This window comes from Pteronotus mesoamericanus, unplaced genomic scaffold, assembly GCF_021234165.1.
Source record: "Pteronotus mesoamericanus isolate MK-2021 breed Mesoamerican mustached bat unplaced genomic scaffold, CSHL_Meso_final scaffold_533, whole genome shotgun sequence".
Taxonomy (NCBI): domain Eukaryota; kingdom Metazoa; phylum Chordata; class Mammalia; order Chiroptera; family Mormoopidae; genus Pteronotus; species Pteronotus mesoamericanus.
In genome coordinates this window covers 4851606-4913717 of record NW_026555320.1, presented here as the reverse complement: position 1 = coordinate 4913717, position 62112 = coordinate 4851606, and the positions used below count along the sequence as shown (strand labels likewise).

At 63.1% G+C, this 62112-nt stretch overlaps 3 protein-coding genes across 4 annotated transcripts; all 3 read right to left on the bottom strand.

Annotated features, from left to right (window-relative positions):
• Nucleotides 1-7065: 7065 nt before the first annotated feature.
• Nucleotides 7066-20402, bottom strand: SLC38A3 (solute carrier family 38 member 3). The gene is made up of 16 exons (XM_054594842.1): nt 20332-20402; nt 13075-13225; nt 12898-12979; nt 12625-12740; nt 12022-12095; nt 11850-11942; nt 11663-11744; nt 10552-10634; nt 10399-10457; nt 10088-10252; nt 9930-10009; nt 9565-9665; nt 9298-9422; nt 9061-9205; nt 8084-8187; nt 7066-7996 (listed from the first exon to the last, which is right to left on the bottom strand). Exons 2-16 carry the CDS (start codon nt 13173-13175, stop codon nt 7892-7894), a joined length of 1515 nt encoding a protein of 504 aa, XP_054450817.1. The 5' UTR covers nt 13176-13225; nt 20332-20402; the 3' UTR covers nt 7066-7891.
• A 7045-nt stretch (nt 20403-27447) lies between these two features.
• GNAT1 (G protein subunit alpha transducin 1) lies at nt 27448-30642 on the bottom strand. The gene is made up of 8 exons (XM_054594694.1): nt 30537-30642; nt 29293-29335; nt 29038-29179; nt 28781-28938; nt 28567-28695; nt 28223-28352; nt 27843-27996; nt 27448-27727 (listed from the first exon to the last, which is right to left on the bottom strand). The coding sequence occupies exons 1-8, from the start codon at nt 30640-30642 to the stop codon at nt 27537-27539; spliced, it is 1053 nt and encodes a 350-aa protein (XP_054450669.1). The 3' UTR covers nt 27448-27536.
• Nucleotides 30643-34129: 3487 nt separating this feature from the next.
• Nucleotides 34130-61764, bottom strand: SEMA3F (semaphorin 3F). Of its 2 annotated transcripts, XM_054594692.1 has the most exons (19): nt 61460-61764; nt 57326-57485; nt 43700-43860; nt 43536-43598; nt 43322-43441; nt 42526-42618; nt 40891-40984; nt 39548-39667; nt 39184-39323; nt 38962-39076; nt 38735-38804; nt 38427-38571; nt 37443-37665; nt 36731-36819; nt 36561-36602; nt 36221-36378; nt 35978-36045; nt 35563-35696; nt 34130-34968 (listed from the first exon to the last, which is right to left on the bottom strand). In XM_054594692.1, exons 2-19 carry the CDS (start codon nt 57435-57437, stop codon nt 34558-34560), a joined length of 2358 nt encoding a protein of 785 aa, XP_054450667.1. In that variant the 5' UTR covers nt 57438-57485; nt 61460-61764; the 3' UTR covers nt 34130-34557. The 2 variants fall into 2 exon arrangements, with proteins under 2 accessions (XP_054450667.1, XP_054450668.1); XM_054594693.1 differs by lacking the exon at nt 42526-42618.
• Between the last annotated feature and the right edge of the window lie 348 nt (nt 61765-62112).

The following is a 62112-nucleotide window of genomic DNA, read 5'->3' as shown; positions in this document are numbered from 1 at the left end:
GGGCACCCTGGGGGCTTTGGGGCCAAGGTCTAAGCTGAGCCCCCCTCCTTGTCCTTGAAGAGTTCATGGCTCAATTTGCCCCTGTGCCTGCTGCATACATAGTCTCTAAAGGCCACCTCCCCTGGGAAACACAGGGTCCCTAGAAGGCCTGGGAAACAATAATCGTCCCTGTCCCAGGAGCCACTCCTCTGCTCACCTTGTTGCATAGCCCCTCCCTGTCATGCTGTCCAAAGGCCAAGGCTGGTAGCCTCTCCTGTGACTCGTTAGGGCCTTCATTAGCACTGCTTCCTGGAATTTAATTTAATGAAGGAGCAAAAAGAACCCTAATGAAGGTGATCCAATAGCAAGCAACCCAAGACGTGCCTCCAAGGCTCAGCTACCTAGGCTCTGGGGCTTCCTGTAGATAGGGACTGGGAGAAGGGGGGCCTGTCCTGAGAGGGATGGTCACTGAGCCCTGGGACCACGGGACTTTGCTCTGCTCTACTACAAGGAGCCAATGATGCGACCGAGCCAGCTAGACAGAGTCAGAGAAATGAGTCTGGCTGGGGAGCTTCTGAGATGCTATCAGCCAGTGAGAAGGCCCTGAGGTGAGGACCGGCACGGTAAGTTACAACACAGGCCAGGTTGTGGCCTAAGGCCAGGGGGTAGTCCGCCGAGGCCACATCCTCAGGGCCACGGGGCAGGGAAAAGTTTGAACTTTGTTCCTAGTGTGATGGAAACTGTCGGAGGGTGTGAAGGCAGAGTGACATGATCTACTATTTTAAAGTTCCCTCTGGCTCTATCAAGTGTCTCCTGTGGGCAAGAGACAAGTCAGGAAGGGAGGCAGGGGGTACGACCACGCAGTGCGGGTGGTGAGAGTAATGGAGTGAAGCCTTCGGGAGCTGGCTGCTCACGTTCCCTAGGTGAGAAGGGAGCTCTGGGGCAAGGGCGGGAGCCACCTACAACTGCCCTGAGCTTGTTTCCTCCAGCACCTTTGGGCTGGCCGGGCCCCTTTCAGTCTAACCCACAGGCTTGGCCTCTCCTCCATATGGACGTGGCTCAAGCACTTAAAGAAAACCAGTCTGAGGGGTTCCCTTGGCCCCCACGCCTTCTTCCCCACCCTTGTGGACCTCTCCACCTCCTCTGCTGGAGTTCCCTCCCCATTTCTCCATCGCCGGGATGCCTTCCTATGCCTGTTCCCACGTCTTGGCCGGCGTCGGGCTCCCCAGGACCCCCGGAGCTGCGTTTCACAAGGTAACAGGCCAAGAGGCACGGGCGGGGAGCAGAGCTGCTGAGGGTGCAGCCTCCCAGAGGTCAGTCCCCTTCTCGGTCGGGATCCCGCCCCGGCCCCAGCCCTAGTCCACCGCAGACCCCTCGCACCTCCGCCTCCCCAAGTTCTAACACCCAAGGCCCGCCTCCCCCCACCCCCCCCATCTTGGGCTGAAGCCGGAAGCGACCTCTGCGCGCGCTGCCCCGCCTCTTCCGGGGCCTCTCTAGGCCGGAGAGCAGGATTTCGGTGGCCACCAGCGACCCGGAGCGGCTTCGCGGGGCAACAGCGCCTCCTGGTGGGCCTGCGGCGCAGCGCGGGGGCAGAGGCCTGCCCAGCCTCTCACCTTACCGTCCGCTCCCGCGGCCACCTCTTCCCTCGCGGTCACCCCCACCTGGCCTGGCCTCCCGCCTAGTTCGCCTGCCTCCGCCGATCTGCCTCTGGGAGGCTAGAGAGGCCGTCCCTGCACAGGGCAGCAGCCTTTCGGCGTCCTCTTGCTCGGAGCTCCCCGGGACGCCCCACCTCCCCCTCGCTGCTCCTACCCTAGGCTTCCAGGCCCTCCTCCAGCCTATCCCCCCTCGGCCCATCCTCAGACCGTCCCATGACACCTGCCTTTTTGCTTCTTCTGGTCCTAGCATCTTCGCACCCTCTGTTCCAGGACGCTCTCTCCCCTCCATCTCCTAAAATTCACAGCATTGATTAGACGCTGATTTGGGTGATTATTCCTGGTGGGCACTTCCACTGCTTCCTGAAGGTCAGGTGGCTCCGTGCCCATCGCCTGCGCCCAGCCCAGGGCCGGGTGCGCCGTGGGGGCTCTGGGTACCTGGCTGAGTTTGACTCCAAAGGCGTGGGCAGGATAAGAAGAGGAGCTGGTAATACTCGGAAAGGCGCTGAGAACGCTTGGTCAAGGTTGGGTCTGGCAGTCCGGCCCTTTTCTCCGTTCTGGGATCCCCTCCAAGGTCAGGGAGCCCGCAGAGGGCCCGAGTTTGGCTCTATGAGGACCCCTCCAAGTGTGGGGCTGGCAGCTCCTCACTCGCCTGCCCAGGATACCGGGTGCGGGGGCCCCATCCTCCCTGCGACCTCTCTTCTTCAATCCCGCCCCGAGCTTTCCTGCCTTCCTTCGTCCCCTGCGCCAGCCAGGAAGCCTCCCTGGACTGCCTTGGATCCTCAGGACCAGGCTGCACAGCCCAGAGCTGACCAGCCTAGCTAGCGAGCAGCCACGCCCGACCTGTCGGATGGGTCCTGACGAGCCGAGACTTTGGCCGCTGGCCGCCAGGGGGCGGCACAGGCAGCCTTCTAAAGTCTGTCTCATTCTGTCCAAGTCCCACTGTGACTCGCAGGGCAGGTTAGCAGCCTTGTGTGGTTTCGAAAGCAGTTTTCTTCTTTCAGATTTCCCCCCAGGGATACTCTTTTTTTATTTTTAAAAAAGGTTTTTGAATTTATTTTTATTTTCAGAGAGAGGGGGAGGAAGGGAGGAAGAGATGGAGAGAAATAGCAATGTGTGGTTGCCTCTTGCTCACCTCCCACCTGGACCTGCCTGCAACCCAGGCATGTGCCCTGAGTGGGAATGGAACCAGCCACCCTTTGGTTCGCAGACTGGTGTGCAATCCACTGAGCCACACCAGCCAGGATGGGATACTCTTTTTTTTAAGTAATTGAATTGATTGATTTTTTAAAAAAGATTTTATTTATTTATTCATTTATTTATTTATAGAGAGAGGGGAAGGGAGAGAGAATGAGGGAAAGAAACCTCAGTCGCCTGCCTCTTGCAAGGCCCCTACCAGGGACCTGGCCCCCAACCCAGGCATGTGTCCTGATGGGGAATGGAATCCAACCCCCTGAGCCACACCCGTCAGGGGTGAATTGATTTTTCGGAAAGAGAGAGGAAGAGAGAAAGACAGAGGGGAACATCAATTTATTGTTCCTTGTATTTATGTATTTATTGATTGATTCTTGTGTGTGTCAGGACGGGGGATCAAACCTGCAACCTTGGCATATGGGACACACTCTCACCAACCGAGCTACCCGGCCAGGGCTCCCAGAGCTACTCTTTATTTCTAAATAACTTCCAGTCAATTATTACTGTTCTAAGTTGTTTGAAAGTTAGTTGCTGGGTGACTTTAAATTGAGGTCAAGGCAGACACCTGAGGATTCCTCTGGGTCCCTCTACATGCTCCTTGATGTCACTGGCTGCGTCTTGGACCCGGATGTCCCTAGCTACCAGCACTTGGCCAGCCTGCGTACTCCCTGATGCCAGCTGTCCAATCACCATCTACTGCCTCCCAGCTCAGTTCCTACACGGCCCTGGCCCAGAAGTCCGTTACCTGCCTCCAACCCACCATCCTACAAGCTTCTTCCAGCCTCTTACCCTCCATAGCTGCTTCTTCCCCGTCTTCTCCAAGGCCTCTGTGGGCCTCGCTCCTCTCACGTCACACACGTTTTCTCCACGTGGCCTTTCCAGCCCCTGCCTCCCTCTCCTCAACCTCTGCAGCTGGGCTTGCCCTCCCTGGTCAAGGTCCTCAGCAGCCCACATGCTGGTCTGTCCTCCGCCCTCACTGCCTGGAGCACCTGACGCTGGCCTGGCTCCCGGTGCCCTCGTTCTCCCGGGTTTCCTCCCATCTCCTGGCTGCTCCTGCTCAGCTCCCTGCTGGTTCCGCCTCATCTCTCCCACCATCTAACAGGAATGTTCCAGGGCTCAGTCCTGACTGCTGCCCTCCTCTGTGTAAACTCACCTCCCCCACCTCATCCAGGCCCTTGGCTTTAAGCACCACCCACCCCCTCTGCCTCCTGAATACGAAACTCCAGCGCTGGCTACTCTACTGAACTCGGGTCACACACGCAGCGGTCAACTCAGCATCTCTGCTTTGATGTCCAGTCAGTGTCTTAGATGTTTCATTGGCAAAACTGACCTCCCTTCCAAGCCTGCTCCTCGCCCTGCCTCCCTCAGGGGATGCAGTGGCAGCTCAGTCCCTAGATGGCCTAGGAGTCACCCTTGATTTGTCTCCGTCCTCCACCTCTTACCCAAGCCATCAGGGAGCCGGGCCGCCTCTACCTGCAGGCCAGCCCCGTGTCCCCTGGACCGCGCCGCCACCCGGGCTGAGCCGCTCGGCGTGTCTGTCTGAACGGCTGCGGCAGCCCCGTGTCAGGCTCACCCTCTGCTCCCCAGCCCCCACCCCGGGTCTGGTCTCAGTGCAGCAGCCAAAAGAATCCATTTGACAGTGAGTCAGTTCCTGCCCCTCCTGTGTTCAGGGCCCTGCAGGGGCTCTTATCTTCCCCAGAGAAAAATCCAAAGTCCTTACCGTTGCTGACAAGGCCCCACAACACCTGCCCCTCTATTGGCCCTCACTTGCCCCTCCTGTCCTCTCCCGCCTCTCCTACCCTCGGCTACAATGACTTCCTGCTGCTGCTCTCTCTGGTCAGGCACATTCTGCCTCAGGGCTTTGCATTGGCTGATGCCGCTGGTTGGGGTGGTTCCCTGCAGGCATCCACACGGCTTCCTCCCTCCGCCAATGTCTGATGCCAATGTCTGATCACAAGTCCCTTTCTCCGGGAGGCCCATCCCAGCTCACCTGCAGGCCCCTGTTCTCCATTGCCCTCCGCGTGTCGTTTTTACTCCCCATGGCAATTACTAAGCATCTTCCAACAACTGATATACCTTACTCATTCTGTTTCACATTTCTGGCCTGAATCCAATCCCCCACCAAGAATGTAAGTTCAAGGAAGGCAGGGTCTTTGCCTTGCGCGTTACTGTGTGCACAGGCGCCAGAGGAGTACCTGGCGTGGAGGGAATCTCACTGCCCATTGCTGGGTGAATGAGTAGCCCCCCTTCAGTTGGTAGGTGAGGTGTCCCTGTGCACACAGGTGAGTGGGGAGTGGGCCGAGAGACCAGGGCCCGGGCCTTCCTGGTCTACATTCACTTACTTTTCTGTTTCAAGCAGTCATAAGAAAAACCGTAAAAAGAAATACAGAAGGCCTTTATGCTGAACTTTCTGGCTGTTCTATCTTGTCAATATTTCAACCAGAGCAAGTGTGTGTTTGTTTTTCTCAGAGAAATTGTTTTATAATTTTTAGATTTTATTTATTTATTTTAGAGAGGGGGGAAGGAGGGAGAAAGGGAGAGAGAGAAACATTGATCGGTTGCCTCTCGTGCGCCCCCAACCAGGAACTTGGCCCACAACCCAGGTATGTGCCCTGACTGGGAATCAGACTGACTTTGACCTTTGGCTTTGCAGGACAGCACTCAACCCACTGAGCCACAGCGGCCAAGGCAGACAACTTTTTTTAATGCAAAAAAGAAGAAAATATGCTTGGGAAATTCTTCAAAACATACAAAAATGCTTACAAAAAAGCTTAACGATGACCAATGGCCCGCAGGCCCATCCTCACGGAGTCCCAGTGTCTGGGACTTCACAGGTAGGAATGAAGGTTACTCATGTTCAAACAGTCATCTGGACACTTGGTTTTTGGATCTAGTGCAGTGGCCACGTCACGCGGCGCCTGCTGCCCGCCGCTCAGGCCGGCAAAGACCTTGCTGGGCAAGCAGACGCGGCCGGCCTCCCGGGTCCAGGGTCCTGCCTCCACCTTGGCTGTGTGTGGCGGACAGGGCAGCTAGTGCCAGCCCGCCGCCCTGCTCTTAGAGGCCCGCTGCCTGCCACTCTGACCTGCAGCCTTCTTTGGGTGGAGGGAGTGTGAGAAAAGGCTCCAGGGTCTGTCTGCTGGAGAGACCCTGCCCTGTGTCGTGCCCACACCCCAGGAGCCCAGAGGCTGGGGAGGAGCTACAGCCTCCTCTTGCAGGGAAGGAACCAGGAGCCCCCGAGGGCAACCCCGCGCACCAGGGCACTCTGGGCTGCCGCCACCTCCAGGCCAGTGTCCAGCTCTTCTCCGGGGTCACGGGGCTCCTGGGTGAGTCCCCAGGCTGGAGTCAGGCGACTGGGACTGATGGGAATCAGACTCAGGAAGCCTCCCTGTGATGGGCTGGCACTGCTGTGGGCCCAGCAGCCACCAGCTTGAGGAAGTTCTTTCTTCAGGGGTTTCCCATGCTGGCAGCCACCTTGCCAGTTCAAACTGGATTTTTCCTGCTGCCCTTTCCTCGGCGGCCCAGCCGGGCACAGGGTCTCTCCTAATGAGGATTTGGTGCCAAGACCTGGGCAGCTCCATCCCGCTGGGTCTCAGCTGGTTCAGGTCTGCCCCAGGCAATGGGCAACTTCCCAGCCTCCCCGGGGGCCAGGGCACTGGGCCTGCCCTGCGTCCTTGCAGCCCTGCCCCGCCCTGGCCTCCCCCGCTCAAAACTCAGGCCCCACATACAGGGACGCACTAACTCACCTTTAGTCACAGCGGGTTTCTCTGTGGCTAAAAAGATCAGCCTGACACAGGGCACAGGGTCCCTGGACTTTTGTTTGCAGACTCAAGGCACTGACAGAGGGTTGACATGGCAGCCGGGGGCGGGGGGCAGGGGCCCTGCTGCGGGCTTCCCAGCCGCCCCCTGCTCAGACCCTCTCTGAAGCTGCTGGGGATGCACCTCACGTCCCTCCTTCCGGAGGCCTCTCTCTGTCCCATTTCCTGGGGCCTCATTAATTCCTCCCCACCTCACCCCGTGAGAAAGCAGGTCTGTGCTGAGCCTGGCCCAGGCCCAGAGCAGGGTCTGAGCACGCCCCTGGCTGGTTTGGGAGGCAAGGGGCGAGTGGGGTAGGGGACTCGCCCTGTCCTCACCCTCATCCCAGGGAAAGAGGCAGGAGAGGCCTCGATCACCGTCCACGTCCCGGCTCTCACCCGCTCTCCCAGAACCCCGGGACCATGGAGATCAAGAATATAAAACACAGTCAGTCTAAAGTATATTTATAAAAGGGGGCTGTCGGCTAGCCTCTTCGCCCTGTCCCAGGCTGGCCCCTGGGCCCCCGGCTGCCAGGGGCAGAGATGCTCTGGGCCCGGGCCTCTGTCTTCTCCTGGCAGGGGACTGTGAGCCAGGGTCCAGGTTTGGGGCACGGGGAGTCCCAGCCTCCCCGGGACTGGTGAAGGGATGTGGCAGGGGCCCCCTTGAGGGTACCCCACCAGCTTCACCCTCAAAAGAACTTGCTAGCTCCAGGCGGAGGGATAGGGGGTCTTCTCCCAGTGGTGGGGATGGGAGAACCGGGAAACAGCATCCAAGCACCTGAGCCCACGGGCCTGCAAGGGGCCTAGGGAACAGCAGGAGGGAAGGTGAGGGGGTCGAGGGGGGCGGGACCTCAGGGCCCACCGTGGCCCAACAGCGGGGTGGAGGGTGGCTGCCAGCCTGGGGTTCCAGCTCTACATGTCCCCCGCCGCGGGGAGAGCTCAGTGTATGCCTCTGTGTGAGGAGGGAAAGGGGCTTGGGTGAGATCTGAGGCAACGGTGCGGGGGGTGCGCCCCACCCTGCTCCCAGCTCAGGAAGGCCCTGCAGACCAGGGGCCCAGCAGGGAAGTGGCCCAAGGGCCTTGGTCCTGGCTCTGTTAAAAAACAAAACAAAACAAAAGAACAAAAAACCTTCCACAGAGAGGCCCTGGGGCAGGGCCACATGCCCTAGTGTTAGCCATGTCTCTCTCCTCCCCTGACCGGCCGCTGGGTGCCACCCAGGGCTGAAGAGTCTGGGCAGGGGCGCCAGGATGAGTGGACAGAACAGGACGGGCTGTCCTAGTGGTTTCCTCCGTGCCGCTTGGTCCCCGAGACCCAGTCAATGATGATGAAGCTCAAGCTCATGGTCATCATCAAGAAGCCAAGTGCAGCGAAGCAAAGGGCCTGTGGGGGCAGAAGTCATGGTCAGGACTGAGGCTGGGGCAGCTCCCACGCTTCGCACCGGCCCGCCGACCTCCAGGCCCCTCGCACCAGGATTTTGGGTGTGGATCTTGCAGGCTCCTTCTCGGTGGGCATGATGCGGAAGTAGAAGATGGCAGGGAAGATGAAGATGAGGCATGGGGCGGATGTGGCGCCTGTGGGGAAAACAGGGCGTGGCCACCAAGGGCTCATGGGCACCTATTAGCTAAGGGTTGGGGGGGACCCAACAAGATCAGACAGTCGTTGGGCGGGGAGAGTCTCCTCTTGAGACTTCACTCGAAAGCTCGTTCTCTGCCCACCGGCGTGAGAGGCGAGGGTGGTTGCTGTCAGAAAAACCTGTCAGCGAACGAAGTTCGCAAAGAGGAAAGGCGAGGTGGAGATAGAGATGGAGACTTGAGGCTATTGGGCTCCAGGATATAGCTATTCCTGAAGGCTTTTCTATTGCTTGAGCCAATACATTCCTTTCTGCCTGATGCATTTTGAGCTGGCTTATGGACATATGCAACCAAGAGTCCTGGCTATGGTTTTCATGATACTTAGCCCAAGTCTCTGTGTCGGTCCCTGCAGAGTTGGGCGAGGGAGTCAGTCTCCCGAGTCGGGTGACCCCAAAGGTGTCTGAGACAATGGACAGAGCTGGTTTGGGACAATGGACAGAGCAGCTCTCCCATAGTCCCGTGATCCTGGGGCTGAATCAAGGCTCCCCGCTCACCATCTGTGAGGTGCTGCTACCCCCCTTAATCGCTCTGAACTTCAGTTTTCTCACATGCAAAATGGACACAAGACCCTCCTTTGTGGAGGCCCTTGCCGCCCCGGCTCCACCCCGTGTCCCAGCGGGGGGACCTGACACACTGGTTCTGAGCCCGCGAAGGTGATTAGAAGAGCCTTCAGGACAAAATCTCAGGTGGGAGGCCATGCTGTGCCGCACGAGGTCAGAGGCCAACTCTTAAACGTAGGGCATGAGCTCAGGAATCTGCTAGGATTTGCAGATGAGTTCTCTGGGGAGATACCCAGCAGGGCCAGATTCTCACCGATGACCCCGAAGATGCCCAGGATGTTGGGGGCAAAGATGACCAGCAGGTTGATACAGGAGAGCAGGCCAGTGGCAATGAGCGTGTGCCGCAGCCAGCTGAACTCCCGGTTTGGAAACAACATCTGCTGGATGGCGCGCCGCACCTGGGGGGCAGGGAGTCATCAGCCGGTCACGCCACCCCCATCGGTCCCACCTGTATTGGTCCAGCCACCTCGCTGCCTTCCCGTGGGCTCACCGGAAACAGAACGATGGGCACCGTGAGCGTGACCGCCATCAGCACGGCCACGCGCACACACAGGATCAGCACGTCAAACGAGTCCACCTTGCTGTAGGTGTGCAGCAGCTCCGACTCCACGCCATCTGTGGCGAGCAGGGAGGCGGTCAGCAGGCGGCCCAGGGGGGGGTTTGGGCCCGGGGCCCTGGTCCACCCTGACACTGCGGGGAGTGGCGAGCGCCGTGCCCCCCAGCCTGGCTCCTGCCTCCGCCCCGGGGGCAGCCGTACCGTAGAAGGTGAGGTAGCCGAAGAGGGCGGCCAGGAAGTACATGATGTACATGACGGCGATGGACAGGTTGGAGATGTGTTGCATCTTCCTCTTGGAGGGACTATGGGGGGCAGGGGAGGGGCTTGGTGCCGAGCTGGGCTGCACTGGGAGACCCCCATGGGTCCTGGAGTCTGTCTGGCGTCACACCCTCACCATGTGACAGCAAGGAAGCCTCCTCCTTGCCACCAGTCGCCACCCAGAGCAGCCAAAGGGATCTTGGATAAGATGACTTGGCCCCTGTCACTCCCCGCTTGCAGGGCCATGTCCACCCACCCCTCCCCCATGACCTCAGGCAGCACCGCCCCTCTCCCTGCTGGGAACCTACTCCTTGAGCTCTGTGTAGATGGGCAGCACCTCGGGGTGGCAGACGAAGGCGAAGGCCATGATGGGGATGGTGTACGCCGTCTGGGGGGACACGGGGACTGTGTCAGGGCAGTCCCCACACTGTCCCTGGGCCCTGCCCCAACCCTGGGCCTGTCAGACCTGTATGTTGAGAGTGAAGTAGCTCGGGGTGCACACGGCTGGGGTGCCGGTCTTCCCCAGGAGCGCCGTCTCCTCCCTGCTGAACTGCATGAGGCTGGAGTTGCTTGTGATGTTGGCAAAGTGGGAGGGGAGTGGGCAGGGCACCTGGAACTTTTTGTAGATGACCTGGTGGGGGGTGGGCATGAGAGTGTCAGGGCAAGGCTGCGGGGAAGTCACTCTGAAGCCACCTGGAGATCAGGGCTGGAAGAGCTGCCTTCCAACAGAGGAGCCCCGCCCCGTCCCTTGCTGGACCAGCACCAGGGATGACTCACCGCGATCAGGAAGAACACCATGCAGCTGAGAGAGAAGCCGCTGGAGTAGCCCAGGTAGCCTGCACAGTCGGGGGAGGGGCGGCGGTGAGGCGGGTCCCCTCGGATACGTCCTTCCAACACGCCCTTCCCAGGCCCTGGCGCTGCCACACTCACCGAGCTGCCGCATCAGCGCCAGGGGAAGAATGACAGTGACAGTGACCAGGATCACAAGGTAGTTCCCGTTCACGTACCAGTCCCTGCCGGGCGGGAGCGGGGAGCCAAGGTCAGAGCCCACGCTGCCCCGGGTCGGGCCACAGGCCCCCATCCCCCGTCAGGGTCACCGGTGATGCCACCGGGTGGCCTCCAGGGAACACCGGTCCGCAGCTCAGAGTCTCCGTGCCCATCTGCAAAGTGGGCAGGCTCTCGGCGCCCTCCCGGGTGAGGCCCGGGCTTGGTGGCCCTCTGACTGGAGCCTCTGCTGTGTTTTTCTCGGGGCGCACAGGTCCAGCCTCCTCAGGGAGGGACCCCAAGGGGCCAGGCAGGTGGGTGGGATGAAAGGGCCTGGCCCTGGGGGTGGGGCACTTTCCATGGGGGGCTCAGGGACTTGCCAAGGACCTGTGCCCCTGCGGTCCCTCCTGGCGTCTGCATCTTGCATCTCCCGCTGCTCCACCCTCCAGAGGACAGGGGTTGCAGGGAACGAGGAAAGGAGTAAAGGAACCAGCTACCCTTCAGGGCAGGCCCGAAGGCCAGCTCCTTGGGAAAGACCCTGAGGGAGGCGGTTCCTGGCTGTTTCTCCCCTCCCAGCCGGCTCTCAGCCTCCAGCCCCTCTGCTTGCCTGGGCTGTGTTGCCAAGGGTGGGGCCCGTCTCCTCTGTCCCCACTCACAAACGTGGCCGGTGCCATCAGCACTGCCTAAACTAATGATGGGCAACTGGGACACCATGGGCTTAATTTCTTGGTGGAGGGGAGGGGCTGATGCCCAGGCCACAGTCAGGACTAGCAGGCGCTCAGACCTAAGCCCCTGGCAGGCGCTCAGGCCCTCCCTGCTCACAGGCCAGGCGGGGCTGCCCCTCACCCCGGCCCACGTGGCCCTCCTGGGGGTGCTCCATAAATGGGGGCGGACTGGAGGTTGGTCCCACTGGCAGCTCTCTGCCCCTCTAGTAGCCACTTGTAGGGCCTGCCTCATCTCTCCCACCAGCCCCACCGGGCTCCCAGGGCCAGGGGTGGACGTGGAGGGTGGACGGGGGCTCCTACCCTCACCCGGCCCCGCCCCACCCCAGGCTCACGAAGTTTGCTCCTCCAGGTTCAGGAAGGTCTGTATGACAAGGGGCAGCTCAGACTTGATGATGTACAGGTAGCTGGACATGGCTGGAGGGAGAGAGAGGCGGTGGGCGCCGGGGTCAGTGGAACCAGCGGCTGTCCCTCAGACGGCACCCCTCACCCCCGTCTGCCTGCGTGGGCCACCAGCCGCACCTCCGATGTTCTGCAAGGTGATGGCCAGGGCGGCCGCCAGCTTTCCCGGAGTCCCAAAGGCACGGTAGCCCAGCTGCTCGTAGGCACGGATTCCTGCGGGCACAGGGCGTCAGGACGGCCGGGGGGGCCTCCCAGCCTGCCCCTCCCTTGCCGCCGGCCGTCCGAGGCTCACCCACGATCCCGGAGGACTTGAGCAGCAGATGGATGGAGTAGCTGGAGAGCAAGGCTACGGCTGTCAACAGGAACCTGGGGAAGACGGACAAGGGAAGGCTGCTGGGCTCCCCCGTCGGGCTGGCAGGAGGTGATGAGCTCGGGGAGGCCCGGGGGCGCGGGGTGGGTAGCCAGGTGTCTGGCAGGTGTGGGTATGCGCTTGGCAGGCCCAGGGCTGGTGCACGCCAGCCAGTTTGACCCGGAAGAGGCCCTGCAAGCCCATTTCTCCTTGAGTTCTTGGAATAAACATGTTTTCCACTTGGCTGTGAGGCAGAGCTCCCAGGTGAGGACACGTTGCCCATACAGGCCTGGCCACGGGGCTGCATCCATCACGTGTACACATAAAAGGACAGGCGGGTCTGTTAGCCTGGCCCCGTGCTGCCACCTCAGTGGCTTACTGGGAAGTGAGGTATATTTGTATTGCTGTGGCTGGTTTGTTCAGCCGTGGGTTGGGCTGAGTGAAGGTGCCTACCCACTGCCACCAAGGCCTTAGGACAGGAAGCTGGTGGGTCTTGGGAGGTCATGGGCAGTGGCTGTCTGTAGATGGGGTGCAGGTGGCACTCACAGGAAAAGGATGATGCCGGTGTTGGCCATGGCGTAGGCCAGCCCCAGGATGCCGCTGCCCATGATGGCGTTGCTGAGGTTGAACACCGACATCCCGAAAGACGTCTTCCCCTCGAACTGCAGGCGCCAGGTGGATAGGGGGGCAGTCAGCAGGCAGGGCGGTCATCTCCGCCTTCCCTCCCCATCCCCCAGCCTCCCAGTGCTGCCCGAGAACGCCTCATTCCTTCGTCCCTGCCCCCAGCGGCACCCGAGCCCCCTCCGCTGCCCCGCTCACGTCGGTGAAGTGTGGTTCCTTGCTGGGGCTTTTCTGTAGGAAGCCCTCGCCCTCCGCACAGCTCCGTCGGGGGCCCTCGACCCTGCAGGCACAGGCCAGGGCAGGCAGCTCAGCTCTGGCCCCTTGCCCTGCGCCCTGCCCTGCCCTGCGCCCTGGCTGGGCCCCCGCCCTGCTCACCTCTCATCTCCTGCTGTGGGGGTGCTGACCGGGCGTAGTCCTTCTGAGTGTTTGCCATTGGGCACCAGATCCACCAACTCCGTCTGCAGAGGCGTCTCCATGCTCAGGGGACACCACGGGAGCCTGGCTCTCACCCGACACGCTCAGGAGTCTGCGGAGCAGGCGGCCCGTCAGGTCATCCCTGCTCCTTGCACCCGGGCCCAGCCTCCCTAAGGCCGTCTCGGCCGCAGGCACGTTGTGCAGAGGGTCACTCAGGACACACGTGCACAGGCCGCTGTGCCTGGGCCTCCCTGGGACGCCCTGAGGGGCACCTCCGCCAGCAGGTAGTGCTCCCCCCACACACACCCCGACACACACGCACCAGCCCAGGCAAGGCCTCCAGGCCTCAGTTTCCCCATCTGCGCAGCAAGGGTCAGCTGTGTGACCTCAGTTCAGAGCCCAGCGGCCGCAGGACCCTGGGATGCTGAGTCCCAGGCCCGTAGACCCCACCCTCGGGCGAGCCCTGGACTGACTCCCCCTCCCTGGGGCTAATGCTAGGGGATGGTTTCCTGTGCTGGCCCCACGTGCCAGGGGCCTCCTAGCCAACCTAGAATGGCACGGCCCGACGGCGGGAGGCCTCGGGAGCGGGTGAGCGCTGCGGGCCCTGTTCCCAGCTGCCCGGCGGGCACTGCTGGCAGTCAGAACAAAGGGCCCTCTGTGGGCTGAGGGCTGGCGCCGGGGACGGCAGGCGCAGAGGCTGCCCCCCCACCCCCGGAGCCAGGAGGCCTGAGGCAGTGCTGGGTGGCTGGACACCTGGGCCCTGCCCGCCTGGCTGCAAAGGGCCCTCAGGGGGCCTTCCAGGAAATGGGTGCCCCGCGGCCCAGTTCTCTGGGCCACACAGGCCTCGCCCTCCACGAAGCCCTGGCCCGACGGCCATGTTTTCCTTCAAGCCTCTCCTTCTCTGCTAGGGGACCTGCCACCCTTAGGCACCCATCCCCCAGCAGCCTTGGAGCAGACTCTCCACTTCCCGGAGCCGCAGGCCAGGAGCTCAGCACCTTGGCCAGCTGTGGAGGGGCCTGGACCATGAGGTCACTCCCCCTTTCCTGCTCTCCGGGCGTGGCTCTGCTGGGTCCCTCAGGAGCCGGCTCCTTGGCTCTCCACCCCCCAACCCTGTCACCGCCCAGGCGACTTGCTGGCCTTCAGGGCCCCGGGGCTGGGAGCCACCCGCCCGATGTCCAGAAGGTACCTGGGCAGAGAGCCCCCAGGATCTATAAGGATGCTCTGAAGACCAGTTGAGCCAGCAGGAGAGCTGAGGCCAGAGTGGTGACCAGGGAGGGGACACGCTGCCAAGCAGGTCAGCCAGAGCCTAGTCTTGACGCCATGGCACCCCCCCGCTTGGGACCCTGATCCTGTCCTGAATCTTCTATCCCCACTCCAGACCCTGAGGGTCTTGTGCCTGCTCCGGAACCTGGAACTCCAGGGGACCGCAAACTTAGCACTTGGGAGATGGGTGGGTGGGGGAGGCTAGCCTCGGGCCTCGGGCCCCGGGCCCCAGTGTCCTGGGGACAGCAGCCACACAGAACTGGCCAGAGAACCACCTCCCTTCGCTCCAGGCCGGAGCTCAGACCCCAGGCATGTTGGTTGTGGGGCCCCCTCACCTGGCACCCTTGGACCCCTCAACCTGCCTCTCCCTCCTCTGACGCTGACGTCTGAGCCCTTCCCTCCTCCAGCCCTGCCCTCTCTGAACCATGACAAGGGCACATCTCTTTCCTGGAGCAGAGTCCCCAAGGTCAGCCTGTCCTCGTGCCTCTGCCCCACCATCATCACCCCTCAAAGGATCCCAGCTGGGTGTGGAGGTGGCCGCACTTGGCCTCCTGAGTCACTCCGGAGTGCCCCCTGGCTCTCAGCTGGGGTGGCCCTTGCTGGGCCTCCCGCCCTGGGCAGGCTAGGGCAGGCCCTCCGAGTGTGCTGAGTCGGCAGCCTAGACAAAGCGCCCTTCTCTGCCTTAATATCCTTCCCTAGCAGCGGGGCACGGCCGCCAGGGAGACCACAGTCCATGGCATGGTCAAGGCCAAGGTGCTGGGTCCTGGCTCCAGGTTCCCCACCCCCACCCCCAGCAGGACCTGCACTTAGACCTTTAGGGCCTGTCTCTTACTCACAACCAGCCATTGCTGGTTCTCAGGCTGGACTGAGATCCCAGAAAGGACTGCAATACCCTTCCTCAACTGACTCTCAGTCTGGAAGTGGCAAAATCCCTAAGCACATCCCTCACCCTATGGCTCCTGCTGCAACTGAGTGTGAGCCACATAGTGCTGGGACTCCAAAAAGGGGAGAGCGAGGCATCAAGGAAGGCTTCCTGGAGGAGGAGGTGATGGAGTCAATTCTGAAATTCCAGGGCGAGTCCTCAGGGTGCGGAAACAGGAGAGAGGGACTCAAGCAGGGGGCGCAGCAGGGGCAAAGGCCCTGCGGTGTGGTGTGGGGCAGGTTGTGAGGGGGAAAGGAGGGTTCCGCGGCCACAGACAAGCCTGCCACAGCCTGGAAGGCCGGGTCCGGGAGTCCGTACTTCATTCCAGAGCAGGGCTAAGGGTGGGGGCCAGGGTGATTAGCACTGGCCTGGCACGCGGACCCCTGGCTGTTCCCTGAGACCGGCAGCCCATTTTTGACTCGGCTGTCCCCCGCCTCGGGCCTGCCACCTCCCGGGCTTCTTTCCATCGGGGAGTCAGCGCGGACTCAGGGGTGACTTCAGCCCAAGGACGGCTGCCGGCAGTCCCTGACCCACGGTGGGGAAAAACCAGGGTGAACACTCACAGTCCAAGGTAGACCCAGCCCTGCCTCACCATGTGACCGTGGACAGGGTGTTCCTCACTCAGGACCTCAGTGTCCACATGTCCCCCAGGGTCCTGTGAGGTTTGGCCAAAGCAGGGGACAGAGTGAGGAGCCTCTCAAAGACCTTTGTCCCCAGAACAGGCCACGGGCTCTCAGAGTCAGGCTGGGGGTGAGGAGACAGATGGCTGTGACCTTGAGTGGGTCATCAGAATGGGATCTGTCATGGGTGCAGCGTGGGCTCAGGCAGTAAATCGATGGCCCGGGCCACTGTCCCAGGACCTGTTTGCTCTGCTGGGAGATAAGGGCCAAGAGGGGACAGAAGTCACAGGGATAGTGTGCAGCAGGTAACGCCCGCCCTCGCATGTCACGGGGTGCGAATTCGTCAGGCACACCTCGGCCGGTGTTGAGTTTGGCTAATTAAAGATTTCAAGTCCCAGGAATCCAGGCCACTGTGTGGGCCGGCTGCTGTGGGAAGCACGCCTCTCGGCGTTTCTCCCCAAGGCGCACGGACGCAAGTGGCCCTGCAGCAGCAAGCTGGCTATGGGGGCAGCCCCCTGTCCTTCCCTCGGCCCCGCGGCCACAGCCTCGGTGGAGCCACAGGCCCCTCGGAGCCTGCTGCCAGGGCCCCAGGCTGCCCGCGTGAGGGCAGCCCGGGCCTGAGGAGAAGCCGCTGGCCTGGCCCGAGGGTCCATTGTGGCTGTCGGCGGCGGCTCGGGCATGAGGGTTGCCCCAGCTCCAGCTCCCCCATCCTTACCGCTCCCTCCCCGGCTGAGAAAAGGTGCCCCCTCCCCTGCACCGCCCTGCCCACCTGCACCTCCGGGCTTCAGAGGGAGGACGCCCTCCTAAGACAACCTATCAGTCAGTAGGGAAACTGGGTTCAACGGACACGTCTGAATCACATGTTTTCAAGGCACAGCCACCGGATGGGTGGGGAACGGATTGCTGAGGTCGGGGGTCTGGAAATGGGGTGGGCGGGAGGGCGTTCGGAAGAGGGGAAGGTGCTAAAACACACCCTGCGCCTCCCCCCCACCCCCACCTACGACTCCGGATTCTGAGCCCAGCAGACCCAGTCCTCCCTCCACTCCTCCCTCGTTGTCAACAACACTGGGTAAGTGGCTAGCGTGTGGCCAAAGCCCGGCCGGTGGCAGGCAGGAGGGACACACGCAGGGACAGGCAGGTGGCCCAGAGCACTGCCGTATTAGGCACACCAATCACCTCGTCCCCTAGCTCCCTGGCCGTAGGGCCTGCCTGGGGCCTGGGCTTCTGCGTCTGGGCACCTGGAAGGTGGGGATGGAAGGTGGACTTCCCTGCGACAGGGCACTTTTCTAGACTTCCAACAGATGCTTAGAGTGGGGCCTAGCCCCAGACACCTAGGCCTCCCCTCCCCGCCGGCCCTGGCCCCTGCTTGCTCGGGCTGACCCCAGCCAAGGCTGCAGCTGGAACTTCTTGGCTCAAGACTGGACCAGGGCCAGCAGTATCCCCCTCCCCCTGTTGCCAGCCTGCTGAGAGGGACGTGCAGCCTGAGGCCCAGCTGAGGCAAAGGACAGGACATCACATGCCTGTGGCCCCCCAGGAGCAGGGGAGACCCCGAGCCAGCCAGCCCATCCTCCTCCCTGCTGACCCGGAATCCCCTGGAGGCGGCCAAATATTTGGACAGCCGGACTTCTGGCCCCAAAGAAAGCTGGAACAGGGGCCTGGGGCAGCTCAGGACTCATTGGAGACCCCGATGGGGGGGCTAAAGGCAAGGTCAGCTTGGAGGAGAGGCTCCATCTAACGTCAGGAAGAAGCAGAGAGAGGCAGAGGGAGGGAGGGAGAGACAGGGAGAGAAAACACACATCTCCTATGTGTCCATGCATACTGATCCGGACAGAGAGGCACAGGGAGTCTGCGAAATGCAAAGGGGTAGAGAGGGCCACAAAGAGAGAAAAGTACACAGAGAGACCTGGACAGACACTCGGACAGGGAGAGAGACAGACAACCAGAGAAAGCCAACCAGTCAGAGACAGCCAGATGGAGAAAGGAGCAGATGAGATGGCAAGAGATGGCGCGGGACAGCCAATGAAAGGCAGAGCCCCGGCAGGAGCAGGAGGGGAGAGGAAGCCAGACGCCTAGGTGAGGGGCAGCGGACACAGGGTGCCCTGCAGGGGTGGCAGGCAGAGCCCTGGAGGGCCCCGCAGGAGGCTGCCACAGCACTTCTAGGTTCCCACGAGGGCCGCCTATGTCCCCGGGAGCCAGGGGCAGGGACATCCGGGGGTGGGGGCTCTGAGCCCAGCAGGGCCAGGAGGCCGGGCCCAGCTAGAAAGAACCCCCTAGTCTAGCACCTGTGGCTTGTCTCCCCACACAATGGAAAAGATATACGGAGATGACGGCCGGTGGGAGTGACTCTATCCTCAAGGGCCACGCACGTGTGTAGACGTGCCAGCGGAGAGGCTGTGTACAGGACGTGGCCCGCAGAGCGGAAATTCAAAACCAAGCCACCCCAAGCTGCTAGCCGGAAAGCCCCTCCTGCCCCAGCAGCTGGTCCTTCCCTTTGGTCCCTAGAAGCCCTGCCTGGCCTTCAGGAGCACCCCACCCAACCTGCGTTTGTCTTCTCACCCGGAGTCAAAGGCCAGCCCTCCACCCACCAGACTGAGTGTGCACAGGGCACATAGTAGGTACTCGGTGAGTGCTGGCACACGGATGCGATGGGTTCAAGGCCCTTGGCGAGCCCCCAGCCCATCTCACTGGCCCCACGTGGCACCTGGCCCCCCGCCACGGCTGTACTGGGCATCCTCCCGTGGGACCCCTATTCCACTGCAGCATCGGCTGTGCACACACGTGCCCAACTGCCCCCAAACATGTTTTCCCCCAGACTGAGGGCCTGTTCCCTCACCCAGCCCAGACTCTCAGGGTGCACTCAGTCCAGCTCAGAAGCCGTTCTGACTCCAGCCAGAGACCAAGAGCCCTCTCGCGTGGCCTGCTTCTCTCAGTTTCTCCGTTTCCCCGGGACTCCGTGCCTGCTTGCTAGGGGCCGTGGGCGCCAGGGCAGGGGTAACTGCATCTCATGGTCTGGTCACCTGGAGCCCTGGGCTGGGTGTTTCGGGTTTTTTTCCACCTGCCTTTGGGCTAAAAGAACCAGGACTGAACAAAGGGGTGGCTTGAGAAGCCACTGAGGACACGGGCTCCATGAGTCCAGGCAGAGTGAAGTTCTGAGACATGTACTCCCACCTCCTCCCTGAGATGTAGTCCCCTGCCCCCAATGCCAAAGAGTCAGAGATTCTTATTCCTGCTCCAGGTCATTCCAGTCCTCTTGGATATGCGTCAGACCTGACCTCATCCGCCCTGATTCCAACCCCCTTTGGTGCTTCCTACAGGAAGCCTTCCATGGTTGTGCAGAATAAAATGCAACTGCCCTCAGAACGCCTCCTGTGCTCCAGACGGAGAACCTGTGAGGGATGTGCTTCCTTTCCAGAAGGAAATGAGCCCCCATGTCCCTGCCAGAGAGGGCCCTGAAGAGGAGGTAGTAGGTCCAAAGGCCTCTTCTAGGGGCTGCACAGTGGCCCTAGGCGACCGGGGAAGAAAGGCCGGGACTGGCAGGCTGAAGGAATGACGGGCCTTTGACTTAGGCGCCCTCAGACCTGTCCCAGAGCCTAAACCTGGTCTTAGGGTTCAGGTGACTCTGGGGGAGAGACGGTGATCCCCATAGGCTCCGCCCCCGGCCCCCCTCCCTGGGTGTAAACAAACGCACGCATTTGGTGTGGCCAATGGAAGGGACCAATGAGGCGGGGCGGGCTCCTGCAAACTGAAGTCCAGGTCTTTTCCCTCGGCTGCCGTTATGCAGTGCCTCCTGGCACAGCCACACGCGAGCACCTGGCGGCGGGGAGCGCGCATGGAACCGCGCCCTCAGCCTCCGGAGCCACACGTGCCCGGTACCCACCGTGCCCGCTGGCCCGGCTGCAAATAGCACGGGCTCTAGGACCAACATGTGCCCCGCGGCCCCTCAGGCAGCCTGGCCCGGTCTGCCCTCAAACTTCTGCCCGATGCAGCCGGGATAAATATACCCGGACTCCTCGCACGCCAACCCGGCCGACTTGCCTGCCTGGTGCCCGTCGGAGCGGCGCTCCAGGGCCTGCTCCCGGGCCCTCTTAGGCTCCCCTCCGGGGCCCTCTCCAGCCCGTCCCCGCAGGCTGAGGCTCAGGAAGCCCATCGGGTGCCACTGACCTCCCTCCGTCCCACCCGGCCCTGCCAAAAGGCCCCGGGGCGACAGGGTGCCTCTCCCAGGACACCTGCTCGAGCTCGGAGCTGAGTCTGACTGGCGGGTCCCTGGACCTGCGTCCAGAGCGCCCGGGCTCCGGTTCTCGGAGGCCGGGGCAGGCCAGGGAGCTACCCAGGGCCGGGCTGCGGACGAGAGGGTGGACGGAGGGCTGGGCCTGCCCGGTGCCCCTGGGCGGGGGTCGGTGCCCCTAGCGGTACCTGGTCTCACGGGTGGGGACGCGCGGTGCTCAGCTCTGGCTGGCGCTGACCTCTCTGCTCCCGGCCGAGCGCAGCGCCGGGGGATGAAGGGCGCCCGGCCCCGCCCCCGGCCCGCCCCCCGCCCTCCAGTCCCCCGCGGCCGGCGGGAGGAGGGGCTGGTCTGGGGCGAGGCGGGGGCCCGGCCCATGGAGCAAAGGGGCAGCCGGGGCGCAAAGCAGCCCCTGGACAGAGAGCGGCTGCCCCGAGAGGGCTCCGCCGAGTCCTATGGGGGGAGTGCTTCAGTCCCAAGCAGACGTCCCCCGTAACCCCTGAAATACTCTGCTGCCCTCGCCCCTCAGGCCAGAACGGCGCTTCAGCCAAGCCGAGTGGGACCGGGGCGAAGCTTAACCTCAGTGAAGGGTGCTTGAGTCGGGGACTCTCAGACATCACTCAGGCTCCAGAACGTCTTTCTGCCTGTCTCGCCCTTCCCAGGCAGAGGTGGGGGAGGGCGAGGAGGGGGCCCCTGCGCCAACTCTGCCTTCACCCCAGACATTCAGAAGTGACCGAGGCTGGGACAGATGGGGCAGGGGCTGGGAGGTCAGGAGGGAGCCAAGCGTGGCTTGCACTGAGGCTTGCCGGGCTTCTGCCCAGCCAGGCTCCCCATTTCTTTATTTCCAAGGAGTAGGGGACAGCTGTCAGTCTGTCCACGGTAAGCAGGGCCTGCCTGAGACTTGGTGCCTTGCTTGGGGCAAGGGGTTTTGGGGTGGCCCTCTTCTCCACTGGGGGCTCCCATGCCAGCCCTGCCTGCTTTCCCACCCATGACTTTGATGCCCAGAAGTGGGTGGTGGGTGTTAAGGCCCCCAGGCCCAGCCAGCAGGGAGCTGGGGGAGGCCTTGAACTTGGGGGCGAGCCAGGCTGGGGGGGCAGATTCCCAGAACATCTGTGTCCTTGCTTCTCGGCCACTGGCTCTGATCCGCTTAATCCCGTGGCCTCTGCTGTTCCTGGCCAAGCTGGGTGCCCCCCTCCCCGAGGCTGGGGGAATGCCCCCGGAGGACAAGCCTCACCCCTCCTTACCCCCCACGGCCCTGGGCTAGGAGTCAGGACTCTGGGACTCTCTTCCTACGGACACATGACATCACCGCAGTCAAGCTTTTGGTACCTGAGTTTGTGTCACAGGAAATGGCTCTGTGCTGTCCCATGGCCCAAGGGGTATAGGTGAGGGGGGAGCTGTGAGTCAAGGGCAGGGGGCTTCGCTGGGAGTGCCAGAGGCCTGGAAGAACTAAAGACAAAGGCACTAGGATGGTCCACTCCCTGAAAACCTCAAACCGCCCAAGCTCTCCCCGTGCCGATGGCTGGAAAATGGAAGGGACTGGCTTTCCCTCCTGACCTGGGGCTGGTGCAATCCCCAGATCAGAGCTTCCCTTGGTCATGAGGGACCACAAGACTCTCAAAGGGGCTTGGGGCCTGCCCATGGTGGGGGGGGCGGCGGTCAGATCGTAGAGGCGCTGGCCAGGGTCTCAGGCCCACCCCTCCCACCTATAGGCACCCTGGGTGCTCACAGAAGCCATTTTGCAAAGGGCTGGGCGATTCCATTGGCACTTCATGAGGGGTCAGGCCTGGCTTCAAGGTCACACAGTATGTGGGTGTTGAGGTCCTCAGTCCAGAATGGCTGGGCTGGGCTGCTGTGGGAGGCCTGGTGGCGGCACGATGTGGGGTCCGTGGGCCAGGCCAGTTGTGGCCAGGCTGGGGGAGGGACTGCCTGTTTGTTGATGCTAGGCCTGGGCCCTGGCCAGGGCAAACACAGCTCCGAGGCCTTTCCCGCCACCTGCCGAATCTCCCAGCCCAGGCTGTGGTGGCTGGGCAGCTGGCAGCCAGGTTGGGGCTTGAGAGCTGCCGGGCTCCTCCTCCCAGAGGCGAGAGGGGACGTCCACCCTTGCGGCCGCGTGGAGGGCAGCCACCTGGAGTGGAGGCGGGCGGGAAGCTCTACGGCTTTATCTCAGCCTGCAACCCAGCCCCCTCCTTTACTCCCCCATCCCCAGAAACTGAGGCACAGGCCCAAGAGACTGCCAGGCACGTGGGGCAGAACTCAGGGTCCCAGGACCACTCAGACCCTCCTTCCGGGGTCCTGGGAGCCCCTTGCTCTCCTCCTCTCTCTTCAGTCCTGTCTTCTTGGCCTCCAGCTAGACGGCCTCCTCTTGCCGCGCCGCTGCCTCCCCTGGCGCGGCCTCCACACAGGGCTCCCAGACCCTGCTGCCAGTGAAGCCCCATCTTCACCCCCCACCCAGCCCTCCCCACAGCGCAGCGTCGGGATTCGCTGACTCCTCCGACACCCAGCAGACACTTGTCTGGCACCCAGCTTGCCTCCCCAACGTTCCCCCAACCTGCTCCTCTACCCAGGGGGCCTCTCCACCTTCCTCACCACTCGGCAGGTCTCTCAGTGTCGTGCCTTCATTTCCCTACGCCTTTGCCCTCCTAGTTCTCACCCTGTCCCACCTCCTGAGCCAACTCCTACTTGTCCTTCAACCCTCAAGTGGGAGATCACCTCTGAGAATCCTGCCTGAGCCGCCTGGGAGAGCCAGCTCCTCCTATACTTCCTGTGGCTGTTCTCGCCCCCACCCCCACCCCTCGGCCACCCCACCGCAGCGTCTCTAAGTGCTCCCTACGGGCCAGCTAGACAGGAAAGCTCCTGCCAGGCTGGAGGGCAAGCCAGATGGAGAAGCAACCTGTGGACTTGAGCGGGAGAGAGACACCCGCCCAGGCGGGGAGGAGCAAGGGTGCTGGGGGGAGGAAAGAGCTCGGCACAGGGACACGTGCGCGTGAGTGTGGGATGAGCACCGACAGGTGCGGGGCTGCGTGCAGGGGCAGGACGCCTGGCCTGGCGTCAACGTTGGGGGCTTTCTAGGCCTCACAGAATGGTGGCTCTCCCCTCCCAGCCCCCGGGGTTGAGGACCCGCGTCTCCAGCTCCTGGCTACACTCTGCCTCTGCTCGGTGTCTGGGACATTCCTCCTTGCGTGTCAGGGGGGCTTCGTTGGCACAGTACCTGGAAGGCTAGGGGAGACCCTCCTCGTCAGCCTTTCCCCCGAGTCCCCAGAGCTGGTGACCTCTTGGCTGAGGCCTGTCCCCACAGTCTTGGCGTGCCCTCCCTCTCTCCCCTGAGATCTGGCCCCCTGCGTCTCTGGCCACTGAAGCGGCTTAATGAGCCCAGGTCACGTGGGCCAAGCTACTGCCTGAAGGGCGGGCCCGAGCCCCCGGTGGCCGCCCAATCGGGCCCTGACGTCAGTGGCATTAACTGTCTGCCAGGATCGTCTAATCTCTGGTCAGTGGCTGGGCCAGGTTAGTCCCGCCAGAGCCAGAGCTGAAGGCCATGAGGGCCCCCAGGGGCACCTTGAAGTTGCAGGTCAGGCGGGACGGTGGTGGCCATCAGCGCTTACAGTAAATGTCTCCTACCTCTGGTCCTGGGGTGTGGCCACGGTGCTAACCCTGGGCCGGCTCTCTCCGATCCTCTGCTGTGCACTGTAAACCAGGCGCTGGGCACCAACCCTGCTCCGCAGGGTGTAATTACCCTGGTGTGGTGAGTGGGGCTGAGGAGGCTTGCCGGCCACGGACAGGGAAGCCGGTGTCCGGGTGTCGTCCCCAGCCCCTGGCATCCAGGACTCAGGCTAGAACCATGCATGGGAGGGGACTCTCTGGAGGGTGGCGTCCAGCCCCTGCCCGGTGTTCGGGCTTCTCTCTGCTCCTTGCCCAGGAAGGCCAGGGAGCTCATTATCTTCCTTCCATGGCAAGGTGGCTATAGGGAAGACCCCATTAGCCCACCGCTCCTGGCAGCTTCCTCCCTGTCTAACCCACAAGCTCCTCAAAGCTTCCTGTCTTCCTTCTTGCCTCCCTGGCCCCCCCCCACCTTAAATCCCGCCCTGGCTCTCTGCTGCCGAGCTCGCTGCAGCGCACTGCTCAGACGGAGCCTCCTTAGTTACAGAGCGTCCTTAGCTGCGGTGAGCAGCCGAGGCTCAGCCAGGCCCCACCACCCAGTGGGGGTCCTACACCACTGGCCCGGGCCCCATCCTCCCTCCTGGCAGCACCAGTGTGGCTGCCCACATGTATCCAGAGCCGCCTAACCCAGCCAGTGTCCCCCTACCCCCTGCTCAGGTGTGGGAACCCTCCCCCTCCCCTCTCTGCCCCGCCATTCCCACAGGCTCCCAGCTCCACCCTCCCGCGGACATTGAGGAGGCTGCCCGCGTGCTGCCTTCTGCCCGGCTCCCAGCACCCACCTGCTGCCCGGACACCTCCCCCAGCGGCCACAGGTCTGGGAAGCCCAGCCTCCCCAGGGTTCCTCTGTAGTCCCAGCCTGGTGGGGCCATCACATGCACTTGTCAACAGATAGGTCCAGGTGCCGTCGCTGGGCCCGACTCCTTACAGACCCTGGCCCCGTGGGCAAGGAGGACATGCCGTCCCCACGGATCCCGCGCCCACGCACACCGGTCCCCAGGAAACATGTGTGCCCCGCTGTACGTTTTGATGAAAAGTTTTCATGCTTATTTTTCCCAGAAGCAGATTTGGAAAATATCACTGATGATCTCATTTCCATTAAAGTCAGGAAAATAAAATTATGCATTGTTTTAGGTATAAGTAAAATATTGAAACGTAAAAGTAATGTTTTGAGAGTTAATGTACCTACTGTAAATTATTTCAAAGTTCTTTCAACTGAAGTTATGTGAAAAAATTAACCATTAAAATACATAAAACTGTATATAGTGGTGGACATTTTTCCTTTTTTCTTCAGGCTCCCATGTGGCACCAATAGAGCTTCAAAGGGCTCTTTTGGATTTTGTTTTTATTTAGAATTTTGATATTTTGTGCATCATGGATTTTTTTTTTTTGCAGGATTTCGATTTTTAAAAGTATTGATTAATATATTATTTGATCACAGAAATTTTTGGCCCAATCTTAAATTTTGCACTGAAGGTGATGCCTCGTTTGCTGCACTCGGCCCGATTCCAGCCGGGCAATTGCATCCTTGCTTCACTGTCTCGTGGAGGAAGCCCAGGCCTCCAGGCTGGCATTTGGCACTTCCCACTGCCTCCCTGCCTGACCCCCTTCCCTGCTCCTGCTCTACTGAACTCCTGGGGCCCCCAAGCCTCCGTTCCTGGGGCTTATACACCCTACTGCACTAGCCAGAGTGAGCGTCCATCTCAAAGCTCCCCCTTGCCCTGGCTGGTGTGGCTTGGTGGGTTAAGCATTGGCCTGCAAACCCAAAGGGCGTTGGTTCGCTTCCCGGACAGGACACACGCCTGCGTTGTGGGCCAGGTCCTGGGCTGGGAGCTTGCGAGAGGCAACCTGTTCATGTTTCCCTCACACATCAATATCTCTTTCTCCCTCCTCTCTCTCTAATATTAAAGTCTGAAAAAAATTTAAAAAACAAACACACCTCCCTCTTGATCCAAGACCATTCCTGCGAACATTTCCCATGGCTCCTCTGCCCCTTGATGGGGGTCAAGAGGTACAAGCCTGTCCTGTGCTCTCAAGAGTGCCCCCCACGGTGTCAGGCCAGATGCTTCAACCTGGACGGAACTGTCCCCACTCACATCCAGCCCAGCACTGGGCACTTCATAGATGCTCATGACTCTTGATAATCAACCCTCTCGCCCTCCCCTCAAGAAAGGACAGCTGGGCAGGACGCAAGGTTTATTGCTGAGTCTGCGCTTCTAGCTGAGGGGAGTGCGAATCGCGCCCTGGCTGCGCTAGGCGAAAGCTCCTGTCCTCGCCTGCAGTGCGGTCGCGTCCACAGACATCAGCAAGGACTGGGTGATTGATGAGCAGGAGGGAATGGGGATGAGGGAACGTGAGCCTTTGTCCCTCGGTTATTCCTGCCAGGGAGTGGGCCCTGGGTGGAAAGGGCAAGAGAAGCTGCTGGCAGGGACGAGGGTCACCTGGGTTTGCTCGTGACCCTACCTGAGGTAGACCCCTCGGGGCCTCCATCCTGTCCCAAATTCTCTGCCTGGGGCTGATCAATGGGAGCCGGACTCTGCCCCCAGCCTCCCCTCAGGACAGTTCAACCATTGGCCATAGCTGGTGTCAACAGTACCCTCCCTCAACAGACCATCCCCTTGGCCGACTGGCCTGAAGTACTCCGGGTGGGTGGGTGAGGTAGGACAAGGATCTGGTGTCCAAGGACGGAGGGGGCAGAGCCTGTGGGGGCAGGGTGGGGGCTGCCCTGAGACGGGTGCGTGGGGAAGGGTCCAGCCTGCGTCTCCCTGGCTCGCAGGGGCTCCCAGGGCCGCCCTCACTCCTGGTTCACCTATGCAGGAGCTGCGCTGGCCAGAGCTGGGTTAGACTTTGGACGCCCGAAGGTGCTGGGACAGACGGTTACTGGCCACTGGGTAGACAGGTGTTGGACTTGTCACATGGAGGTGGTAAGGCTGGAACGGGCTGATGGTGAGCGGCAGGCCTGCCTGGAGGCGGGATCCCCGCTTGCCCCCTGCCCTTCCTGAAACCCTGGGAGGGAGGGTTGTTTGCTGAGCCCAGACCCACCGGGTGAGTCACAGGCCCCCTGGGGTGGGAGGGCTGCTAGAGATTGGTCAGCCTGGCACTGCTGAGTCACTGTGTGCTCTGGCTGCCCCAAGTCCTGCCAGCTCCTAGCTGGGGCTGGCTCTGGTGGGTCCTGGAGGCCGGTGCTGCCAGGCCGTGAAGGGCAGCGTGGGGGCTGCGGGCACCTGGGCCGGGGAGGCCTGGGAGCTGCAGGGGAGGCTCAGGGACTCCAAGCTAGTGGGGCTCAGGGTTTGGTTCGGTGGCTGGTGGGGCCCTGGAGTCCTGGGGGGCTGATTGGGGGTTGACTGGGTCCTGTTGGCTGAAGCTACAAGGTGGGTAGGCTACAGGGTCTCGGGACACGCATGGGTTCAGGAACCTGGGGAAAGAAGAAGGAACCTTGTCAGCACCCCCAGCCCCAAAATAATTGGGCTTAGGCTCAGAGAGACGGTGGAGGTGGATTTTGAAGCAGGGATACCTGAGTGGTTGGGGCCTGGTCCAAAGAGATTAAGCGCAAGGGGGACTTGTGAGCCAGGGGAGGGGCCTGCGGCCGTGGGGTGGAGCCAGGGCGGGGCCTGGACGCGGAGGGTTCTGGGAGTTGGGGGTCAGGCCGTGGAGTGGGTGGCCTGTGGCGAAATGGGCTGGGGCTAGGGTCTTCAGACCAAGGGGCACGACAGGGAGGCCTCTGGGCTGGGAGGCGCCCACCTCAAAAGAGGCCGCAGTCTTTGAGGTTCTCCTTGATGATGATGTCTGTGACAGCGTCAAAGACAAATTTGACGTTCTGTGTGTCGGTGGCGCACGTCATGTGGGAATAGATCTCCTTCACGTCGCGACGCATGTTGAGCTCGAGAAACTGCACCTTGATGTAGTTGCCGGCGTCCTCGTACGTGTTGGGCCCTGCGGGGACGCGGCTCTCACTCCTTGCCGCGTCCTTCCGGCCCAGGGGGCGGGGGCGGGGTGGGGTGGGGCGTCGCCTGGCGCCGGCTGCCGGGGGGAGGCGTGGGGGGCTTACCATCGTAGTCGGGGAAGCAGATGCTAAGATGTGCCTTTTTTATCTTCTCAGAGAAGACGTCCTTCTTGTTGAGGAAGAGCACGATGGACGTGGTGGCGAAGTAGCGGTGGTTGCAGATGCTGTTGAACAGGTGCAGGCTCTCGTGCATGCGGTTCTAGGAGCGCAGAAGCCGTCGGGCACGGGGACGCGCGCCGCGGCCCGCTCCCTCGGTGCCTGGGGGCTGCGGGCCAGCCTCCCCTGGACCCCTCTCGGCGGGGCTGCTGGCCGACCTCCGTCCTCCTCCAACGGCTCTGGAACGACTGCCCCCCGCCGGGCGCTCCCCACCCGCCCGCCTGCAGCTTGTCTCCCGCGTTCCGTCGCAGGCCCTGCTCGGCGCTCACCACTTCGTCGTCCTCCACCAGCACCATGTCGTAGGCGCTCAGCGCCGCGATGAAGATGATGCAGGTCACCCCCTCGAAGCAGTGGATCCACTTCTTGCGCTCCGAGCGCTGCCCGCCCACGTCGAACATCCTGCGGGGCCCGTGGGGCCTGAACCCGCGTGCCCAGCCCCCGGGCCGCGCCCGCAAGCCTCCGCTCCCCTCCCAAAGCTGTCTGGGGTGCCCTCCGACGGGACGGGCATCCGGGGGCCGGGACTTTATGAGGGTGGGCGGGGTATCTGGGGAGGGGCAGGGTCTCCCACAGGGACGGAGCCGCGGGGCCCCAGAGCGCGGGCGCAGGGTCGTACCGGAAGTTGAGGTCCTTGAAGGAGAATTGCGTCTCGATGATGCCGGTGGTCTTGACGCGCGAACGCAGCACGTCCTGCTCAGTGGGCACGTAGCCTGGCGTTACCAGGCGCTCCAGGTCCGAGAGGTAGCTGCGAGAGAGCGCGGGGCGTGGGTGGGTGGGGTGCAGGCGCGCGTCCGGCCCGCCCGCGCCCCGCGCCCCGCTGGCGCGCTCACTAGCCCGCGGAGTCGTTGAGCTGGTACTCTGAGGCGCGCTCGAAACAGGCCTGGATACCCGAGTCCTTCCACAACCGCTGGATGATGTCCGACATCTCCTTGGGCATCGTGCCCTCCTCGATGGTGTCGGCCATGTGCATCAGCTTCCGTGCATCGTCCTGGGAAAGGGTGGGAGTGGTTGGTGGTGGCCCCGGACTTGGGCCAGGCCCCGCGCCTCGAATCCTCAGAGGCCCCATACAGCCCGCCTCCTGGCGCACCTGGCGCGCAGAGTCCCCGTACTGGATGTTGAGCGTGGTCATGGCGCGCACAATGGCCAGGATGGACTGCAGCGTGTTGCCGTAGATGATGGCGATGAACTCGAGGCACTCTTCTAGCGAGTACCCGTCCTGGTGGATAATCCTGCGGCCCGGCAAACCGGGGTCAGCGCCCTTGGTCGGGTGGGGAGGGACTGGCCATGTGCGCACGCCCCTCCTCCCCACCCCGGCGGCCTGGGGACGGGAGCTTGCACTCACTTCATCTGCTTGACAATGGTGCTCTTCCCAGACTCACCGGCACCTGGAAGGGAAGCCCGCCTCAGAGCTGGGCTGAGCGCACCCCCTCCTGCTTCCCATTCCCTGCTTACAAGGCCCCGAAAAAATGGCTAGGCCGGCCCAGGGCACCAGCCTAGCCCTCAGTTCCACCCCTTTTCCTCTCATTCCCCCAAAGGAAGATCCTGACACCCTAGCAGAAAAACATTTATAAATGTCAGGAGTGACAGAAGAAGGCTGAAGAGGGGCATCAACGACCTCAGCTGTGCTGGGGAACCTGCAAGATCCTGGTTTACTCTGTTTATTAGCCTGAGACCAAAATAAAGAAAACCTGGAGCGCCACCTTGTGAAAGTATATGAGATTGCATGCCCGGAAATATTTGAGCCGGGTCAACCCAGCTTTTCACCTGGGGTGGCGTGTGTCTCCCTGAGGCTCAGAGGGCATTAGCACCTTGGATCGGGGAGAGATGCAGCCCGTGGCCCCTCTAAGCCTGCCCTTGCAAGGGTGTGGCACAGTTAATGGGATTTCTGGCTTAGGCTTCCTGTCTTCGCCGGCACTGACTGGACCCTGGAGAGCCCCCCCCCCGGGGGGGGGGCCTGCACCCCTCTCAGAGCAGCTCCTTCTTCCCCCGAGGGGTGGCGGTGGCCTCAAGCAGCTGGATCAGAGCCCCATGTCCCTTACTACCGCGGGACCATGGGCACACTGTATCTCGTCCCCTCTGTGCCTGAGTCCCCCTCCCCCGGGAGCTGCTTTGCAGTTGTGCCCACAGCGAGGCTCTGGGAACTGGCCGTGCGGCTCTGGGTCATCCTAGGGGCTGCCCACTCTCAGGAGGACTGTGACCTCCTCCCTAAAGGAGCAGCCCTAACATGGGGCCTCCCAGGAGGCCCTGGTCTCTGAGCCCTGCCCAGCCAGGGCAAAGGTGTGCCCCCCCCCACCCCCCGCCGCCCCACCTCTGCAAGAGTGGCTGGGACACACTTCTCGGGAGGGGAGGTTGCCAGAGGCGGGCTCTCTGGGGAGGGGTTGCACGTCTGCGGCATACCCGGCCCCGGGGAGCCAGGGTACTGTCGGTCAGGCCTGGCCTTGCCCGGCCAGGGCTCCCACTCAGTTCCCTGCCCTGTCGCAGGCTCACTGTGCTTCCCAAGCCATCCCTGCTTCACAGAAGGGCCACCTGCCTGCCCCCACGCCTCTGACTTTGTGATGGTGGCCCCACCTGGGCCCACACCCCTACCCAAAAGCAGCAGTTTCACAGTGCGGGCATCCTTCTCAGCATCTTCTTTCAGCTTCTTTTCCAGCTCCCTCGAGTGCTTTTCCTCCGCGCTGGCCCCAGCCCCCATGGCCCCGGCAGCCACTGAAGGAACAGGGTCAGCTGGCTCTTCTGAATGGAGGGATCTCCAGAGCTGGGCTCAGGCTAGCCTCTGGCCTCCCCAGACGCTCTTCTGGCCCCAGGACTGGCAGTCAGTTGGCTCTCCAGACCTGTGCAGGCCCTGGTGGGGCTGCTTAGTGGGATTCGGGCACTGGGGGTACCCAAGAGCCAATCAGAGACAAGGGCAGGTGAATCCAGCTCAGCCCCCAGCCCTTCTAATCGGGCTGGCGTGGCCCCAATCCCTCAACTGCTGACTCTGCACCCGCTGTCCCACCTCTGCCAGCCCTCCAGGGGAGGCCCTGGGCAGCCCCGCCCCTGCCCTGGAGGAGGGAGACATGCCAGTAGGGTTCTGGCTCAGAAAGGGCAGGGAAAGGCCTTGAGCCAACGGGGTGAGGGCCATGGGGGTGTGCTGGCAGCAGGGAGTAGAGGGAGAAGGAGGCACCAAGCATCTGCCCCGGGCGCAGCGCCGGCTGGTCGCAGCTCCTTATCTTGTGAGCTCACGCTGGTCTGGGGGAGGGCACCCATGTCATCAGCCCCATTGTCCTGATGAAGAAATGAAGGCTCAGAGAGTCACACTCTGAGAAGGGCCGGGCAACTCTTGACCTGGGTCCCATGCTCTTCAGGGAGCCCAGGGGCCAAGGTGGGCGTCACAGGTGTGACACGCGGAGGGGTGCCAGTGGGCCTGGGCGCGTGCATGTCTGCTGAGGTGCCTGAGGGGATGTGTCTTTTACTGGCACCGCGTAAGTCCACGGCATGATGCATTTTTGCCCATCTATACTTGTGTGTACACATGTGCCTGTGCTTTGGTGAGTGCGTGTGTGTGCCATGGACACCTGTTTGTGTACAAGTTGGTGCACGTATGTGCCTTTGTATACTTCTTTGAGTGTACATGTGCTTGTACACGGGTATGCTTGTGTGGATTAACATTTGTGCGTAGGTGTGCATGAATGTATATATGCATGTGCATGCATGTTAGTGTGTACTTGCCTGTGTACCTGTGCATGGATGCTTATGCATGTGTATACCTGTATGTGTGCACACTTTCCTGTACCTCTTTTTAAAAAAGATTTTATTTATTTATTTTAAATTTTAGCCCTGGCTGGTGTGGCTCAGTGGATTGAGTGCTGGCCTGTGAACTAAGGAGGCGCTGATTTGATTCCCAGTCAGGGCACATGCCTGGGTTGCAGGCCAGGTCCCCAGCAGGGGGCGTGTGAGAGGCAACTACGCATTAATGTTTCTCTCCCTCTCTTCCTTTCTCTAAAAATAAATAAAATCTTTATTTAAAAAAAGTTGTTAAAAAATAAAATTTTATTTATCTTTAGAGAGAGAGGAGGGAAGGAGAGAAGGAAACATCAACGGGTTGCCTCTTGCAAGTCCCCAGCTGGGGACCTGGCCCACAACCCCGTCATGTGCCCTGATAGGAATTGAACCAGTGATCCTTCAGTTGGTAGGCTGATGCTAAATCCACTGAGCCACACCAGCCAGGGCTATTTATTTACTTTTGGAGAGAGGGGAAGGGAAGAAGATAGAGAGGGAGAGAAACATCAATGTACGAGAGATATATCAATTGGCTGCCTCTGGCACTCCCTCAGCTGGGAACCTGCCCCACAACCCAGGCATGTGCCCTGTCAGGGAATCGAACCAGTGAGCTTTTGGTTGGCAGGCCGCCGCGCCTCTTTTTGTACATGTATACTTGAATGCAACAAAGTCTCCGACCTGCAGAGGTGGCCAGGAGCTTCCAGGGGATGTTTTGCAGGCCTGTCAGCTGGGGACACTGAGCACCAGAGCAGGTGTGGCCCTCAGAGGGGAATTCAGGGGTGTAGCCTGTCTGCTCTGCTCCTCTCTGTGCCCCGGGGCGCTCTGGGACATGCTGAGGGGTACCTCTGAGGCAGCCACCTCTGGGGTCTGTGTCCGTGTGTGGGTTCAGATGGGACAAGGCATGCTGCTGGGACGATGTGGCTCAAGGGAGCCTGGAGTGTCCGTCTCGGGCTCTGGCGATTTGCCACCAGCCATCAGGAGACCCAAACGCGGAGCTCCCGAGGCTCCCTAGGCTCCCTCCGGGGGCCCGAGCCTCCTGCTCCCTCCTAAAAACCTGGCAGCCTTTTAAGACTGACTGCTGCAACCCAAGAGACCACGAGGGGGTGCCAGGGCCCCAGCCGCTGAGCATCGAAGACTGTCCCCAGCACGTGGGGTAGACACTGACTCCTACCTCAGCTTTAACATCTACCCTGTTGGGGGAAGGGGGATCCGTCCAGGAGCAAAAGATCCTTTGTGCCATTTTCAGCCTCAGGTTCCATCCTCCACTCCCCACATTGTAAGGGGGGCCCGGGGGTCTCTGCAGCCCTTTATACACTGCCCAGGAGTTTGGGGAGGTACTGGAGCCCAGGTTTTGTTAAAAGAACAAAAACCTGGCTTTTGCATATCGAGTTTATTTAAAGCAGGGCTAATCCACCGCCTCCTAGTCCCCACCTGGTTCCCCTTGCCACCAGGTATGGCGCTAAGTCCTGCCAGATCCGTGGGCCTCCCCAGCTCTTAGCTACATTTGGCCCAGGGCACTCAGCCCCACCTCCCCACTTCCTCCTCTCCAGCAGCTCCCCACCTATCCGGTCTCCCCACGTCTGCCCATTAGCTGCTTGGGGCCCTCAGCTGAGAGACACCGGAGGCAGGCAGGAAGGACAGGGACTCAGTTCCTTGGGGGGCAAGGGGAAGTGGGACTGTGAGGGCTGTGGCTTTGTCTTGCCAATTCTAAGTCCCTAGCGCCAGCGCAAGTCTGGACACAAAGCCAGGTGAGGGGAGTGTTGAGCGAGCAATCAAACAATTGACCAAGTGAATGGAAGCTGGCCAGCGAAAGGGAGTGCGTGGGAGCTGGTGGCCAGGCCACAAGGGGTGCGGGTGGGGGGCAGGAGGTACAGAACCCGGGCATGGCCGCACCCCCTTCCTTCTTCCCTTGCCAAGGAGAAAAGCCAAAGTCCAGTCCCAGAGCCAGTGTTTATTAACAAGATGGAACCCAAGGGCAGCGGCGGCCTGGGCAGCAGAGGGCCTCCAGGGGCCCCATCCCCCTACCCATCTGCCCCCCTGAGCTATTTACACCCATCACCTGCAGTGGTGGGTAGAAGGGAGCCCTGGGGAGCCCCCGCAGGGCCGCGCCTCTGCCACGGCCCGTGCCCTCAGCCCTGCCGGCGCCCGCCCCTCCGCTGTCCTCCCAGCCCGGGAGTCAGAGCGTCAGAGCTGGGAGGAGGCCCAGTGGCCAGGCAGCAGGGGAGGAGGGGCTGGAGGGGCTGGAGGGGCAGGCCCACCCATGCAGGGCTCCTCTTCTCTAGTCCCCAATAAATAGAGAATAAATACCTGGGAAGGGGCTGGCCTCCACCCAGCGCCCCCTCCCAGGCGGCCGGCATCCTGTGCGGCCCCCTCTTCCCTCCCTCTCTGAGTGCGTCTGAGCCCCCCGCCCACCCCTGGTCTCCAAAGCAGTCCTCACATCCAGGCCGGTGCAGGCAACAGCACACACTGGCCAAGGCGGACAGGCCGTGCCTGTCCAGGCAGAGCTGGCTCCCTCCCTGCGTCCTGTGGGTCCCAGCAGCGGCTGTCGAGCAGGTGGACGAACTCCCAGCGGAGTCTGGGGCCTGTGCAGTCCTGGCCGGGCCCCACCCGCTGATTGGGCCTGAGAAGGTGGCCTCCGTTGTCTGCGGTCTCTGACCAGCACGGGTCTGTTCTGGGCGATGCTGCCGCGGAGGCAGGCCACATACAACCCACCAATAAATACTGTCTGTGCAGGGGCAGGGTGTGTATAGAATATAGATATTTTTATATATATATATATCTATATATCTTTTATATTAAAAGGGACGAGGGCTAGGCTGGCCCCATAGCAGGGCTCAGGCAGCTGGCCTCATGTGTCCGGCGCGTGGTGGCGGCGGTTCCGGGGCTTTTTCTGGTCCTGGGGTTCAGGGGGCTTGGCCGCCCCAGGAGCCTCCCTGGGGCTGGGGGGCACGTGGCGCCAGTAGCCCTGGCAGTACTGGTGGATGAGGCCCACTTCCGGCTGGGCCAGCAGCTGGGCCAGCTCTTGGTACGAAGGCGTGGAGGGGCCAGCCCCTGCGGGCGGCGGGGCGCTCACAGCCGGAGGTGGGAAGAGGGCGGCGTGGACGGCATCCCGGCCCAGGACGTGCAGCTGTACCCGCGCGACGACGTGTTTGAAGTTGTTCTCGGTGGCCGTGCAGGAGTACAGGCCGCGGTCGCCGAGCTGCAGGGCGCGCAGCAGCAGGCCCTGCTCGGTGCGCAGGAGGCGGTCCTCCGCCCGGATCTGCAGGGGAAGGGGTGGGGGCGGTCAGGCGCTGTGCGGCCCCAGCCAGCTCCCAGGTCGGCCCGCCATGTTGGCCGCCCCGTGGAGGGGCACCCTTGCGGAGTTTCAATATACCAAGAAAACCCCACATGAGGATATCACATAACATCTGAAGGAGGCATCTGCACAGTTTCCATGCTTTTGGGGTTGGGGGGGCGGGGACTGTTACGGAATCCTGGACAAGGAGGGAGTTTTGGAGCACACAGAGAATTTCTATTTAATGAGAACACGCAGCTGGGGCTCCCTCAGGAAATGTCCATGTTAAGGAGGGAGGCCAGGAAGGGGCTCCCATAAAATGAAGGCCACCCTACAGAGTCCCCTGTACTGGAGCCCGCCCCCTACAGAGAGGCACGCTTGCCATGGCGTGCACATGGAGCTGTCATGTACAGAGGCATGCCCACACGTGGCTCCGTGTGATATGGAAGCCCCAGAGTTCCCTCCTAACTAGGTGACTCCCGGAGCTCAGGTTGATTCCTGCTGTTTCACCCACGCGGACTTTCTACTGTACGGAGGGCTCCCGCACCCACGGGAGGGCTCTGGGGCACAGGAAATCACCTCCCGGCGCCGGTCGCTGGGATCTCGCTGGAACAGCCACTTAATGGTGGCCTGGGGCGAGCGGGGCTGGCACTCCAGGAAGGCGGCGCTGCCTGCCACACCGTACTGCACCGACTCCACCGCGTTCTTGTTGGCTGGGGAAGGAGAGGGCGCTGCGCTGAAGCGGCAGGGGCTCCAGGCAGAGGGCGTGCGGGTGAGGGGCTGGCACCGGGGAGCCCGTGCAGAGACGCCTACCCACAAAGGCAGGGAAGCGCCACCGGGCACCCACTCCTTGAGGGGGTGGCTAGGGGACATCCCAGCTCTGAAACCCCAGCCCTCCCCACCCCCACGGCACGTGAGACTCTTCCACTGCGGTGCCGTGAGTGGCTGGTGGGCCGGCGGGGCTCCACACTGTTGGGGGCCCTCCCGCACTCACCATTGGAGTTGAAGCCACGGCACTGCCTGATGGGGTTCCCGTGCCGGACGTCCTGCCGGCGGCTCCGCCTGGGTGAGGAGAGCTCCTGACAGAGGGTGCCAAGGAAGCTTGCCCCTCCAGACCCCTGTGCCCTGGAGACCTGGGCTCACAGACTCCCCCTGGGCGACATCACATCCACTCCAACCCCCCAGGACAGGGCCCTGGGTGTGGTGGCTAAAACTCCGAGGGTCTGGGGATCCACACCTCTTGGAGGACGCTGTGTAGCGGGAACAGGCCTGGCCATCCCAGGCGCAGTAGGGGTCCCGGGCGAGGCAGCAGTCGGCACAGGCAGCCCCGTATGCCTGGCAGCGGTGCAGGCTCAGGTGCGTGACACCCACAGCGGAGGCCACGTACAGTTGTTGCTGAGGGAGGGCAAGGGGCCTGTCAGCTCCTTCCCGCAGCCAGCCCCCCTCCGGAGCCAGCAGGGCTGGGCCCCTTCTCTTCCTGTTCTGTGCCTCAGTTTCCCCATCCTTGTGCCACGGCCATGACCCCAAGGGGGCGCAGGCTCCAGCCCTACCCCCCAACCCACCTCACCAAAACTCACCCTCTTGGAAGAGATGGTCATGGTCTTAACCGGTGCTGGGTCCTGGAAGGAGAGATGGATCAGCTTTGGGTTCTGGGACCCCCCCCACCAGCCCTTGCCCTGGAGGCCTGCTGTCAGGAGCTGGCACTGAGAAGGGCCTGGGCGAGGACAGGCCCGGGCGTTGCACCGACCTTGAAGACCTCCACCTCCTCCAGCATGAGCTCCTCCATCTCCTGGTCGTCCTTGGGCAGCACAATGACCTTCTGCACTGTCCCGCGGTCTGGAACGGGCCGGGCAGGGCCTCAGTGGGGCTGAGGACACTGGGGAAGGGGCACCAGCCTCAGCCCCTTCCCCCGCCAGGGCCCAAACCCCAGAGGGCGGCGGAGCTGCAGCTCTGTGCCAAGGCTGAGGAGCCTCCCCAGCGATGGGGAGCGGTCCGAGGGGGCGGGCCCGGGGGAAGGGGCGTTGGGGCCAGGGCCCGCCCCCTGCCACCCCAGGCCCCTGTTTGGACACTGCTCAGAACGGGAGGCTGGAGGTGGTCCTGTGTTGAGGGCCACCGGAACTGTGGTGGGCACACTTCCGCGTGGGCACACAAGGGCACGTGGCAGTTTTTGGACCCATGCATCCTGGAGGTGTCTGCCATCTGTTCCCCCTTTCCTGCTCATACATGGGTCCTCAGGCACCCAGTGTCTCTGCTGTCCTGGCCCCCGGGGGAGGAGGATGGGGCCTGCCCACCCTAGTCTGTTATCCTGGCAACAGGAAGAACACTCCAAAGGATGAAGGTGGCAGAGTTGGCTTTGACCCGCCTGCAGCAACCCCAGCGGCGTAGGTCCCAGCCCCACGAGTCAGCACCCTCCACCCAGCGGGCCCAGCGCAGGAGGAGCCGGGAGCAGCAGTGGGTACCTGTGCCCAGGAAAAGCACCTCATAGCGCCCATCGGCTGCATCCACCTGGTCCACGGCGACAGTGGTGAGCCGGTAGGGAGCGCCGGTGCGGACCACCAGGGGCCGCCGCTGCAGCGGGTACACGGCCTGGTACATGAGCGGGTGGCTGCGCATGAAGTTGATCACCTCGTCGGGGTAGTCCTTGGTGGACTTCAGGGATGGCGTGAAGGTCCCGCCGGGGCACTGCAGGCAGGCGAGCGCGTCAGGCCGGCCGCCCAGGCGGGGCTGCCTAGGCCCACGCACTGCAGGAGAGGCCTCTCTTTGGTCTGTCCCCACCTCCCCTGCCTGCTCCGTTCTCCAGGGCAGCCAGGCTTCCGCCCACTCCCAGTCTCTCTGTAGGTCCTGCTCCAGCGGGGAACCCAAGGTCCCGCACCGCCAGGTTGCCCCACCACTCCCCGGCCGCGCGTGCCAGACCTGTGGCAGCATTCGGCAGAGCTGACCACCCCCTGCCCACGGCCTCACCACTCTCATGCCTCTTCCTCTCTGGATGTTCCTCACCCCTGCCTCACTCCCGTCCTGCTCAGCAGAACTGCGGGCCCTCCCCACCCCTGCCCAGCCTCCCAGTTCACCCTTGGGGGTCAGCTCCCCTGACCTCTGCTGAAACCAGCTCCTCCACCCCGGTCCCGACCACCCTGAGAGGTAACTGCCTGCTGCATTTCATTGGATCCCACCCCCTTACCTACTGTCAGCCGGCTATGCTGACCTCCCGCCCGCCATCTTTGCTTCAGGAGCCTGGTGAGGCTGCTTCACAGCCTGACACTGTGTGTGGTTTTTTTTGGTGTTTTTAAAATTTCAGTTTTATCGAGGGCGAATGGTGGGTTTGTGTGTGTGTATGGCCCACCTCCCCCCCACCGTGGGCTGCAGGCCTCTGTCCGCAAAGGGCTGGACCAGAGGGGGGCCCCCCAGGAGGAGAGGAAAGGGGGAGGCGGGGGAGGGGTCCTCACCGTGCCAGGCCGTGGGTAGGGCATCTTCCCCGAGAAGGGCATCCACTGGTAGTTGGGGCCCTCCTTGTGGGCAAAAGGCCCGTTGAAGACCATGCGTATGTCCGCCATGGAGTAGACACACACGGCAGAGCCTCGGAACACGGAGCTGCGGGCAGGGCGGGCTGCTGCTGGGGACGGGGCAGACCCTCGGCCCAGGGCCCCTCCGAGCCACCCCACCCCACAGCTCGCCACCAGCACAGGGACCTCCGCAAGCCACAGCCCCCCAGCCCAGCCACACCCTGCCACGGCTGGCCCCGCCCCAGCCTCACCCCGAGGAGGTAAAGACGGCGTAAATGACAGGGTTCCTCACGTCCTGGGTCTGCTGGACAAACACATCCTCTGGGGACAGAAGGAGAAAGCGCTGGGAGGGTGCCACAGCCAGGAGCCACAGGGCCCTGCCCGCTCCAGCCCAGGGGACCACCCGAGGTGCCCCGACCAGCCGCCTCCCCTCGCATCGTCGGAGCCACGGGACCCCGCCCGCGCGCTGGGCACTCACGGAGCTCATCAAAGTGCGTCTCGATGCCGTCCTCGCCCGGCACAGAGCACACCAGCCGCGCCTTCAGGAACGTGCTCCACTTGTTGACCAGGCAGCAGTGGCCGCCATCATCGTTCTGGGGAACCGGGCGCGGACAGGGGGCTGGGTCAGATCCGCTCGCTCAGCCCCAAGCCCCGACCCCCGCGGGGGAAGGGCCTCGCCCACCCCTGCCGCAGTGCCTACCAGGCAGATCCGCCCGATGCGGGCGTACACGGCGGGGCTCTGTGGCGCCTCCGCCGACCGCTCGCGGAAGAAGAAGTAGAGTTTGTCATCATTGCGCTCGGCGCTGTCAGGGATGAGCTCCGCGTGGATGAAAGAAGGGTCTGCAGGTGGGCAGGGGTCAGCGGGGCCCGCCCTCCCCTGACGACGCCGTTCTCCCAGCAGAATTCCCGCCAGGCACAGGAACACCCCCAGCTCTTCCCCCAGAGAATCCCACCTCCCGGGCCAGTCACGGGGCTGGAAATTCCCCAGGACGGCTTCCTTGTGAGCACCATCCCAGACGGCGCCCCCTCATCCCGCGCCCCCAGGACTGGCGGGATGCGCTCACCGTTCAGCCAGCGGGAGTTGTACTGATCTGTGCGCATGGCCGTTTGCTTCCCAAGGGTGCGGAAGATGGCGGCGTCCGTGCCCATGAAGTCGATGTACACGCCAGCATAGAGCTCCTCATCTGTGGGGGGGCCGGTGGGCCAGTCAGGGGGACCGCCCTTTGCTAGGCTAGGGCGCAGCCCAGATGACCTGCAGGGCAGGGCCCCGTCCCCCCTCAGGCCTCCCAGGGCACAATCACATGACCAGTGGGGTGCGGGGCGACGTCCACGGGCTCCGGGAGGACTGGGATTAAGCAGCACTGAGCTCTGAGTGGCAGCCAGAGCCAGTTTCTGTGGGGAGCCGCTCCCACCAGGGCTGACTGCAGGGGGCGCCCGAGGTCCCCGTGCGCGGAGCGGGGGAGAGCTGCCAACCCCACTGTGTGGCACTTCCACCCCACAGATCCGATCGATGTCAATAACCGCAAGAGCATCGCTAATGATAAAATGTAGTAAAATAATTAGGACGTAGTAAGCTGTGAGTGTTTTCACCTTTTGCAAAGTACTTCATTTAATTGTAAGTTTATATAATTTAATTTTAAATAATAGCTGTGTTTGACAGCTGGCTCACAAAATACCTGAAAACTCAACCACACTGGCTCCAGGACTTCCTTCTAGACTCCGGGAGGAGCTCTGCCTTCCCCTCAGACTCCCTGGCCTGGGCTCTACCCTCAGGCCAGGACCCTCTCACTCACCAGGAGGGGGAGGATGATGCCCGCCCCCTACCCGGGGGCCTCTCTCCCCAGCCTCAGGTGGCGTGATGCCCTGCAGCTGCTGAGAGGCAGGTTGGGGTGGGCACAGAGCAGGGACCAGCGTCCCCGTGGGTAGGGGCAGCAGCTGCTCCTGAGGCCCCAGCCCGGACCCCTCCTCAGAGAACATTCCCCAGCCCTCCCAGATCAGGACCAAGCTCCCTCCAGCTGGTCAAGGAGCCAGGACTCCCCATTGGTGCTTCCTGGGGGCCTCTCCCAGCCTCCCAGGCAGACTGAGAACAAGAGATGGGACCATGGGACCGCCCTTTACAACGCCCCTGGCACCGACGCAGCCTGGTTTCCTCCAGGCAGCCTGCGGCTGGGGGGCTCTGGCCTTTGCATGCACCACACTGTGGACCTCAGCACCCCGCGAGGGGCCGTGTGGAGGCTCGTGCTGCCTCGCCTCTGCCGCTCCGCTCACACCGAGGTAAGCTGCACCCCTCTCCCTGGCAGGTGGGGCCCACCGCGGGGGCTCCAGCCCGCATGGTCACCCTGGGGTAAGGGCTGGTGCCACACCCCCGCCCCCAGGCACATTTCCCGCTGTGTGGGGGGGCACTCACTGATGAGGGCTGAGGCCGTGTCCAGCTTGGGGTCGTATGGACACTTGCCCTTCCCTGACTCGAGTCTCTCGGGCTCCAGGTAGAAGATATAATCCTGCAGGGCAGAGGGGTCTCAGCGCCGTCCAGGCCGGTCCCACGGCCAGGGGGAGGGGCAAGGGTCATCAGGCCCCAGGGACACCCTGAGGCCACCCCCTTCGCTCCCCAGGTCTCCTTGGATTTTGACTATCCAGCCAGCTATCCCAGGGCGGGGCCACACTGTAGGTTCCAGGGGAGGCGCTGCCTGGTCCCAGGCCTCAGAGGGCTCTGCTTTGGGGGCCGTGAGAGGGGTGGGCTCACAGGGGCTGAAGCCCCCCCATGCCAACCGGTTCAGGAAGCCTCTGGCTTAGGCCCCGTTGTGCCATAGAGGCACAGCTTTGTGAGCTGTGGCTCCCTGTCCCGGGCCAAGGAGGGGCTGCCAACCCGATTGGGGCAGCGGCTGCCAGCCAGGGGTCTGGCTCCTGTCCTTGCCATCGGGCCCCACCAGGTCAGAGGGCTGTGAGACCACTGTGTCCCCAGGCTTTGTGCCCTACCTGTGGTTCTCAGGACAGACTAATAGGCCATGGCCTTTTTCCTACCCCTCAGCAGAGCCCCCAGCTCCACGTGTCTCCCCAGGGATGCAGGAGTTGAAGGGCCAGCTCAGACCCCACGGAATTCACAAAGGCCCCCGTGCCTCCCAGCCTAGCCTGGAAGATGCTAGGAGCGAGGCTGGGGAAGGCACTGGGACCAGGATGAGCTCATGGGGACAAGGGAGGGAAAGGAGAGAGGCGCAGAGGCAGAAGGAAGTGGCAGCGGGGGTGGGGATGGTGATGGGAAGGTGTACACAGGCCCACTTCCAGTTACACTCTGCATACATGACTTCCTGCACACGTGGGGCTGCACACAGAGCTTGGCACGCATCACTGCCAGCGCACAGAACCCACTGTTCGCACCCTGGGCACACACGCACCATCTGAGCGGCCCCACTTCTCAGCACTGCCCACCAGACACACATGCTCGCGTGACCACTTGCTCTCATTCGCCGGCAGCCCCTGCCCAGCCCCAGCCCCACCCCCGGCGCAGTCCCGGGTCCTGACCAGTGTGGACAGACAGCTCTGCCCCTCCCAGCCCCGGGGAAGAGGGCCCCAAGCACGTGAGTGTGCAAGACACCTGTGCTAACCGAGGACCCACCACGAGAGGCAGGGGCATGGACCCCTGCGAGTGTGTGTCACTGCACACATGCGCCATGGTCCCACTCTGGTGCTGAGTAAGGCGTGGGCTTGAGAGCAAACAGCATGTGCCCACGTGTATGTTGGTATGTGCTCATGCGTGTCTATACACACATCCTGAGGGCTGAGGCACGGCTGTCCCCAGGGTCCTGTCATCCCCACCTGGTGGCTTCATGATTGCTTGCCTGCCGGGGCCCCACTGAGGCTGACATGAATCCAGCTGGGACTGCCTTCAGAGTCTCTGCAGGGGAAGGGCTGGGGGGGGCACAGAGACGAGGGACCCCGGGGGAGGCCGGCCGGGGGCACAGGTTCCCAGCTGCAAGGCCAGGCCCAGGGGAAGTCAGCTCGGAGGCAGGGCTGCCTGGCAAGGGCCTGGAGGGATGAGGCCCACCTGGCGTGGGGCTGTGGGCGTCGGGCGGAGGGCGCCATCCGTGGCTCTGCTGCCTCGGCCTCGGACCACCTGCATCTGGGTCCAGGGAGTGGCCTGAGAAGACGAGGAACAGGGGTTAGAGCCAGGGGTGGCAGGGGCTGGGGGAGCGGGCTCGGGCTGCCAGCCTCTCACACCACACATGCCAGGAACACACGTGATCACCTGGGCCCCCAGAGTACATATGTCCACCTGTGCGTGCACGCATACACACCGCCGGGCGCACGCCTGCACACACACATGTGCCCCCTAGGTCCAACCACTCTTGCACACGCCCTACAAGGTCACGCCAGCTACACACATGCCCACATGGAAATGGAAAAGGGCAGAAGCAGGCGGGAGGCGGGCAGAGCTGGGGAAGGGGCAGCTCTCCCCCAGGCCGGGTGGCAGAAGCTGACCCAGACGTCCAGCCTTCTGACGCTGAGGCCCCGCCAGGCCCTCTGGCTTGGCTGCAGGGCACGGTCCGCAGGCATAGCCCAAGAACTGTTGGAGCGAGCGCTTACTACGTGCCAGGCCCAGAGCTAAGAGCTTTGGGGATGTTAGCTCACTGCCTCCTCCTCACACCGACCTGTGAGAAAGGCAACTATTAGCCCCATTTTCAGGTGAGGAAACCAAGGCTCTGAGAGGTGAAAGAAGTCACTCACCCAAGGTCACAGGCCTGGGAGGTGGCAGGGCTGGGGTTCAAGCCCCGCCTCCCATCAGAAACTCGGAATGGAGCCTCCAGTGGGAGCAGCACAGGGTGGGGGTGGGCGGGGCTCACCTGCGCCCGGCGGCCGCGGTTTACGTAGGTGCACATGGGGTTGTAGGCGCCGGTCCCACACACGTACAGGTGTGTTCGGTTCCAGGGCTGGATGAGCCTGACGAAGTTCCCGCACTCACCCTGGGGCCAGAGGGAAAGCCGGGGAGGTACCCAGATGCCTCCCTGGAGTCACCTGCCCGCCACCCCCGCCCCACCTGTGGACCCCCGCACTCACGTTGCCATCCTTGCCTGAGAGCACGCACTCCTCGATGCGCTGCGGGGAGGCTGCCCAGTGGATCTGTCGGAAACAGGCTTCAGGGGCGCAACCTGCCGGACAGGGCCCCAGCCCCGCAGCCCCACGCCCCCATCCCTCACCCCCCAATGCCAGGCTGGCCTTACAATGAGGGGCTCGCGGTTGATGTCATGTAGGTCCAGGGACAGCACATAGTCCTTGCTGCCCACGTACATGCGGTCGTGGTCTTCGTCCTTGAGCAGGATTCGGTAGTCAGTTGTGTTGAGCAGGAAGTTGAAGAAGTGGGCAGTGCCTGTGGCCTTCAGCTCTGGGGACGGAGGGCAGGGCGGCAGTTAGGACCCGTGGAGACCATCACGTCACACCCCCATTGGCAGGGGGGGTCCCCCTCCACTTGGCCATCTTAACCCCCAGCCTCCCCATCAGGGAATACATAGCTCCCTCTCCAGTCCCTGCCTTGCTGGGAGGAGGAGGAGGGGAAGGCCAGGGAAGGGCCACACCCAAAGCTGAAGTCCTGATTCATCAGCAGCCCCAGCCAGTTTCTGGGTCCCAATGAAAGGACAGTGGGCAGGAGCCAGGTAGCGTGGCAGCATCAAAGGATCCTTGCTGGGGTGGGGGGGCGGGGGATTGAGGCTTCCGGGGTCAGGGCGGGGCCTGAAAGGGTTTGGGAGTAGGACGTGGGGGCAGGTGCATCCTGGGCAGCCCGCAGACGCGGGCACAGAGCCAGGGTGCCCCGTCCTCACCCCTGGTCAGAGGGTGATGCTGGCACACAGCAAGGCTCAAGGCTCCCGCCTTGTCTGAGCCGGGTAGCCAACATACGGGCGAGCCTAGCAGGGTGGGCCCCACCCAGCCCCACTGGGCGGCCAAGGGGTGGAATCCTCAGGCCACTTTGAAGAGCCAGGAGGAACAGGCTGTTCTGCAGGAGTCCAGTAGCTTCGCCCTCCCACCCCCAGGCTGCTGGGGAGAGTCCTCCTCCCTGTGGATGAAGGACAAGAGGGAACTCAGCAAATGACAGGCCAATGACAGACACAGGACTCCAGGAAACTTGGGAAGCTTGCTCCGGGAGGGGGGGCGCCCAGGGGTTCCCCTGGCAAGCCCCTTCTCCACCCACGCCTCGCTATTTTTAGCTCAGCAGGCGAGGGAAGATTGTAATGGGGGTGATGAATATTCACCAGCACAGGAGACTTGAGATGGCAGCACACAGGAGAGCACATGCATGTCTGCACAAGGGCCCAGGTATGCACACGTGTGTTCACGTGTCCTGAATTAGACCAGGCATTCCCCCAGGGTTGTACCCGATCCTTCTCCCCGGCCTCCTCCCCCTCCCACAGCTGGTTACCCGCCTCACAGCTGGTTACACGCCTCACAGCTGGTTACACGCCTCACAGCTCACTACCCGCCTCACAGCTGGCTGCCCTCCTCGCAGCTGGTTACCCACCTCACAGCTCACTACCTGCCTCACAGCTGGCTGCCCCCCTCCCAGCTGGCTGCCCCCCTCCCAGCTGGCTGCCCCCCTCCCAGCTGGCTGCCCTCCTCCCTGGTGGCTGCCCTCCTCCCAGCTGGCTGCCCTCCTCCCAGCTGGCTGCCCCCCTCCCAGCTGGCTGCCCTCCTCCCTGGTGGCTGCCCTCCTCCCTGGTGGCTGCCCCCCTCCCAGCTGGCTGCCCCCCTCCCTGGTGGCTGCCCTCCTCCCTGGTGGCTGCCCCCCTCCCAGCTGGCTGCCCCCTTGGGCCGGTGGCGCCCCCTCCCAGCTGGCTGCCCCCCTCCCTGGTGGCTGCCCCCCTCCCTGGTGGCTGCCCTCCTCCCTGGTGGCTGCCCCCCTCCCAGCTGGCTGCCCTCCTCCCTGGTGGCTGCCCCCCTCCCAGCTGGCTGCCCACCCTGAAGGTAGTAGCCCATCTCACAGGTGAGGCAATCCAGGGGGAGACCTGGAGAGGGAGAACAGCTGGGATCCAAGTCCCTAGATGGCTGCCTGAGGTGGAACCAGCAGGTGGCCCCATTCCATCACTCAAGGTCACCCTCCATCAGGCAGCTGGACTGGAATGGCCTGGCTGCTCCTGACCCCTGTTGTGCGCGGGGCGCCTGGAGCAGAGCGGGAGGGGCTGCGCCTGCGTGCGGCTTTGGACACGGCTCCCGGATGTGCCAGGATGGGCGTGGAGGTGGGCCGGCGGCCAGGGGACTCCCACTGCAGACCCGGAGCCCATGTCTGAGGGCTGGAGGGCAAGCAGACGCCTTGCCCTGTCCAGCGCTGACTGTGTGGCGACAAGAGAATACAGGTGATGACCTTGGCCAACCTCTGGGACGCAGGGACGCCGAAGGATCAAAGGGCCGGTCCCTGCCTGGCTGCGGCCTCGCCCGCCTGTCCGGCGGTGCCTCTGAAGTCCTGGGCAGGGCAGCCGGGGCACCTGTCCTGCACCTGTTGTTGGGCCACTCGGAGTCCCCTGCCTGGCCACCCGGCCATAGCGACAACAGGAAAGTAAACATTCCCCCACCCCCAGGGCCAGGAAGTGGCCAGAGAGGAAGTGGGGCTGCCAGCGGAGCCCCCCCAGGCTGGGACAGCCCGCCAGGGGTTATTTATACCCTGGCCGGGGGCATGGCTTGGTTGTGCCCTTACCCGTCCTGCCGGGACAGGGGGCGTTTGGGGGACAATGGAAGGGAGGGAGGCCGAGACTCAAGTTGGCACCATCAGGCACAGGCACTGGGCCTGGGGAAAGCTCTGAACATTTAGCCCCAGGGACAAAACCAGCCATAATCCTCACCCTGCCTCCACCCCCGCCCAGCCTTGGGCCTCTGGAATCTCGACCCTGCCCCCTGCCCCTCTGCCACGCTGTGACTCACCAAGCCCGAGCCCCTCTCCTGGGCTCAAAGCCCCAGCACTCCAGGCTCCGTGCGCTTGTCAGGGAGGCAGGGGACAGGCCACTCACTCAGCAGGTGAGGCAACTGAGGCACACGCGGGGAACGGGGCACTGGCCTTGACCTGACACCTACCTCTCAACCCTCTGCACCACCCGCCTCGGGCAGAGGTGAGGAGAGAGGAAGTCCCGCACTTAGCCATCAAGCATCTACTATGTGCAAAGCCCTGTGTGCACAACATCCAATTTTCAGATGAGGCTCTCAAAGCACAGAGAGGGTAACTGACGTGCCAGAGAGCACAGAAGGTGAGGTTCCCACCCAGGGCCACGGCCTTTCGGACTGAAGGAGGGGTGGCCCCGGAAAAGCCAGTCCTGGTGGTAGGAACTGCCCAGTGGGATGGCCAGGCCGGAAGGTGACTTTCCTTCCATCGACAAGGCACATGACTCAGGACCCTCGGTTTCCCTCCCAGTGGCCACAGGATATGGCGTCAATGGCTCTGCTGTCACAGGACATGAGGTTTTGGTGACTGAGGAAACTGTGACAGGGCAGGGTGCCCCGGGAGGCCCTGTGGTGTGGGAACGGGGTGGGGCCGAAGGCTAGGAATCTGGGTGTGATGTGGGCTTCTGGGGCGGGCTCCAGGGGCCCGGCCAAGGCTCTCTGAGCCTCACGTTCCCACCTCGCCCACCCCTTGGGCTCTCCTAGCACTGACATTCAAGGGGGTCCTGGGGTGGGGGAAACGTTAACACAGAGCATCTTTGGGTTCTCCCCCCACCCACCCTTTATGGGCCGTCTCTGCCTTGGCAGGGAGGGGAAGCTCCTTCGCCACAGACGCAGGCCTCCCGGAAGTCGCCATCTCTTGGAGGTCACCTACCCGCAGCCTTGTCCCTGCCTCCCCATTTCCAAGGGCTGGGGTGGGGAACGGAGAGGGCAGTGGGCAGGAAGGGCTTCCTGTTGACTCAGCCCCAGCACCGCCCTTATTCCAACCTGTCTCCACCCCGAATCCCCCCACCAGAGTGGAGCGAGACCCCCAATCATCCATCCAAAGCCAGGCTACTGAAGGAGAAAGGGAGCAGGGAGGGCAGAAGTTCCGCAGGGTGCCAGGGTGAATTGGGTGTAGGCCTCCGGCCTCACCCCTATGGCTGGAGGGCTCAGCTCTCGCAAGCCGGACCGTGGGAAAGAGTGCACACAAGAGCCCCATGGCAGCCCTCCAGCCCCAGTGCCAAGGGAGAGTCATGCTCACCTCGGGTCACGTAGGGTGAGGAGCAAAAGTGGCATCCTGTGCCCCCTTCCCACCCTACCACGGGGCCAAGGAACTGGGGGTGTTTTTCTGCCAAGAAGCCTGGGGTGGGGTGTCCTTCTCTGATACCTGCAGTGCGGCAGCGCTAGCTCCTACTGCCCCCCCCCCACCTAAGAAGCAAGGACTTGGGCCAAGGATCTGGGGGCCGAGGGGGCCATAGGTGTGTGTGTGTGTGGCTGACGTGGACCCAGCCTGGTCATGTCCTCAGGCCAGTCTGCACCTCTGCCCCACTTGGCCCAGGCCGGGCTCTGACAGTGGTGCCGTCCCGCCCTCTTCCCCGCAGCAATACTGAGGGAGCCGCTGGGCGCCACCAAGGGTTTGGTGGGTGTTGGGACTCACATCTGGATAAGCTTTGACCTTGGGGAGGGAGGGCGATGTGCCTGAGGAATGTCCTGGGAAGGGCGCCCGACCCCTATACCTTCACCCAAGCTGGGCACAGGTTGGGTGGGGCAACATCCGGGAAGGCTTTTCCCGTCATCGGGGAAGGAAGAGCCTTTTCTGGCATCAGGCACCTCGTTTCCGCAGCCGGTCCCAGCCCCTAGCCCTCCCCCACGGCCATTAGAGCTCAAGGTCCCGGCCCAGAGTGGCCTGGCGGAGCTCCAGAGGTGGGAACATTCTCAGCATGTAGGGGGCTTAGTCCGGGCCCCCATCCCCTCCTCTCTGGAGGCAGCTGATGATGCCTCACTTTAAGGGAGGGGTGGGCGGGCAAGGGCAGCACTGAGGAGGCGTGTCCACAGCCCTCGCCCACAGACCCCAAGTGGGGGGCCCCAACCCCTGCTGCCGGTCTCCAGGACACCGGGCCTGCTGCAGAAAGGGGGCTCCTGGAGCAGAGGTGGGCGCCCGCCCCCTTGGTTACAGCTCCACAAAGCAGCGGGCCCTGACTGACAGCGGCACATCCCGGCTGCGCCCGGGAACTGGGGGGTGATAGACAGGTCCCTGCAGCCCGGCCCTGACCTCTGACCTCATGTGGGCTGGCGCAGCCCTAATCCCTGAGCTGAAGAGAAATGAGGTTGGGGGTCAGGGGACAGGGCGCTGGCCAGGGTCTCCGTCAGTCCTTCATCCTCCCGCCCTGCCGAGGAGGGAAACAGGAGGACGGAGGCGGCAGCCGTGGCAACAGCACGAGTGACAGAGTCCAGACGGAGCCCCCTGGACACCCCCATGGGCTCTAGGGAAGCGTGGCCCCAGCCCCTTTCTCACACCCCCAAAGCGGCGAGGGCCCCCAGAGGAAGGCCCAGGGGCTGGGCTGGCCCCCTGGCTCCCGGCCTAATCCTCTTTTAATGAGCGGCCAGCCGGAAGGCCTCGGGCCTGCAGCCCTGGGAGCCCCAGCCAGGCTGGGCTGGGCACCGGACAGCCCCAAAGACTTTGCACGCACCTTTCCCCCCGCCCAGCGTGCCCACCTCACCTGCGCCCCGATGCCAACCAGACTCCAACACGGGCCCGGCCAACCCAGGGCCCCGCATCAGTGGGGCTATGCCAGCTGACGCCTGCCTTGTGTTCCCACGGGCCCTCCCTTGGGCATTTCCCATTATCTGGGTGCAGGCCCCACATGCGTCTGGGCAGGAGAGGCTGTCGCTGACGACCCAAGGGCTGGCTCTCCCAGTCCCTTCCCCACCCCAGGACGTTCCGGATGGAAAGCTCTAGAAACCAGATCCAGGGTTTTGCCTTGGGTTTGCACTGCCTCCTCCTCAGTATCTGTGCCCTCCGATGCCATCCCTGGGCCAGGCTCTCCAGATTGGAGGCCCAAAAGCCTTCCCAGGAGCCACTGACACTCGCCCCCCTTCCCCCAGGCAGGTGAGCCAGGTCGGTGCCAACAAAACCAATTACAGCCGCTCTCACCCAATTAGCAACTAATTATGGCCTCTAGTCCATTCAACATAATTAACATGTAAATGACTCGGTGTGTTTATATTCAATAACTACTCTGATTGAATTTAATTTAAATGTCTGTACTAGGGACCCAGTTACCGTATTTCACCAACTAGAGCTGCCACTTCCTGGGACTATCAGGCTCCTTCAGGGAAGGCGGACTGACCGGAGGCCGGAGTGGAGGGTGGAGGGGCAGGCGCCTCAACACTGGCCCGGCCCTGGCAAGGGTGGGGTCGGGTGCAGCCCCTGCACCGCTGACATGCCTGTCCCAGGGATGTGGGGAGGCAGTGAGTTGGAAGAGCCCCCCATGGAATCCTCAAGATGGGAAACCCTCTGGTATGAGGGGCCCCATCCTAAGGGCTACTGTAAACATCCCAACTGTTCAGTAAACAGCAAGCTGGACAGGGGCCTGAGTGGAGGAGCCACTCAGCTGGGCGTAAGCTGCACTGAACGCTTCCCTCCCATTTGGGGGGCTGGGGGCTGGGGGCTGGGGGCTGAGGCATGCTGTTCCCACGCCCGTTCCGCCCCAGTGCCCACCTGCTCCGCCCAGAAGAGGACAGGCTGGGGGCACAAGAGAAGCTGGGAGGCAAGGGGCAGCGGGGTCACTCCCTGGCACACGGGCCAGCCGGGACCAGTGGTTCTACACTTCTCCCCGGCAGGATGTTAGTGTCTCTCAGCCATTTTGTCCCAGCAGGTAGGGGCTCTTCAGCCTGGGCGCCTCCACTGACCCCTGCCCACCGCCCAGGCCCCATGGGGCCTGGTCCTTCTAGGTCTGGGCTCATGGCTCAAGGGGCCAACAGGTCCTACATGGACCCTAACAGGGCACGCAGCTGACTGGGATAAGACCTCTGGGCATTCACTGGCCAGGCCGAGTTCAGAGCTCCAGCCCAGCTTAGCAAGGACACGGCCCGGTCGAGGGAGCTGGCCGGGCCGGGCAGCGCAGCCCTGCCCGCAGAGTGGGAGCACGTGGGCTGGGTCAGGCAAGCGGCTGGCACAGAGATGTGCCCCAGAAAGTGTGCCAGGGTCGGGGGGAGGGATCAGTCACTACGGGGAGGGCCACACAGACCCATTTTTCAGGTGGGGACAGTAGAATGACCGCCAGCGCCTCCAGTTCCACAGGCCTGGGGACTACCCCTCCTCCCACATTCCAGACCTGGCCCGGAAACTCCTCTCTCCTTCCTCAGCCACCTCCTCCTCCCTGCGACGGCAAAAGACAACAAACTCTCCATGGCTCATTTACTGCGATAAATCAACCAGACGGACAGGCAGGATGGGACGACAGGCTCAGCCCCCTCTGCTGCCCCCTCGGGCTCCCGGCTCCCGCAGCCCCTTCACGTCGCCCACCCAGAGAGTCCCAGGGTGCCCCAGACGGCCTGAGCCGCCTGCCCAGCAGGACGCGGAGAATGAGGTGCTGCACAGGCAGATGCACGCCCAGGGCCGGCCCGGGGGACGCCGCGAGGCTGAGGCAGGGACCCTCCAGGGAAGGCCCGCGCTGGGACAGGAAGGTGTGGGACAAAATGACAGTGCAGGCCGCCCGGGGCAGAGGCCCCCCGGCGTGCCACCCACTGGACCTCGGCGACAAAGGAGCCCACGAGGCCCCCATGCCCAGCTGCTGTCCTGCCAGTGACAGTGTATGATGGGCAGGGACGTAGGCTGTGCCCCAGGGGGAGAATGAGGGCATCGGCTCCGGACCTTCAGCGAGAGGAAAGAAAGCTCTTGGCTGGGTGCAGGGGCCTCAGAGGAAAGAGCATGTCCGGGTAGGAAGCCAAGGACAGGTCAGGCTGGTGGCGGGAGGGGTGAAGGCAAGGCGGGAGTGGGGAGAAAGGAAGGAAGAAGAGTGGGGGGAGGGGGGTCTGGAGCGGAGGCCACATGCTCCAAAGGCTTCCCAGCCCCAGAGGGGCCAGTAGCTCCAGGGCTGCCCCTGCCTGCGGAGGTGCAGCAGAGAGCCTAGCCGTACTGGCGGGCGGCCGCGGTCAGCCGGCTGAGGCCTCCCTCCCCCGCAGGCTGGCCTCCTGGCTCCCCCACAGCCACCACCCGGGCCCCATTCTCTGCTGGGTCAGGACCAGTGCTCAGGGTCTGGGGCCCAGGGGGCTGCAGCCCTCTCCCTGAAGCTGCTCAGCCTCCTCGGCGGGATGGGGTGGGTGGCTGCAGACCTGCCAAGCTCAGGAACCCACGTGAACTGGGCTTGGGATTCAGAAGCGTTCTGGCATCCAGGCCTCTGGCAAAGGCCCTCTTGCTATTTCTAAGAAAAATGCAGCAGGAATCTTTTCTGCTTCTCCAAAGTGCCAAGGGCCCCCTTGAGGCAGAGCTCAGATTCCCAGGACAGCGCCAGGCCAGGCCAGATCAGGCCGACAGACTCCGGGCCCAGCTGTGGAGGTGCCCAAGGGAGCGGCGCAGGTCCGGTCACCCAGCACAAGCTGCAGGAGCCAGGACAGTGCTCAGGCAGGGCCACTGCATGGCCGTGGGCCCAGCCAGACTGGGGAGCTCATCCTCCACGAGCCCCTCCAACGCATCCCCTCTCCGAATGCATCTCTATCCTTGGATTTTCCCCACGATAGGGATGTGGCAGTAGAGATGTGTCACCTCTACCGGGGATTAAAAAGAGCTTAAAAATCACAAGGAGAAAGTGCAAATGACATCCTGGCAGCAAGACCGCATCCAGTACTTGCCCTTTCTCCCCTGCTCCTGCACATGCACACGCACCGGCCTCTGTTCCGGCTCTTACTTCCCCGCAACCTCCCTTCCCCTGTTTGAGATGTAGCTGCCTCCACCACAAAGCCTGCAGGATGCCCACGGGAGCCGCGCTCCTCCTCCTGACCCCCTCCCCCCACAGCGCTCAGGGCCCCCCAATCCCCGCAGTCCTCACCGAAGGTTAGAAACCCAGAGTGAGGGGGTGAGGCAGCACGGGACTCCTCGGGCACCCTCGGGGGCCAGCCCTCCGCTGTTGCCGCCTGCAGCGGGGCTCCTAGTTACTGAGACTTCTGTCAGAGAGGCTGCAACCCTGCTCACAAAGCTACCCCTCCCAACAGCACGAGGCCGGTACCGTTGGTGCCCCCAGTTTCAGACGGGATAGGAGGGACACAGAGGGACTTTGCTATTCAAGATCCGCCCCCAACTAGGAGGCCAGCAGGACAGCCCGAGCCTTGAGGGCGCTGCTTCCCCAGGGCCAGGGAGAGGCCCCCGTTTGGAGAGGCTAGGGCGCCCCGTTTGGAGAGGCTAGGGCACTCAGCTGATGAGGGCAGGATGGGGTCTGCCTGCCTTCAGGGCCAGTCCTCTCGACCCCCCACCAGCACCTCTGCACTCTCCCAATCACAGTGCCCGCTGGCTGCCCTGGGGGCGGGGGTAGGGCAAGCTGGTCCTCTCCCAGGAGTCAGAGGCCAGGGACCCAAGGCTTGAGACACCAGCTGGGCCTGCACCGCCTCTGGGGGGGCTACCGGGTTGGGGCGCACCCACGCAGGTGCAGACAGCCCGGAGCCCTCGCTGAGGCTGCTGCCTCCAAAGCCACAGGGTGAGAGATGCTTTTATGAGCCGGGATGAGATTCTTATCTTGGCGGTTTCTCTTTAAATTCTTTACGATTACAAAGCAGTGGGGGCTGCCAAGGAACATGATTTACTCCTTGAGCATGCACCAGCTCCCGTTCGGTGCCAAGGGGAGCTGGAGCCGGGGAGGGCGGGCGGGCGTTGTACCAGGGAGCCAGGGACAAGGCCGGGGCTGCCGAGGCCCAGCCGGTGGCGGTCCCATCTGAAGCCTGGCTGGACCCAGCAGGACCAAAACTAAAGGCCCCAGCCCCCGGCCTGGCTGACTCAGGGAGGGCCTCTGGCAGGTTCTCTGCAAGCACAAGGACCTGTCCCCACTCTCTCCGAGGGCTGGTCCTGGCCAGCTGCCGGGCGGGGAGCTGGCCACCCCCATGACCTCCCAACTCCCAGCGTGGCCACTTCCAAGTTCCCTCCCAGGAGGGAGGCAGCTCCCATTTCCAGGAACGCTGATCCCAAATGCAGGGATCTGGGCTCAAGTTCACGAGTTGGGTCTTCCTTCCTCCCTCTTTTCTGGCTCATCCTGCTCACCCACCCATCCTGGTTTACTAGCTCCAAACCCTCCGTACATATCCAAGCCCCCAGCCCCTGCCCATCTCCCTGGTGCCACCCCTGCAGCCTGAAGTTCCATGCCTACCTGGCTGACCGGGGTGACCCTGTGGGCGAGGGCAGCCCCCCAAGTCCTCCCCCGCCCCCCCACTATGCATCAGGCCCGGGGGCGTGGCAATGAGCCATCAGACTTGCATAACCCCCACCCACGGTGACCCCTCCTAACCTCCCATCTCAACATCTCCTAACAAGGAAACCCGGAGACTCTGGCTCTCTGATGCCGCTCACAAATGATGTAAGTGGTGGCACAGTTATGGGCCACCTGGCGGTAAGCGGGGCTGGCCAGCGCCACCCATTCGTTCCTCCTCCAGAACCTCCGGGGCCTGGTTTTCCTTTTCTGAAGGGAGAGCCCTTCCCAGGAAGCTGCCCAGCGCAACCCCAGCCCTTTCCTTGGGAAATGAGGCCGAGAAGGTTAGAGCTGGCCCTGCAGGACCTTGGAACTTTGTCCCTAGCTCATGGGACAGGGCTGAGCCTGCATCCCCCACCCACCCTCCACTCTCAGTCCTGGGACAGCCCCAGACATCAGGCAGGGCCCGGCTCTGTCCCAGTCCTGCTCCTGCGCGGCCTGGGGAGCCTGTGGATCTCCTGCCTCACAGGGAGCCCAGGGAGGTCCGTCAGGCCTCAGGGAGACTGTCCCTTGGTTATCGTCATGGGCACCTACACTTATCTCTCTCATTGGCACCTTTCCTGACCTCCTTTGGCAACATGACCTTCTGCTCCATCTCCCTGCCTGTGCCTCAGTTTCCCCTGTAGCCCAGCTACCCCGTATGTCACCCCAATACCTCTTCCCCCCACCAAACACCTCTTGGCCCCGAGTCCTGGCCGAAGCCAGCCCGGCAGCAGCAGCGGTGTATTGTGCAGTGGCTTCCTGGCAAAAAGTAAACATTCCCCAGGCCGAACAAAGGGCCTGGCAGAGCCCTGGAACCTTCCCGCAGCAGCCAAGCTGGTGCCCTCTCAGGGGGAGAGCGGGGCTCTTTCTCCAGGCTGGGCCAGTGACTCTGGCGTGAAGGGAGCTCCAGGCCCAGGCCCGGAGGCGGGGAGGGAATGGGTCCCTCGTCCCAAGCCCCACGAACTCTCAGAGGTCACCTCGCCTGCTCCAGGCGATCTTCCCCGCTTGACCCCTCACTTCTGCGTGACCCTGGCTGTGCCGCTGATGGAAGCTCAGGGGGTGGGCCACCGGAGCCCCAGCTCTGACTGAGCCCCGGGTCCCTGCTCCCTTGCACTCTCTCGGCTGCAGGCTTGGCTGGGGCGCCCGGGCGGACTGGCAGGCAGCAAGCCCAAGTCTGGCCCAGTTCCTGCCTTTGTTCCTTTATCTGCCCCGCGCAGGCTGGCCCCTCATGCCAGCACCTCCCAAGTGCATCGGGACCCTGGCAGGGGAAGGGATGGGCCTTGGCTGAGTCCCTGAGGCCGGGTATGCCAGCTGCTACACCCATCCGAGGCACAGATGGAGAAACTGAGGCACGGAGCCAGAGTGACCACCAGGGCCTCTGAGGGCAGCCCTCCCTGCGCCGGGTGGGGAGAAGCGCCGCACTCTCCCAGGCCCTGGCCTGGCTGGGGGATTCCAGCCTCTGCAGGTGCTAGTGTCCGTTCTCACTGCACAGACATTTGGTGAGGGCTCCTCACTGAGGGCCACTTCAGGGATGTGGCTGCGCTGAGACTGTCCAGCCCAGGCTCTGGCGTGCAGCAGGTGCTCACGTCTCTGTTAAACTAAGTGACGCTAACCATAAAACTAGGGCACAAGATCAAGTGAGGAAAAGGAAGGACATCCGGGGAGGGAAACCTGCGTGCGCACAGGCATCGCGGCCCAGGGATGGGGTGGCCCAGCGCCCTGCAGCCCCACCCGGCTGCCCGGCTGCCAGCACTGCCGTAGGCCGGCTGCCAGGAGCCGGGCTTTTAGTCACCGCGGGTGCTGGCTTCAGAGCTAATTGAGAGGGAATCGACCTGACTGATGTGGGCGTCAGGCGTCGACAAGGCCAGGACACCGGGGTTCTATTTCTGGCCTTGCTTCTGCCTCCTGCCTGACCTTGCCCTTGCCCTTGCCTGAGCCTCGGTTTCTCTCTCTGGAAAACCAGAACAAAAGCCTTTGCCCCTCTGCCCCTAGAGGTCCCAGAAGGTTTCAAAGTTGCACAGAGAGGACCTCCCTGTGTCTCATCCCTCCTGCTACCTCTCATGGGTCTCCAGGGTGATGGCAAAAATAACACCCAGAGTGGATGTCACGGCTTTAGGTGTCCCTGGGGTGTGGGAAGCCAGCCACGCCCCCTCCCTGTGGGGGCAGGGGATGCTCTGGCCCCCCTGCCTGCACACTGTGGGGGAAGGGGGGAAAGAGGAGGAATCAGGCCCTTTCAAGATTCATTCATCTGCTCTGAGGAATTCCACCAGGGAAGGGTGGGGGGTCAGCAGAATAAACATCTCATCTTCCAGGCCTGGGGGAGGGGGCCCGCTTCCACAAACCAAACCGCTCCGCGCTTCAGCTCCGTGCTTCAGCCCGTTCCTCAGGCCCTGCAAGAACTCCTTCCAGGCCCACCCTCAGAGACGCATTCCCCACTGTCCCCACCAAGTGGCAGGGGAGGGACAAGGCCAGGGGAGGGGTTCTGCCGGGGAACACGGGGATAGACAAGGTGAGGGCTGGGCCTCAGCCAAGCCTGAGGAAGGAAAGAGGTCGGCCCAGCCTTTCACCCCCATATGTGTGCCCGGAAATCTGTCCTGCCAGGGCTGAGTCGGCCCCACCCAGGGCAGGCGGCCTGACAGAGTTAACCTTGGGCCAGAGGACAGCCAAGGCTGAGAACTCGCGAGTCACCCCAGGTCTCCCAGACCTAGAGTAGGCTCTTCTGATCACACACAGCCTCGAGGAAAGGAGGAAGGGATTAGCGACGAGCCGTCTGCATGCTGGGTGCGTGGGCTGCACGGGGTCGTCTGCCCAGTGGGTCAAGGGGACGGAGCTGCGGGACCAGTCTCTCACTCTGCAGACCCCAACCCATCACTGGAACCTTCCACAGCCTTCCAAAGCAGAGTGCCCACTGGGGAGCTCAAGAGCTCCGGCCTGTCACCGTAGCACACGCCTTCCCAGGGCCCACCAGGTGGCCCTCCCCTGAGCTGTGGCCCACAGCACCCCACCCTCATTCCTGGGAGCCCCTTCCACATGGAGACCCACGGCAAGGCTCCTCGAGCACCCACATCTCTACAGAGCAGGTCCTGCCCCTCCAGCTTCCCACAGCCTGCGGGCCACAGGATTATCTGGCCTCCCTGCCCAGGGACTGCCCGGGACAGGACCCAACGCCGCAGTGGCAGGAAGGCTTCTGCGAACAGAAGTTTGGAAGGTGTGGCAGCTGCAACCTCCCACCCAGGAGCCGCTCTGCACGCCCAGGGCCGTCTACCTGAGGCCTCACCTCCGGACTCTAGAAGGGACCGACTCAAGAACCTTCTTTAAAATGGCTAAGTGGCCCAGTCTCCAGATTTTCCCAGCAGGTTACCTCCTTCTTGTCCCCACCACACACACACCCAGGGTGACCCATGTAGCCACGCATTTTGTCCTTGTTTGCCCTGACCCTCCTCTCTCTCCCGTGCAACGGGCCAGGTGCTGCACACAGAGACAATGCTGGGGAACAGCAAGGTGGGCTCTTACCTTTGAATGAGAGCCGGACCCGCGGTGTGGCCGGGAGGTGGTCCTGGAAGGGGGTGGCTGGCCAGGCCCCGATCACTAGGGAAGCCCAGAGGAGGAGACCAGAGACAGGCATTGTGGGAGGAGCCTAGGACCCAGGAGGCAGGCTCAGCTGTCTGGACACCTGGGAACCAAGATTGGAACGTGTGAGGCTGTGAGGCGGAAGGAGGGCCCTGCCCTGCCCACATTTCCCTTGTGCGATTCTGCCCAAGGCACTGCAACTTCCCGATCCAAGCAAATAGGGTTGTGGGTGTCTCCTCATTCACACCCTCAGCCTGGAGCCATGGACGCCCCAGCACGCAAACCTCACGCACTGTCTTGCCTCTGCTTTTGTCTGGGGAGGTGTAACCAACGGATCTGAGGACTAAGCGACCAGGCACAGCCTGGGGTCTGCAGAGCTGACAGGAGCCTCTGGAGACTCAACGCCGCAACCTCTGCCCCCCAGTGCCCCGAATGCCATTCTCAGGGCCCAGCTCCAGCAGGTGACCCACAGCCATCAGCGTACTCACCCCCAGCCACACCGGCTGCCCCATCCCTTCAGAGGGGGGTGGGGGGGGTGTAGGGGGAGCGGGGAAGAGGTGGGTCTAGCCCTGCCTGCTCTGGCAAAACCGCCCCTCCCAGTACAGGAAAATCTAGACCCAGTTATGGGGGCAGGGCACGTGGGAGAGCGTGGAGGGTGAGGGAGACGCGGGCAGACAGCCTGCAGTGCGAGAGACACAGCAGCCAGAAAAGGAGAGGCAAAGAAGGGCAGTCTACTTTTACTGAGGTCACAGCAGGAGGGATCCAGGTCAGACCTGCAGAAGGACTTCCTATTAGGAAAAGTTCCAGTTCTGCCTGGAGAGGGTGGAGAAGGGGAGCTAGGCGGGCTGGCTCACCTAGGCAGGCCTGCGGTCTCCTCTGCAGAACTCCCCCACCCCGAGTAGGTCCAAGTCTCAATACTATGTTTTTCAAATATTGTCTCCCCGGGCAGGCTTGCTGTTGGGTAAACGCAGCCCAGCACCAGTTGTCGGAACATATTGCTCCCTCCCGGCAAAAACCAGCGCCAGCTCCCAACCCCCCCACCCAGATGCACTGGAGGTGGGGGCACCAAGAGTGACAACATGCGTCCTGCCTTCCAGACCAGCCCTGTCTATCCCCTTCTCCCATGGGAGGCAGGACCCCTGGTCAATTTTAGGACCCTGGGGTGGGGTGAGGGGTACTGTGGCCAGTTCATCCCCTGTGGCACACGCCGAAGCAGGTCCAGGTGCCACATCGGACTGTCAGGCCCCAAGAGACAAACAGACCCTGGTGCCCTCCCTTGATTCCCGTCCCTGGGGCCCTTGCCTCTCCTGCCAGGGCAAGCCCCTCGTGGTTTCTCAACAGGAAGTGCAGCCTCAGGCCCCTGGCCCATCCCCAGGCAGTGCCCTCTGTGGGAAGAGCCTCCCCGAGCCCTGACACACCTCTCCTGTTTCTTCAAAGTCCCCCCACCGCAGCCGGGGCGCCTCGGGCTGGAGGAGGGCAGGAATCAGAACGAGCCCCGCCCCCACCTGCTGGAGCACCAGGCTGGTGCCGACTGAATGGCAGGCTGTGATGAGCGCTCGGGCGCCGGGAGAGGGCTGTGCTCGCGTCCACGTTGTCCTCAGGGTACACCGGGGAGGCCCCCTATTACAGTTGTGGATAAACGCACACACGTCCTCCATGCGTGCCCACACGTGTCCGAGCAAGAATGTGTTTGCTCAAGAACTTGACCTGCCGGTGGGGTGGGGCTCAGGAAGCTGGGAGGCACTGTCCTGGCTCAGGGAGGTCAGGATGCAGAAAGGGTCCCTCAGAGAGCTTTGGTCTCGTGCACCTGGGGGCTCAGGCTGATGCACCTCCCCTCCTACCCATGACCCCATCTGTCCTGCATCCATTTTCATTGGTGACAAGGTCAGGGTCACCAAGGACAGTGTTAGAGTCCCCGAGGTGTCCAGGAAGGTGGAGGGCTTTGCCTTACTAGGCCCCTACAAGGATCCCCACAACGCCCTGGCCCTTTAAAGGGGTGAGTCTGGAATGTTCAGGTCTGTTGTGGCCTCAGGCCCAAGCCCCCTCCCTTGGCAGCCTGAAGGCTGTGGAGGAGAAGAGAGGAGAGGGAAGGCAGGAAGGAGAGGAGGAGGAGGGCAGAGGGAGGCTTGGGGAAGGCGTTTTTGCCGTCACCTCCCCTCTGCAGACCCCTAGAGGCATTCCTCTCAGCCCCAGCCCCAGAGAAGCCCCCAGGCCACTAGCCCAGGTGAGCGGACAGAGAAGGGACAGGCACCGCCACCTGGGAGCCCACCAGGAGGAGAGCAGAGAAGGAAGGAAGGAAAGAAGGCTGGTGGGAGGGAGCAAGGGAGGGAGGCAGGCGGGAGGGAGGAGGAGAGAGGGAGGAGAGAGGGAGGGACGGAGGAGAGACGCTCGAACAAAGAACCGAGGAGCTGGGCTGGCAAGGGGCGCAGGGAAGGGGCGCGGATCGAGGGGGTCTGGAGGCACCTGGGGTCGGGGCAAGGGGCTAGGTGGTAGGATTGCCTGGCCAGCTCCAGACCTCCCAGGCTGAGGGTGGGGGCGGGGGCGGGAGTGGGCAGTGTGCCTCAGGGAAGGGAGGTAGGCTCCTTGGCACTGAGAACTGCCAGGCTGGAAGGGGGGCAGGAGCAGGGGCTGTGGGGGAACATGGGGAAGAAATTATTAACAGCATCCCACCCCCTACTCAGCCCCTGGATCCTTGCCCTCCTGGTTCCTTGGCTTTCCCCCTCCCCCAACACCCCATGGACCAGGAAGCAGGGCCACTCCAGCAGGGCTGGGATAGAAACCCCGCTTCTGTGGTGGTGTGTGGGGTTCCCAGGCAAGGTCACCTGGGTTTGGCTCCATCCTCCCCCTCTAGGTATGCCTGGCAGAGCTGTGGCGGGCTGGGCCTGGGCTGCTGGCCCCCTTTCCCCCCCGGCCGCACTTCCGGATCTGGCTCCTTCAGAACTGAGGGGCAGCCGTAACCGCGGCTGTGCCCAGTGCCCTCGCCTCCAGGGCACTACCCCACCAGTCCGGGCACACGCCTGCTGCAGCCTGGGAAGGGGCTCCAGCTCCACCTAAGCCCCTCGGTGGTGGGGAGCCCCCCAACCCCGGGGTTCAGTCCCCACACTCTGGGAGGCAATCTGGGTGAATTCAGGAGGACAAGGAGCCACCAGCCTGGCCCAGCTCCAGGGCAGACACAGCCGAGCTGGAGTTCGCCCCCTCCCCCAGGTGTTCCCGGGCTGGTGTTCCCAAGACAGTTATCTCAAGAATGAGAAGTTATTTTTCCAGTCAGGCCCCCAGCTCTAGCTCCAGGTGACCCCCCCTCCTGCCATCCCTGCCTCACTCCTGGGCCACCTTAACACTTTCTGGTCCCACCTGCTCTGGGAGAGCCCATCAAGCTCCTAGTGTCCCCTGCCCACTTCACCACTGGGGACCCAGCCTGCCTGAATGGGCTGCAGGCTCTCCCAGTTCACCCAAAACCAACATACAGCTGGGTCCCTAATGGAGCAAGACTTCCTGCTGGAAAAGCAAACCCAAGCTGGCACCTGGGGGTTAGGGGGTGGGCACAGTGCCCGAGGAAAAGCCTTGGGACTGGCGGTCCTCCTGTCCTGCGGATCTGGGAGACCCTTTACGTGGGGGCAGCCAGGATAGTGCTTCCTTTGAGCAGATTGTCGGATCGGGACACTGAGGCAGGGGAACCCTACCAGGGAACAGCGCTGCCTGAGGCGTTAGTGGGAGAGAGAGCTGAGCCACAAGAAGGGGCGCCGGATTCCCGCTCCAGGAACATGAGGGTGGGGGCGGGGGTAAGGGAACACCCACCCACCCAGAACCTTGTGGGAAAAAGTTGCTTTGTACACTGGTGACTCCGCAGGCCACATCATCCACACATCTCCATGTTTCCCCAATTCAAAGGGTCCGGGCAGACCGAACAGGTACGGCGCCCGATCTAGTCCGGTCGTCTCTGTGTCTGCGGTAAGCCCCCCGACCCTCCGATGCCCGCGCCTCGGACACTTCCGCAGAGTTGCAGTACCGCGGGTCCCAGAGGGATCGCAGGGTGGCCCGGCCGCCTGCCCGCTCCCTCCCGCTTCCCGCTGCACTCACCTCTTCCGCGGCGGCGGGGCCTGGGCTCCCGGGCGGCGGCGGCGGCAGAGCCGCTCCCGGTTGGGCCGGCCCGCGCTAGCGGCCCCCCGGGGCCATGGCCCTGCCCGCGCCCTCTCGCCGCTGTGCCTGAACCGGGGTCGGCGCCGCGGCCCCGGCTTAACGGGTTCCGAGGGCTTCAAGCGCGTCAGCAGCCGAGGCCCCGGGCCCCAGCCCGGGCCATGGGAAGGCTCAGGGGCGCTCGGGGCCGCCTCCCCCCGGGTGGGCTGCGGGCGCCCCCTGGCCGGCGCGCCGAGGGCGCATTCCCCGCCGCGGGACGCGGGGAGCGGGCAACGGCGCGCTCGGCTTCGGGGCGCTGCGCTCAGATCGGCCCGATGGCGCTGTGTCTGCCTGGTTGCTGGGCTGGGGCCCGGCGGCCGCGCGGGGCTGCGCCGCTCCTCGCCTCACGCCCTGGCCCTTCGCCGCACTCGGGGCTCGCCGGACCGCGGCCGATTGCTAGCTCGCTGGCTCTGGTCTCGCGGCCGCAGCCGGGACGGGGTGCTCCTAGCCGCTCGGGGAGCGCCCGTAATTGGCCGGCGTGGGCGATATTTGCATAGCGCGGCCCCGCCCCGCCCGGCCCCACCCCCGGGGCGGGACCCGCCCGGCCGCCACCCCGC

Bases quoted from the DNA above. Each gene is read 5' to 3' on its own strand.
- SLC38A3 (XM_054594842.1), bottom strand. From the start codon at position 13,175: ATGGAGACGCCTCTGCAGACGGAGTTGGTGGATCTGGTGCCCAATGGC. The intron at 10,458-10,551 runs GTGAGTGTGGCA...CCGACTGTGCAG, and splicing joins GGCGCTGATGCGGCAGCTCG to GCTACCTGGGCTACTCCAGC. The intron at 9,666-9,929 runs GTAGGTTCCCAG...TGCCCCCCATAG, and splicing joins ATCTACACAGAGCTCAAGGA to TCCCTCCAAGAGGAAGATGC.
- GNAT1 (XM_054594694.1), bottom strand. From the start codon at position 30,642: ATGGGGGCTGGGGCCAGCGCGGAGGAAAAGCACTCGAGGGAGCTGGAA. The intron at 29,180-29,292 runs GTGAGTGCAAGC...GCCGGGCCGCAG, and splicing joins ACCATTGTCAAGCAGATGAA to GATTATCCACCAGGACGGGT. The intron at 28,696-28,780 runs GTGAGCGCGCCA...GCTCTCTCGCAG, and splicing joins CTCAACGACTCCGCGGGCTA to CTACCTCTCGGACCTGGAGC.
- SEMA3F (XM_054594692.1), bottom strand. From the start codon at position 57,437: ATGCCTGTCTCTGGTCTCCTCCTCTGGGCTTCCCTAGTGATCGGGGCC. The intron at 39,324-39,547 runs GTGAGCGCATCC...GCCCACCTGCAG, and splicing joins CAACTCCCGCTGGCTGAACG to ACCCTTCTTTCATCCACGCG. The intron at 36,820-37,442 runs GTACCCACTGCT...GGCCCGTTCCAG, and splicing joins GGTGCTTTTCCTGGGCACAG to ACCGCGGGACAGTGCAGAAG.